Source organism: Uloborus diversus, chromosome 5 (genome assembly GCF_026930045.1).
Source record: "Uloborus diversus isolate 005 chromosome 5, Udiv.v.3.1, whole genome shotgun sequence".
Taxonomy (NCBI): domain Eukaryota; kingdom Metazoa; phylum Arthropoda; class Arachnida; order Araneae; family Uloboridae; genus Uloborus; species Uloborus diversus.
The window spans coordinates 25740880-25797618 of record NC_072735.1 but is presented as its reverse complement, the minus strand read 5'-3'; the positions used below and the strand labels follow the sequence as shown (position 1 = coordinate 25797618).

Genomic DNA, 56739 nt, shown 5'->3' with positions numbered 1-56739 from the left:
GGGACTAATAGAGTCCATATATAGGGATTTCAAGAACGATTGTGAACAAATCAATTCATTTGTTTTTGCAACACGCGTAGTGAAGAATATGCATACCGAAAAGACCAAGCTACTGGGGGAGTTGAGAGGGGGACCTAACCCTCCCTCCTCCCTCCAGAAAAATATTCGAATTAAAGTTTTAAAACGCAGTTTAGGCTATCATTGGAGGTGTTAAGCAAGTAGGAAAGAAGTTGAAGGCATGCAAATTAATGGCACCCAAAAAACTCCCGATTATCCGCGGGCGGCTTATCTGCAAGGCCAATTATCTGCAGCCTGTCACACATTTAAAAAAAAAATAAACAAATAACGCTTTTTCGGAAAGGATTAACATGTGGATTAATGCACATATTTAAACTTAAAAACAGCAAAATCGAAAATCCTAGACATTCCTACTTCTTTCTTAAACCTCCTTCCAATGACATTATTTATTCTTCCATGAGCATCGAAACCCTAGTGAGTACCGGATTTTTTAAATCGACCCTGTTTATTGCTTTAATACTACACTACTTTCTGACTTTCGGATCGCATAATAGAGAAAGACTGGACCAGTCTTACTCGAGAAATTTCCCCACTTCCCGTCCCCTATGCAGTTCTGCTTGCATTTGTGTGTAGTAATAGAGCTATCCGTTTTTAACTTTTACATACATTATTTACACTGTTATGAGCTAATGTTTAAATGTATGTGGGTGTTATTGATGTTTCTAAAGCTATTGCATACAATCAGGGGCCGACCGAGTTACCCAAGAGGGCGCTAACCCCTTGACTCTCAAAGGGTGGAAAAAAAAAGAAAAGAAAAAACGACGACGACACAGAGCAAGCACACAAGCTCGAAGTGCCAAAGGGAAAAAAAATTATATTAATTTGAATTTTTGGCATCTTGAATTCAAATTATGTTTTTCGCAATCACGAGCGTGTGTGTGTATGAATGCGCGTGTGTGTTTGTATAGGCGCATGTGTGTGGGTGCGTGTGTGTATGTATGCATGTGTGTGCGTGTTGTGTATGTAGTGCTGTGTGTGCGTGTTGTGTATGTAGTGCTGTGTGTGCGTGTTGTGTATGTAGTGCTGTGTGTGAACGCGCGTGTGTGTAGGCGTTCATGTCGTGTGTGTGTATATGTAGGCATATGTGCTTGTGTCTGTGCGCAGGCATGAGAGTGTGTGTAGGTGTGTGTGGGCGTGTGTGTGTAGGATACGGACGCAACCTGGAGACGGTTTTCGCAAGAGGAGCAGCATCGTGAGGCCGGTCGACGCGACGGTGGTGTTGGCAGAGGGTGCTGGTGGGAAAATAAAATGATAGGAATTCAAAACAGTCAAATAAGAACACTAAGCAATCGTGATTGCTCAAAAAAAAAAAAAAAAAAAAAAAAACGAAGGTGCAAATAAAGTCGCACTAAAAAAAAACCACGAAGGCGCACAGGTTTGGGGGCACAAAAAAAAAAAAAAAAAAAGAATGCGCTCAGGTTTGAGAGAATAAGAAAAATATACAGTCGTGCAAGACTTGAAAGCACGAAAAGGGCGAAGACGCGCTGAATCAAGAATCAAGGCGCATAAAAAGTCGCGAAAGAAAAAGAAAAGCGAAGGCACATAGGGTTGAAAGGCGGAGGAAAAAAAATGAAAGAAAGAAAGAAAAAAACAGAGTCGCATAGGTTTGAGGGCGCAAAATATATAAATAAATAAACAAATAAATAAATAAACGAAGGAGCGCAGAGGGCGTTGGAGGATCAGCGGTCCCTGTAGTATATACTTTTACTCACTTTGCGGATAATCCACGAAAATATTATTCGTGGTTACCGTGCCACCCTATTCCGTGGATGATCGGCGGGAGTTGACTGTACTAATATTAGGTAAAGACTGGTTCGAAGTCTTCCTCCTGATTTGTTTTTAAATAGAAGTCCTAAAATGCATTTCAAACTGTGTAATGTTAGAAGAAAGGTTCGAGGCAGCTTATTGTATTTTATTTTATTTATTCATTTATTCATTTTTATTTATTCATTTATTCATTTTTATTTATTTATTTATTTATTTATTTTATTTATTTATTTATTCATTTTTATTTATTTATTTATTTATTTATTTTATTTATTTATTTATTTATTTATTTTGTTGCATTGAAACATTAAAAACGCAATTTTAGGCTAAATGTAGAGACGCAGTAGAGAAGTGGATTTGTATTCTCCATTACAGTCGTTCCCCGCTACTTCGCGCTTCGACTTTCGCGGCTTCCCTACATCGCGATTTTTTTTTTTTTTTTTCCATTTTTTTTAAATATAGTAATTAACTTTTTTTAAGCGCTTGTGTAAACTTTTTACTACAAAAAAAAAAGTATGTCTTTAAAGTAGGGTGAGCTCTTTTGAGGGGCTGTAGTTGTACTAGTTGAGGGAGTGGAGGTAAAAAATCTTCGAAGAAAGTGAAGGGAATCACTATCTCATTTTAATCGTTAAGCACTAACTGAAAAGTATAAATCACTGTATTATTGCTAGAGGATAAATACGTCTGTAATGTAGATGGTGTTCAACAATGTACTAGCTTTTAAAGTTGTATACGTAATCCCTTTAATGAGGATGAATGATGAGGAAAAACGGAGGCACATACGATCACTAACTGGCAATTAATTCATCATCAAACAGTTTGAGCTTTTTTCATAGATTAGTAGTAGTGTGTAAGAACTACAAGTGTGTGTAGTTTATTTCCCAATAATTAACAAAGTGATATCTTTTTAGTTTAGTGTTTTATTTTGTGCAATATATGGAATGCTACAAATTTAATGGTGGCTAAGGGTGCTGTTATGTCTAGGTTGCTGTATCTTGAAAACTTATTCAAATAGTCGTAAGTTTTATGTGCTCTAATAAGGAAAATATTCGGTTTATAAATACAGAATCCTACTTCGCGGAAATTCAGTTATCGCGATAAAGTCTGAAACGAATTAACCGGAATGAACGAGGGTTGACTGTAGTTGTTTACTTCCTTCTTTTCCTAATGCATAGAAAAAAGTATTGGCTTTGTGAACATTCTCGAACTTTGAAGGATTTGCACGTTTTGAGGTGTGCTGAATCTAAATAGACTCTTTTTGGAAAATATCTGTCTGTCTGTGTGTGAGAGACAGGTCTTTGTGGCCGCTCTAGAGCAAAAACTACCGCATGCAAGCGGACGGAATTTGGTACACCTAAGTATCCCCATGTTAATTAATGCCATTAAGTTTTTAGCGCCAATTTCTCCAAGGGGAGGGAGCAATCAAATGTTTTCTCTGTTTTGCGTACCTGCTATATCTCAAGAAATAACAGGTGGAATCAAACAAAAGTATATCCATACGTTGACTCTAGAATAAGTGCAAGTAGTCGTGATTCGATTTTGGTGCCAATAGCTCAAAAAGGAGTTGAGCGATTGAATGTTTTTTCTCTCGATACTTGTGACTACTATATCTCAAGAAATAACGACCAGAATCAAACAAAAATTCATCGTAGGTGGACCTTAGAAGGTACAAGAGCTGATTCAATTTTGATGCCAATAGCTCGGGGATAGTACAATCAATGAATTAAACGTTCTTTCTTGTTTATTGTGAATGCTATATTATAGTGCCTTGAAGGGTGAGTATGTATGTATTGTGCCTAGAAGGCACTATATTGTAGTGCCTTCTGGGCACTATAGCTATATCTCAAGAACTAATTCTACGTTTTAGAAAGCAGTTTGGATTAGACGTAGGCCTACACAGAAACAGACGTTAATTCAATTTTCTCATAAATTGTTCCAAGGGGGCTTATTTTTGTCATTTATATAAAATAGCTTAATTAATGCAACAATGTGAAAGATAAATCGCATTAAAAATTGTCTGCTTAAGAAAGGCTGCCACGCTGTTTAATTGTTGTCAAATATCAGGAAAATCTCAATGGTTTACAATTTTTATTTGTTGCCATCTTCTATTTGTTAAAAAAAAGTTCTATTATTTTCCATTTAGGTACAATCTAGTATTTTTCATTAAGAAATATTCTAGTACTTCTTAGAGGTTACAGGGATTGGCATTATCGGTATTTTGTACGTTATGCCTTAGCCTTAGTTAAGGGCTGCAATTCGCTGTTAATTAAGCTGATAGTTTTCATTTTCTTCTTTATTTTTATTTGACCATAACTTCGCTTATTGCAACTGCAAGAAAATCGTAAATTTCTTTTTTATATGTATAACTCTATTGTAATAGGAAAACTATTACAATTTCAATTATATCAGTGGCAAATGTTTTGTACAAAAGTTGTTCTTTATTTTTATCCATTCGATACGAAGTTCTATATTGGAGGCATTTTGTTGCTTACTAAAATACTGTGCAGGAACACCTTTTTTTTCGATAAAAAATCGTAATATTTCGATTTTTCGAAGCAAAATTATAATAATACCTTGACCGTTTGTCAGAAGGATCTTGAGAGCGGTTTTAAGAAAATTATCAGTTTTCTTTTTGTACAATAAAGATTGTACGCTTTTGGAATAATTATTTTAACCAATAAAAAAGATTGACGGATTTTAGAAATAATTTAGAACAGAAGCCTAATAATATTTAATGCCACAAAACCGACGTTTATATGCAGAGAAGTAGGCTCGTTTCTTTCTGGACGAACTTCTTGTTTATTTTAGTAGTTTTACTTGATGGAAGTTTAATGATAAAAAAAAATCATTTTCATCTTGCAAATCTTATACACATTAGACATTACATTTACACTTTTCTTTTGTTCGGAACTGCACCATCCACAAAACACTTGTAGTAAGTGACATCAAAACACGTGATAACGTATCACTCAACTTTATGCTGTAGATTCATTCGCTTTTCGATAATAGAAATCAACTATTTTTAAAAGAAACTTCTTCAAAATTTGTGATACGTAATTCAATAACAAGATATAGATAAGAACATCACATCTCCAGTTAGCACAAGATTTAAAAACATAATCATACCTTTGTGATCAAGATAATTACCATTGCAATCAACATACGGCTTTCTGATTACAGAAAACGATTACATATAAATACTCTTTTAAAAAATCAGATAATTATTCTTCTAGATCAACTCCCGTACTGATCGTCGCAGGTGAGTTATACGTTCTAAATTTTAAGTTCTTGTTTTTATTTTTTATTATAACCATTTGGGTTCTATAATGTGGTGGTGCAGTATAGCCCTCAAGGGCTCTTGCGCCATAAAAATTAAATAAACCAACTATAATGAGAACTTTTTTTTTTTTTTGCTATAACGGTAAAGTGCCCTAAAGTTTACACCTGAAAAACTGTTCCTAAAGATGACTTCAAAAGTTAATAAAAAAGGAAAAAAATAAAGAAAGAAACAGCAAATGTTGAAAATATTGCTAATTTGGTAAAATAATTTTAAGAGAGAAAAACTCATTCTAAACTATTTTAGAAAAATAGTAATACTTTAAATATTTGTTTTATTTGAAGATGTCATTTTTTTCGGGGGGGGGGGGATGTCAGCTTTAGCGCACTTAATCGTATGTAATGTGTAAGATTATGAACTATCATTACAATGTGTTTCATGCTATTTAAGATGAACCGGTAACAAACACAACACATATCGTCGCCTCAGAGCAACAGTAGGCTATCTTAACTGTTATTTCTGGGATTCGATGTCTTACTGTTGCTCTGAGGCGACGATATCTAATTCTTTAATGCAGGAATCTCTGCCGAAACCAATATTTTTGAAGAAAATATGTATTTTCATCCATAAGCACTATACCATTCCTTGCCTCCAATCTTCGAGTTGAACCGAACCATTGCTTCGGTCACTCGTCTGGTCGGTGCTAATTCTATGTTAGCTACCAGTTTGTTTGGCACTCTTGGCTTCCTTAAGAAGTTTTCCACCTCCAGCTCAGTCATTTCCCAAGCCCGGCTGATGAGTGCTTTATAAGCACGAAACTGCAGTCTTCGGCTGGAATGACTGAGTTTGGCGGTGTGTTTCATGTATCGAAAAAAGGGTTCTTTGTAATCCCGAAAGACGTTTCAGCAATTTTATTACTCTTTCTGCATTTAAAGAATCGTTTCAATATTTTAAAAATCTCAATTTTACTTTTTGTATTCTATTAGATACCAGTGTTTCTTAAATGGTGCTTATACTACCAGTGGTGGATACAAGGAAAGGGTCGTGGGGGTCATACCCCCCCCCCCGCCCCTCCTTTTCCGAAACCGCCCACAAGTTTGCATTTACATTGTGTTCAAACACTTTTGTATAAAATGTAAACGATTACTGTGTCTTTTCAATTCATTAACTATTTACTTGCTACTTCGTTTCGTTGCTTATGAAATTAATTTGCAACGATTATCGCCAAATTAGTGTCATATTCTTGGCCGATTTGGTTCTTTTTATTGACCCCTTAGCCATTTCAGAAATTTTTCGCCCCCAAAACCGTGAATTAGTTCATAAGGGGGCAGTCTTCAGCATCACCCCCCCCCCCTGAAATGGTGTTCTGTATCCGCTCCTGTATACTACCAGATAACAAACACTGTAGTCTTGGTTCAAAATGGCTCAATGACATCTTTTATAGATTCTTTAGATTCCTGAAGTTAGTGATATTTTTCTTCATGAATTAAAGTTAAGAATAGAATGCTTTTATTTATTTTTTTAGAAGCCCAAGCTGCAACCTTTTATAAACTGGATTGACTTCTTTATTAGACGCGTTATAACCAATACCGATGTCTAATATTATTTTCAAACCATGACCTTTACAGACCCCATTGAGGGGCAATGTAGGGCGAAGTTAAATGGTAAAATATTTTCAGTTTGCTAGACCACCTGTTTAACAATAGTTTAACGAATTTCTAAAACCTATACATAGTTGAGTCCAGTCAAAACATAAATAGCTTGAAACATTAACGGAAATAATGAGTCATTTTCAAAAGTTGGTACAAATACTGTAGTATTTTGTGGCTTTTCAAAAGGTCAATCAATGATGAACATCTTAAGTCATAATTGAAACCCACTGATATCCAGGGCCGCAGAGAGCCAAGGCAGGCCTCTTGTCAGTAATGTCACCGGGCCCCTCCCGCCCCCCCCCCCAAAAAAAAAAGAAATAAAATGGGAAAACAAGAAAAAAAAGGGGGGAGAAGAAAAATGGAGGAAAAAGAAAACAAAAGGGAAAAAAAGAAAAAATAGTGGGGGGAAAAAGAAAAAAATCAAAACCGATTACTAGAGAACAATTAACTCTATTTTAAGTGTCATAAGAGTAAATATCAAAAGAGTAAATTTTTACTTAATCTTTACGTTTTCTATTATTCGGAGTCCCCCCCCCACCCTTTTCTTTCTTCTTTGTTTTCTCTTTCTTTTTTTAAAAACTTTTTCTCTCTTTCGGTTTTTTTTTTTTTTTTTTTTTTTTTTTTTGCGTCAGTGTCACCCTTTCCCCCAAGGCCCGGCCCCCTAGTTTCTGACTAGGCTGACATGGGTACTCGTCGGATCACCCGTCGGGCCTGCTGATATCCCGTGCAGTACTTATTTACTTTATTCTTAGGTATGTTTTGATTTTAAATGTTCAATACAATTTGCCAAGTGCACGCGGGACAGAGTGAATGTTGCAAAGTGAACCAATTCATTACGTTACTTATTCATTCATTTGTTAAATTACTTACGTATTCATTCATTAATTCATTTATATGCCTTCATTCATTAATTTTTTTTTATTCATTCTTTATTTCATTCTTTATTCTATTCACTCTATTATTTTTCTCAAATATTAAATATTTTATTTATTTATTCGTTTATTGTTTCATTATCTTTTCATTTAGTCATTACCTTTTTTTTCACACATTTATTTGATCGAAAAAATTTTGAATTATCAAGCAGAAAGTTTTTAATTTTAAAAATTTTACTTTGCCACATGCAAAAAAAAAGTGAAAACTTTCCCTATTTAATGATACTAATTTACGGTCAAAAATAAGAAGTAATATTTCAATGCAAGTGTAAAAAGAAAAAAAGGAAATTCGTTTTATGCATTGTACACTTTCAAAACATCTCTAATTTATTCATTTTGAAAAAGTTTTCTTAACTATTTCAATTTGTCCCGCATTCCCCTACTAGGCCATAAGAGTTCATTGTGCTGTCTTTTGACTACTTAGAGCAGGTTTTTTCTGACTTTTAGGCACCGCGTCCCACTTTTAAGAATTTAATCTATATTAGCCCACTTCATTTACGTTTTTTTTTTTTTTTTAATTTATTTTGAAACTTTTTCGAAAAATAAATGAAGACACTTTAGAAAAGGAACTTTTTTTTTTGCTTTGTTTGCTTTATGTTTAAACGATACAATAAACGCCAAAAAATAAAGTAACCGATAGTTAAGGGTTAAATAGGACATAATTTAGTTTATCTGCAACCAAACTTGAATAAACTTAGTTGAATCTCGGTATAGTGAACATGGGATAAAGGAAAACTCGCATGAAATAAATTCTTTAATAAAGATACCGAATAAATCACAAAAGCATTTTTTGTCACTTTGTATGAGACTCAAAAACCCTTATAGATAAAAACTGAACTTCAAATTTCCCTTTTTCCAAACTTCATCTTTTCTTTCTTTCTTTTTTTTTCTGAAATATTTCTTCCTTAGTACTAATGATCATTTTCTATGAAAGGATACAATGCAGTATTTTCTCTATCCTATTCCAGCAAATCAAATATTTGGGTTTGGAAAGTAAGTTACATTCTACCAATCAAAATATTTTCATTTCTTTTCTTTTTTTATTGGGTAGGGTGTTTATATCTTTAGTATGAAAAAGAGTTTTATCTTCCGGCTCCATTGTAATGAATAATGTTAGAAAGCATCGGTCCTAAGATTGAAAAATTTTCTAAGCAACTAATTGTATTTTCCCGCAAAATATTTTTAACGGGGAAAAACACATCAGGAAGTTACAAAATAGTACTTCAGAAATACGAATATAGGGAATAATCGATTATAGTAGTGCACATTTTAATCAGCATTTTTATGTTCATTATAAAGATGTTTGACTGCATGATTCATTTAAACAGCAGTTGATCTCTAAAACCTGGTTATTATTTTTAGAAAACATGAAGACTTTTATCATCCTTGCTTTATTTGCTGTAGCAGCTGCACGACAAGTTCCCTCCAATCAGGATCTGGATAAACATTGGGGAGAATTCAAGGTGAGTTTTTCTTACAAACCATTACATATTTGGAAAACATATCAAACAGTTTCGTTATTTTGAAATATCCATTCAAATACGAGTAAACTAACCATAAAATGACCAACTCTTTGAACTCAATTGAGAAACACCTCGTTCGTTCCCGAACCAAACTAACTTAGTACTCTTCTTCTTGTTATTTTTTACGGCCCTACTGAAATATTAACTGGTGAAAGTAGGTTAATGATATTGTCTTAAGAGAAAGCATGAATAGCTGGTCAACTTCATACAAAAAATCATCATATATTTCAGCAGAGTATTACCCCTAAGCATTAGAGCATTTTGCAGTCGACTAATTTGTATAAACGTTTTAAGATTTTTTAAAAATCGTTTTTTTTTTATCACCATTGATTGAGCAATGCTCGACATGGTCAGGCAATTGAATCGTTTTATTTGAAGGAAAAAAAAACGGTCAAATGCAAAATTGCTGATTTTAGGAAAACATTTATATTAACCTATCAAAATATTCAATGAGGATTACAACAATTTTTATTGAAAGAAATATACCAAAATATGTATCACTTTCAGTTTAAAACAATGTAATCTCTATAGATAATTTTTAATACGAAAATAAAAAAACTTTTTCGAAATTTTAGAGTTTGTCACTTGGACTAGTTTTAGTACGATAAAAGTCATATACATAGTTTTGTGGGATGGTCACACTCCTACATAAGCCTACATGCGACATTTTTCCACGCAGTATAGTAGCAAACCATTGTTTGTTATTAATTCGACATTCTCCACCAAAGAAGCAAACTTCTGTGTCCATAATCTGACTGGTTAGAAGGAAATGATCAGTACACTGTTAAAACTAGGAGTGCCTCAGGAATAAAGAATTTCACCCCAGGGGTGAAAAAACGGTGCCTCAGCGTGCAACGGAGGCTAGGTGTCGTTAAGGTGCTTTTGGTTCCTCAATGGGTGAACGACGTTAACAAAAGTGCTAAGAGACCATTCAATAAGAGGGCGACTCGTTGCGCATGCGCTCTGACATATCGTTCAACGACAACTTCTATTTCAATGGCGGACGAGGGAAGTTGCAACGAAATTTACTTTCACATTGAATGAAGTAGAAAACTGAAAATTTTGTGGATTAATCTTCGAAGTCTCGCGTAAGTAAAAACATATGATCATATTGTAGCTCTTAGGGCTTTCGAACATATTTAAAAGTGTTTAAAGTATGTTGACAACTGCTTATTGTTCTGTTTACCTTTTTAAACATTTAATGTCTTGCTATTTATATCCTGAAAAACTGTTACCTAAAACTATCTATCAGTACTATCTTGAACAACAGCAACATTAAAAAAAAAATAAAAACGTTTAAATCAGCTGATAATTGAATAGCTAATTCCAGAATAATAACGTATCGACGTGAGCAGATATAACAAATGTCTATTTCTTCTCAATAAGTATCTTCCTTTGGCGTTATTGCATGAAGCGAATGTAGTTATCTACTCGTTTTTATTTTTAATCTGACGAAAAACTTGACATTCAAAAGGGCTTTTAGATTATTTATCTTGTACGCATAAGGATACTCAAATGTCGAATCTTATAATAAGTATTGATATGTTACGCTCGATTAAAATTTTAAACGTTTATGAAACGCTTTTATTTTTCCATGATTCTAATCTAATGTTACTTAATATTTCTGTTTGTTCCGGCAAATGATTGATAAAAACCTCCCCTGTTCATTTTCGGTACGGATCATGCTATTCTAGATGTCAACAACATTAATTGCTGAGCAATCCAGTTAAGGTTATAAGAAAGTTAGTGCATGAACGGACGAATTAAAGTCATGAACACTTCTAAACTATGTTCGAAAGTTGAAACGTGATTAAATGCCTTCCTATATATAAATCAAAATAAATAAAACACAATTGTATTCGAAAACGCACACAACACGGAGGCGGGGGGGGGGGGGATCGCTATAGGAAGCAATAAAGGTGCCATTTTTCTCACCTAGGATACCATCTTTCATCTCCGGTGCACGTTGGGTGAAGGGAGCCAGTTTTTCATCCTTGCTAAGGGTGCAATTTCGGCTCTCTATCGGGTGCTGCTGGAAAACAAGCGTTTCACCCTTGAAAGGTGCCAAATGCAACCTGTAGTTTTAACAGTGTAGATCATCAGCACTCAGCTTTGTCAGTTCAACATCTTCCTTTGAGCTTGTGTCATATATTCACCAGTTCACAAGAACGCCATTGCCTTTCAAAGCCTTGTGGAATTTTAGTACATTATAGTTGAAGTTACTTAGTACTACAGAAATAAATAAAAACTTGAACGTACGGTTGAACGTATATTTTTTACGGAAGCGATGAGTAAATTTACATTTAGAAATATGAGTAATACCTTCACTTACCTTCAAGTAATTGTTGTAAAATTACATATTACAGTAAAACCTGCAAAGTTGACCCCCTGTCTAAGTTGACCGTTTTTTTCAAGTACAGAATTTGTCCTTTTATATAAATCAACCTCTTTAAGTGTACCACTTAATCAAGTTGACCGCTAAAGTAGTGTTCCTCAAATGCTCAACTTACACAGATTCCACTGTACAACAGTTGGAAACTAGTAACGTGAGGACACAAAAACAGTTTCCCTCCGACAATGACTATATCCTAACGGACACTTACCTACAGTCATGTTTGCTATATGAGGGTACTGATTGCAGAATTTTAATGCTGTTCTGTTTAGCTATATTTGAGTGAGTGGGATTGCTGGATGAGTGTCAATACCCTAGTTTCTTTTAAGTGCAATCAATAGGTTCAAAACGTCCGAGAGACAAAACGTCCGTGGGACAGAACGCTCGACGGATATAACGTCCAGCGAACATAACGTCCAACGGACACAATGTCCGGCGGACAAAAGGTCTAAGGACAGAACGTCCACATTTTTAAACAGCTAGGACATAACGTCCAGTTTTAGAAGTTTATTTCTTGAACTTCTCAATTAATTACATGATTTGCCATTGAACAATAGGTTTTATGGAAATAATATTCTTAGCCAGGTTCATTATTCCTTCAAACTCTATTCTCTTGTTTGTGTGTGCGAGGGGGGGGGGGAATGGTGTTGCTTCTAGCATTGGATTAAAGTATATTCATAAATAGAGCGGATTAAAACTTGTCTGATAAATGTCTTATGTAGTAAAAGTAATAAAATCATAGTTTTAAAAGTACTTTTTATTACACACTGGATATATTGAGTAGCTGCAATCAGTTGATACAATTTTTTCTGCTGTGGATTTATTATTCGATGATTAATGCTCAATTCCCGCCTCAGTCCTAGGTGTAATTTCCTTCTTGCTGGATTGAAAATCTTTCCGTTGTTGTCTTGTAGGAAACAAATTAAGTTATGGATCAAATAAAGTAAATCAGTACAAAGTTATAAAATATTTTTAAAAACCTAATTCAATAATTTTGTTGTTGTTATTATATGCTACAGAGGCGATTCGCACAGTCCATAGTCCTCTTCAAATTCCGTAAACATTGGTTCTCTAATGTAAATATGAATGTAAATAAAACAGTAGCAAGATATTTAAGCAATATTTTGCGTTTTTTGAATCTCAAAAGCACTTTTTTTTGCGAACTTGATAAATTCATAAATGTTTATCATTCAATTTCAAGTGAGTTCCATTTGTAATTTTTAGAAAACTTACGGAAAAACATATACTGGTGATGAAGAAGCTAGAAGGCGTTTGATCTGGGAAGAAAATGTTAAAAAAATTGTTCACCACAATCTTCAAGCAGATATCGGTGTGTACACCTACAGAAGAGGTATCAATGAGTATGCTGATGTGGTAAGATATGCAAAAAATTTTATTCAATCAGTGTATTAGTATGCAAATTAAATGAAATCTTGTGTTGTGCTGTATTTTCGTTTCATAATAGATAGCTATGAGATTACTCAAATACTATAATAGTACTAGTTATAATAAATATACATTTTAAATATCTATACTAATATTATAAAGACAGAGACCGGATTTTTGTGTGTTTATATGTTCGAGGTAATCTCCGGAACCACTGCACCTATTTGAAAAATTCCTTCACTATGTGAAAGGTGCATTCTTACTGAACGACATAGTCTATAAATTATGCATATATGTCTTTATACTATTTTTTAAAACTAATAAGTTCTCTTCGATACCAGTTTATGTTTCGTACTGTTTTGTTCTTATATAATAAAAAACGAACCTCGATTGCTCTGCATTGACTGCAGAAGTGGCTGCAGAAGATCGGGTTTGTCGCATTCTATTAGCCTATTGAAAACCGTTTAGAGGCACATAATATTTACGCTTCAAAAATTAATTAAATGAAATATACCTGCGATTCGCTTCGGGAAAATTAGTTTTTGAATTCAACTAGTGTAGATACATAAAAATAATCGGTGTTTCTGAAAGTTGTAATTTTGCATGCATTCAATTAAGTACATTTAGTTTAGAAAATGATTAACTGAAAGAGTAATTGCACACAATTACGGTACTTTCAAAGTTAGTGTTAAAACAACACAACAGCGAGAAAAAACAGTGAATAGGAAAAAAATTGACAAAGAGGAAAAAATAAATAAAAATCATTTGCGGAACTATTCTTCATGATGACAGTATTTAAGCATTTCAAAACGATATAATAAACTAATATAGCTCCCAAATATCCTAGCAGAAGGAAATTGCAAAACAAATTTTGAATTTTTGGCATTTTAAATTCAAATTTTGTTTTTCGCAATCACGAGCGTGCGTGAGTATGTAGGCGTGTGTGTCTTTGTGTAGGGCGTGTGTGTGTATGTGCGCGCGCGTTTGTGTGCATATGTATGCGACAGTGTGTAGGCATTCATGTGTGTAGGTATGCGTGTGTGTATACATCTACGCAACTTGGAAACGGGTTTCCCTAAACAGCATCGGAACGGGGCCATCGTGAAGTCAGTCGGTTTCCCTCTTTCTACCGGGCCTGCTTCAAGATTTAATTGCGCAATCCACGTGATCCCATACTTTTAAGCGCTTCATCCCTTCTCTTCAAACTTACAATTTGATATGGAGCACGAAAGTCTTAAAACTTCAGTATCTTCAGTTGATTTTGACATATACACAGCAAACAATAGTTCTCATACATATTTCATTGAAAAAAAGATCAGAAAGCAATATAAATAGTGCAGTGGTATTTTTGATTATCATACATTTAAGTATTTAACATATGTGCTTTTTATGTTTTGAATTGTAATTCTTCTTTTAAATTTTAATTGAGTGCGACAAAAATGCTGTAAGTTCATATTACTGCCGTCAAAACTTAAATAAAGAAAACAGATTATTCATTACATTTTTGAAATTTGTGAGATACAATAATCTGAAAATAAATCTTTTGGTAGTTGATCACTTTAAATTTGGTGTTTAAAATTACCAACTTCGAAAATTCTCAGACCTTTTAAAATTTATTAACATTTTAGAAGTAAGATCCTGATTTTACAAAATTTCGTCTTTTTGCTTATGATTATGTTAATCTTATTTGGCCGAAATAATCTGAAAATTTCAACCAGAACGTTCAAGAATAGAGTAAAATTCAGTGAGAAATTTTTTTTTTCAAATAATACATAACACATTTCGAGAGTACACACTTTATTTACAAACATAAAAAATAGCATAAAACAGCTTTAAAATTGAACAAATTCAGTGATAATCTGTTACTAACGATGTGACAAAACTAATAAGCACAAAAGTTACTAATGTACCCATAAGCTACAAACTAAGGGTTTGTGTTCTCAAGTTTTCAAAAATTTGAATATTAAAAAACAATAACAATGATCGTAAAAATGTAAGTTCAGGGGAGTTTGAACATAATTCCCCAACACATTTATTAATTGCAATAATGGTTGTTTATGTGAATTCCAGCCAAGTTTCATATGAAATCTGAGATATAACTGCCTCTTTAACTATTTTATGGAAAAAAAAAATCATGAGAAATAAGAAATGTAATCACATGAGGTTTCTAATTAACCAATTCAAATCCTTAATATGACACTTGAGACAGTCACTATGATACTTGAAAGTTGTTAAGAATGAAATTCATATTTTTGTCTTTAAAGTACTTTTAAGTTTTTAATAGCAAACACTTGGATGAAATTATTTGCGATACACAGTACATTGTTTGAAAAATTATGCTGTGTAAACCTGTTGGCTTATTATGATTATATATTTAATAAATATATAACCATTGTATATGTTCATATTTCATAGTAAACTCAGAAAAATTAGAAAACGCATTTTGATCAGTTTAAAATATTTGATATCTATTAGGACTTTATTTTTATGAATATATTTCAAAATCACCCCCTATCGATTTCGTACATTCAACACAGTACTTTAAAACTATTGAAACTGAAAAGGTCTATTTAAACATACTTGTGCTTTAATGTATACTATTTACACATCGTGTCATACAGGTACCTTTTTTAAAATCTTTCCGCATAAAATTAGTTGAAATAAATTCAATTAGACTCATCTTTAAAAATGACCTAAATCTTACATTTTCAAACATATTAACCTTTAGAACTGTCAATTTTTATTGTTAACTTTCTTTCCTGTCAACGAAAATTAACTAAATCACAACATTAATTTGATTAACAAATGATAATAATCAGAATTCTGAACGATTTTTAGTACATGTAAATGTAGTCACTTTTTTGTGATTCAGACTAAACTTAAATTGCTCTTTTATTAACAGGCAGATACCCTCACACGTTTTTTACGAAATATAGAATAAATAAATTAAATAATACTATAAAAAGAAAAATATTACTTACTCAATTTTTAAGGCATTATCTCCTGTTAGAATTTTGAATTTTCTAATTCTCATCCAAGTCTGCATGTCTGTAACGGACAGCAAACTCGACTCGAACTAAATGCTCTTTGTAAGCAAACGCCGTTCTGTCGATAGCCGCTGGCCGTAGGGTTGGGGACCATGGGATCACTTGGATGACTCATCCCAGGAATTCGCTCGCTTGAAGCAGGCCCGGTAGAAAGAGGGAAACCGACTGACTTCACGATGGCCCCGATCGGAAGGGGTCGGTCGACGGTGGTCCTGCAGAGGAAGGCGGGGTCGGGGAAGGGGAGAATAAATCATAGGAACATCAACGGTCAAGTGAGAACGATAAGCAATCGTGATTGCTGAAAAAAAAAAAAAAACCGGAGGCATATGAAAAAAGCAAGTTTTCCGATGGAAACGAGTACAACATTTTAAAAGGCATCCCTAGCTTGAAAAAGACTCACCTCTTAGTAGAATATACAATATTCATTCTAATAGCTAATCTGAATTCAATCACATGAGAATTTTTTTTGAAACATTTTCGTGGTCCTATATATTTACAAAGTCGATTAACAGTTAAAGATCCTGCCAACCTATCAAGCAGCATATAAAGAACTCGGCTTATAGACGGCAACATATCTTGGAAAATAACCTTAGTTTATACATGTAACTTTCTGACTGCGCTCCTAAACTCAGATAATTGTTTACAACTACCTCAACTTTCATGTCAACTTTTAAACTCTATTGCTTTATGGCAAACATATAAAAAGTATCTCTTTGACGACGTATTGCAAGGAGAGCGTCAGCAGAAATACTTTGATTGTCGTTCAATGTCAAGCGATATAAAAATTAAAGGCAAAATTTGTAAATAAAGCGGACACTTAACAGGGTACTTTTGTTTGCCATCGCCGCATAAAATCAACGAAAAAATTCCATTGAAACATGATTGGTACATGAAAACCAGGAACGTAAATTAATGTTGATCGGCGGACCCGGTGGAACTGGAAAAAATTAATAATTTCAACACTATCAAAAATCAGCCCACAGGTTTTTGCGATGTTGTTTTACGGTACTGCAGGGAATTTAATTAGAGGTATAAAAACTGATCATTTCACATTTAAACTATTCTGAATATCTCCCACAGAAAGACTCCGTATTTTTAACAAGAAAAAACGGGCAATTGGGAGAATTTTTTTGATGGGGTACTCCTTTGGACTTCTCTTCATGCTTCTAAAATTAAAGGCGATATCCTATTAATTTTATTGCGCAACTATAATTTGTCTATCAATGGAATTCAACCCCACTGTAATTCACCACGAAATAATATGATTTCGAGTATTGCTCTTACAGCACCAGTAACAGGTCATTTGGCTCATATTCCTTGCATCCCCATTGTCCCTGTATCTTCTCCAATTTAACGATTACAATATCTAATGAAAATTTCTTATGCCATTTCCATCATCAAACGTCAAATTATACGATATGTAGTGCAACGTTACATACGGGAAGATAGTATTGTTCAGTGAGAATGATATGTTGGTCTCTCTTGATCTGGGAATGAGGTAAATCAATTTGTTTCAAACCTCATAAAAGTGAAAGAAAAAAATATTGCTTACGAGATAAATTTTCAAATTAAATAGCACCTGTATAATATTTATTTAAGATAGATAGTTTTTTTAAACCCGAACTTTGTCGGGACGGACCTCTAATAAATTATATTCAAAGTAAAAAAATTTTTCGCCATTTTAAATGTTTTTTTTTTATTATTATTCTGCTCCATTAAATCTGTCATGCTGTACTTAATGCTTGTGACGAAATTTCAGGAACATGAAGAATTTGTGAAAACTATGAATGGTTTGAAAAAGAGCCCAGGATTTGTAAGCAGCGCAATCAAATGGACACCAATAGAAAATGTTATAATTCCTGATACAGTTGACTGGAGGCCAAAGGGAGTGGTTACTCCAGTTAAAAACCAGGTATGATATTTTCATCAAACCCAATATGACATAAATTGAGAAGTACAAAATAGTGACTATTTGTTGTTGTAGAGAAACCTAAGCTCTATGCTCCTTCTCGCCTATTATTCCAATAGAGAGCGCTGCAAGCGCTTATTGAATTAAGTACGTAGATTATGGAAAAATTTAGTGGCGACACTGAGAGAGTTTTAGAGATGGAATAGAATTCGAAACGCGAGCGTAAGCTCTGTGGAAGCGAGTAATTCGCTATTTAGAATAAATGATTTGGTATAATCATCAATGTAAATATGTACATATTCTTCAATAAAGATGTTAAGTTTTCTTCGAGTCATGATAATCTGAATCTACCACTGAACCACCGGATTGACAAGAATTTCACTTTTTTTCCCACAGTTGTACTTATTTGTCATTATTACTATTATTATCACCATAACCAAAATATAAGTTAAGTATCTTACACTTAGAAAATACATGCATCATGAGAAACACAGTATTATTGACAATTACAATTCGAAGTTTTGAACTACTTTTTCAAAATTTAAAAAAAAAAATCACTCCATTGAGCCATGAAATCTCATTATGTTTTTAAAATTTAAAACTAGCTTGGAATATAAAACATATTCTAATGCTTAAGTTTGCTCAAAATAAATTTTATAGTCACTTTCAGATTTACAGCTAGCGACTCAACGTTCATCCCAACGTACATTGAAATTCCATGGTACCCGGAGTGGTATGAAACATTATTGTCTCATGCCTTCTCATATTTGCATGCTTCAAGCAGATTTTGCAGCACATGTTCATTCAAATCCGGACGCGACTTTTGTGCACTTTTTGGGCATCCTCTCTTGCAAAGAAAAAATGAAACAATCGTCCTACTGTAAAACTAAAACCATGTACATGTTTGAGACTCATTTTCATGTAAATCTTGCACATTATTACTGCTTTACATGTATAAGCAGTAACGGATTTACTGGTTTTCGGATCGGTTGCAATACATTTTTGAGGACTCCTTTTTATGTCCTAGAACTATGTAAAGCATTTATCAGGGTCATTTTTCCCCCTTTTAAAGCCCCTGTGGTCGTGGGGACCCTTTCGCAATTGGGACAAGGTTAGTTTTCCCCTGGTTACAAGTAAGCTTGTGAAAATAGCGTTCAACTGCTTCTTACGTTTTCAAAAGGTTGTTTTCTTACGATATCTGGGTCACATTCCTCAAAAATGTAAACAAAGAAAAAGTTTTCTGATTAATAACAGATCTAATTTTGAACGTTTAAGGATGATCATTTTTATTAAAATTCAAAGCGTGGGATCGTTTTATTTTAAATTTGGGATGCCTTATTGAATTTGAAGTTAAATTCAATTGTATTTTCAGGCTCAATGCGGGTCTTGTTGGGCCTTCTCAGCTACTGGTTCCTTGGAAGGTCAACATAAGATCAAAACCGGAAAGCTGGTTTCTTTGAGTGAACAGAACCTCATTGATTGCTCAGCAGCTGAAGGTAAAGAAAAAAAAAAAGAAAGAACACAAAACTTCTCTTTATTTTTCTTATAACACAATCAAAAGTTCACCGTTTGTAATAGATGTTAAAAGGATGTTAAAACCTTGGAAAGGTTTGCTGTTGCACTTCAGACGTAACAAAAGTTCAACAGTATTTCGACAGGTGAAGTGCAACTATGTTTAAAGTATTATTGTCAATAAATGATTCAATGATCATTCTGAAGAATATGCAAATTATGCTGTCATTATCATAAATTCATTACCATTTTAAACGTTCCTTTACCAAGTGTCAAAATACCGACAGAATTAAAACTACAGTCGGACCTCGATTTAAAGAACCTCAATTTAACGAATTCCGCGATTTAACGAATTTTTTTTCCGCGAGTAAAATGAAGGCAAAAACCCCTATTTACCGAATAATAAACCCCGAATTAAAGAATTATTTTAACAGCTGAAATAACAATTTTTTTTAAATTTGAGTTAGGAAATATTGGATTGTTTTCCAAATATTCTATCCACATTGTCTGAAATAGAAAAAGACTTTTCTTGGAATCAGCAATTTTTGACGGGCGAGGGGGCAATCAACGAATACTGATTTTGATGCAGAAAAGCGATAATGAAACTCCCTTTAAAACTTACTTTTCAAATGCTTTACATGGCTTGGAAACTAAAATCATGAAACAGGCTGCAAATGACACAGTGTTTTCTTTTCTCTATAAAGTCGTAAAAGAACTATTTTGAACCAAGTATCAATGAAATTGTCAAACATCTATTACTCAGTAGTTTAAAATTTCAAATTAACTAGTGTGTAATAAGTCGTGAAATACTGAATAAAAAGTGTACACTTTCTAATTATGGATACTTTTGCGCAGTTGTTTGTTAGGGGTTTTAGATAAGGTAAGTGCAGTTTTTTAAATTTTTAAACACCCCGATATTACGAATAACCCCGATTTAACGTATAAAAGTTTCTGTCCCGATGAATTCGTTAAATCGGGGTCCGACTGTATCTTCTTTTGCTACGGTAATAACAAACTAAACGTTTACAATATCTGTTTAACTTTTTTCGGACTTTTCTACCTAGGTAGTGCTATCGAATAAAATCATTATATCTGTGATTATTTACAAGTTGAAAAATAGTGTGTAATTTGAAATTCAATTTCATGCTATTTCTGCCTGCAGTTATCAGCAAACAATATATTAGTCTTTTGAAATTTAGAAAAACGCACGAGTATAATAATGCTCTCGTTCCCAACACGAACATAATATTTACATTAAGGCAAATTTTACGTGTTTTAAGTTTGCTTTCGCTAAAGCACAGAAACAATCACATTAAAATACAGGAGAAACAAGTGCGAAATGTATTTGCGTTTTGAAATTCTTGAATTTATTTTTTTCCATCATTCTAATCATACAGAAAACTGATAGATCGGTACAGGAAAAAAACACTAAATATGAAACATAATCTTTATTGGAATGTTGTGAATGTCACTTTTTTTTTTTTTTAAATCTATATACATAAATGGCTACTTCTGTATGTAAGGACGTCCGGGGTAAACTTCAAAACTACTGGACAGATTTTAGCCATTTTTTCACCACAGATAGCTACATTATCAGGAAGCAACATAGGTTATAATTTATTTTTAAAAAACTTAGTTCAAAAAAGTTATGATTTAAACAGTAAATTTCATGTAATTTCCCCATTAAATGATTAAATATAAAACCCATTGTTAAAAAAAATTCGTTGCCTTACAACATCAATATTAATAGTAATCATATTGAAAATTTTGAATCAAGGCTTCTCCAGAGGAAACATGAGTTTAAAGTCATTGAACATTTAGAAACTTTACTTTTTGCACACTTTGGAAAACATAGTAGAGAGCTTTTTTTTTCTTTTTTTTTCTTTTTGTGTGTGTGTACTATTTAATTGAACAAAGCGCACGGTTTGTTTTAGTGATTTTTGTTTTTGTTAGTTCATACTATCATACTTTGGAAATTCTTCAAATTTTTATACTCTTAAATGTCGTGCTTTCATTTCTAACTGAATACTATTTCGTTCTTCATACTTATTGCTATTTTACTTTTATGAGTAATGAAGAAGCTCGATTTTTAATCACGTCGAAGCGGTGTGTTTTGACTTCTTTCAGTTAACACAGAAAACGAATGAAAGTAGCGATTGTTTCTCACAATTATTGCTGACAGAGGCAACGCTGGGTATTTTTGCTAGTGTTGATCAATTTGCAATTAATTTATCTTATAAATCTTCGGGGTAGTTTTCATGTGTATGAAAGATTTCTTGAAGTAACATGCCCATTTTATTTTAGAAACTTCAAAAAAAATTAGATATCTGTTTTAATTTAAACATGAATTAAAACGATAGACATTCCAATTACAACCAAAGACATAACACGCATTTCTATTAGATTTGTAACTAAGTTGCAAAACAAACTATATTTATTTTGTTAGCCTTAAAATTATTGATAACGGTTGAAGCAATAAAGTGTGTCTTACTGTAAAAATATATCCTCTCTGTCTCTCTCTTCGATACATATTCTGACATAGTTATTTATTTTGTTTCGTAGGTAATGATGGTTGCGGAGGAGGTTGGATGGATCAAGCTTTTGACTACATCAAAATAAATAAGGGAATTGATACCGAAAGCTCTTATCCCTATGAAGCAGAGGTAATACAATTTTTACTGAACGCTAGTTATAGCAATTATTGATTGAGTGTCATATTGGATTGACATTTTCAAAAGATGTAAATGTATAGACATACTGGAACTCTTCAAACTACAAACTCTCTGGCAAACATACATAATTAATTTTTTACGTCGTTTTAAAGGAATAAAAATAGCAAGTTGACTGCTTTTAATTTGCTGTTACAAAATAATGTCATTGCATTGTTTTCGAAGTTAAATACGGTCATCATCTTCTTTATTAAGAAACTAAAAATCATCATTTTTCAATATCTTTTTAAGTTACCAAATTTTCTTTTTATTTTCTTACTGTTATTATTATTTACAATTCACATTTGTGTTGAATACAGTAGCACCCTCCTGTAGAAACTTTATTCCTTAGAAATTTGTATATTCGTCGCTTTTAAAGAGCTACATGGTTTCATTGTTCTCTAATTTCTATCTAACTCTCATCGAGTAAAAACAGTTTTCAACATAACATTTAACAGGATTTGTGATCAACAACCAAGCTAGCAAGTGAAACAGTTTACTTTAAAAGTGAAACTTTTACATAAATATTGATTTTTTGGAAACTCTTTCTTTGCTTTCAAGGCTTTGTAATTCAAGTTCTTTGACCTACTGGAAAAAAAGTTTTACAGTGCTTAATAACAACTTAAAAAATAACGTGATAAATAACATTTAAACAGCATTGGAATCATCAGGCAATATATAAAAAATAACAGGTTATATTTCACATTTATACGTAAATATGACATGTTTCTGTGATATGTGCACAGCGCAGAAGCAGAGTAGTAAACATGATAATTTTTCATATGTCTTTAACCGAAAAGCATCGCAGTTTAGAACAAAGAACCAATAATATGCTTCTTGACTTAAATCCATCATTTATTTTCTTCACATTATTTTTGCTTTAATTAAACTTAAGAATAAAATATTAAAGATATCTTTTACCTTTCCAGGATGATACTTGTCGTTTCAATCCAGCAAATGTAGGAGCTACCGTCAAGGGCTACGTTGACATTCCAACCACAGATGAAGATGCTCTTAAACAAGCATCAGCAACAATTGGACCCATTTCGGTAGCCATTGATGCAAGTCACGAAAGTTTCCAAACTTATAAGTATGAAACAAATGATTCATATTTAATTATGAAAGGTATCATGGAGAATGCCGGGTAATCGAAGTGAAGATGAACGCCAAAACGCGAAATTCGGCAATTTTCTCGTTATTAGCGATTATTTTTTCAGTTGAGAATTGAAATATTTAAACTGATCTTTAGGCAAAGCTAAAGCATTTTGGGATCGACTTATTCCCGCCAAAAGCAGGTACTAAACCTGTACCAAAATATTTGCCTCTAGTTTGCATCATTTATGAAATTTTTATCTAAGCTTTATTCACGTTGTATCAGGTTCTTAAAAGTGTTCACTAAATCGCACGATTTGACACACTTGATCGCAATTAATTCCGGATCAAATACTCGCAGTCAATTCAGTGCAATCAAACCCGGATGATCTCACAAGGAGACGTCACGACCGTGGGGTAAGAGATTTGCGTCATTTTCTTTCTTTCTTTTTCTTTTTTTTTTTTGTGGTGAAAGAGGACCCGTAGTACCTTACGTGGTTAAAGTAATACGACGCAATACTCAGAAAATTATGAGAAAACTCTATTTAAAATCGCCATGGAGTCTCCTAGACGCCTTATAAATTTAAAATAAGTCTTGTAACGATAGCCGCCGCTAGCCTAGTTGATTAAGGCGCGATCTTGTGTTCCAGAGATAGCACGATGGAATTTCACACCTTTTTCTTTTCTCTTCTTCTTCTTTTTTTTTTTTTTTTTTGCTAACACAGCAATTAGCGATAACGAAGTAGTGGTAGAATGAAAATTATGAATTGTTTTAAATTATTTCGCTGGAAGAAAAAGAAAATAATTTTCAAAAAATGATGTAAATGAATTTTTAAAAATTATGTAGGGAAGAGAAACTATTTCAATTATTGCTGTGATAACAAAAAAAAAAAGATCTGAATATCCTATGAGCAGCTGTCCCTTATAACCGTAAGGGGATCACAGGTCAAAAACCTTTACTAAGCAAATCAAACCGTACAGTATAACGAACAAGAATGTTTTTCAGTGAATGAAAAAGTTTGCGATCCTTAGCAAAAATAAATTTCAGAAAGTAATTCATATAGGGGTGAAAAGCGTTACCACTAATTGTTGTGATAGCAAAGAAAAAAAGAAGAGAGAAGAAAAAAATCCAAAGCGGGATTCGACGGGGCCATCGTGAAGTCAGTGGGTTTCCCTCTTTCTACCGGGCCTGCTTCAAGATTTAATTGCGCAATCCACGTGATCCCATACTTTTAAGCGCTTCATCCCTTCTCTTCAAACTTACAATTTGATATGGAGCACGAAAGTCTTAGAACTTCAGTATCTTCAGTTGATTTTGACATATACACAGCAAACAATAGTTCTCATACATATTTCATTGAAAAAAAGATCAGAAAGCAATATAAATAGTGCAGTGGTATTTTTGATTATCATACATTTAAGTATTTAACATATGTGCTTTTTATGTTTTGAATTGTAATTCTTCTTTTAAATTTTAATTGAGTGCGACAAAAATGCTGTAAGTTCATATTACTGCCGTCAAAACTTAAATAAAGAAAACAGATTATTCATTACATTTTTGAAATTTGTGAGATACAATAATCTGAAAATAAATCTTTTGGTAGTTGATCACTTTAAATTTGGTGTTTAAAATGACCAACTTCGAAAATTCTCAGACCTTTTAAAATTTATTAACATTTTAGAAGTAAGATCCTGATTTTACAAAATTTCGTCTTTTTGCTTATGATTATGTTAATCTTATTTGGCCGAAATAATCTGAAAATTTCAACCAGAACGTTCAAGAATAGAGTAAAATTCAGTGAGAAATTTTTTTTTTTCAAATAATACATAACACATTTCGAGAGTACACACTTTATTTACAAACATAAAAAATAGCATAAAACAGCTTTAAAATTGAACAAATTCAGTGATAATCTGTTACTAACGATGTGACAAAACTAATAAGCACAAAAGTTACTAATGTACCCATAAGCTACAAACTAAGGGTTTGTGTTCTCAAGTTTTCAAAAATTTGAATATTAAAAAACAATAACAATGATCGTAAAAATGTAAGTTCAGGGGAGTTTGAACATAATTCCCCAACACATTTATTAATTGCAATAATGGTTGTTTATGTGAATTCCAGCCAAGTTTCATATGAAATCTGAGATATAACTGCCTCTTTAACTATTTTATGGAAAAAAAAAATTCATGAGAAATTAGAAATGTAATCACATGAGGTTTCTAATTAACCAATTCAAATCCTTAATATGACACTTGAGACAGTCACTATGATACTTGAAAGTTGTTAAGAATGAAATTCATATTTTTGTCTTTAAAGTACTTTTAAGTTTTTAATAGCAAACACTTGGATGAAATTATTTGCGATACACAGTACATTGTTTGAAAAATTATGCTGTGTAAACCTGTTGGCTTATTATGATTATATATTTAATAAATATATAACCATTGTATATGTTCATATTTCATAGTAAACTCAGAAAAATTAGAAAACGCATTTTGATCAGTTTAAAATATTTGATATCTATTAGGACTTTTTTTTTATGAATATATTTCAAAATCACCCCCTATCGATTTCGTACATTCAACACAGTACTTTAAAACTATTGAAACTGAAAAGGTCTATTTAAACATACTTGTGCTTTAATGTATACTATTTACACATCGTGTCACACAGGTACCTTTTTTAAAATCTTTCCGCATAAAATTAGTTGAAATAAATTCAATTAGACTCATCTTTAAAAATGACCTAAATCTTACATTTTCAAACATATTAACCATTAGAACTGTCAATTTTTATTGTTAACTTTCTTTCCTGTCAACGAAAATTAACTAAATCACAACATTAATTTGATTAACAAATGATAATAATCAGAATTCTGAACGATTTTTAGTACGTGTAAATGTAGTCACTTTTTTGTGATTCAGACTAAACTTAAATTGCTCTTTTATTAACAGGCAGATACCCTCACACGTTTTTTACGAAATATAGAATAAATAAATTAAATAATACTATAAAAAGAAAAATATTACTTACTCAATTTTTAAGGCATTATCTCCTGTTAGAATTTTGAATTTTCTAATTCTCATCCAAGTCTGCATGTCTGTAACGGACAGCAAACTCGACTCGAACTAAATGCTCTTTGTAAGCAAACGCCGTTCTGTCGATAGCCGCTGGCCGTAGGGTTGGGGACCATGGGATCACTTGGATGGCTCATCCCAGGAATTCGCTCGCTTGAAGCAGGCCCGGTAGAAAGAGGGAAACCGACTGACTTCACGATGGCCCCGGATTCGATCGTGTTATCTCTGGAGCACAAGATCGCGCCTTAACCAACTAGGCTAGCGGCGGCTCGTCTAGAGACTGACATTTTAAACTCATAATGCGCCTAGTAGACTCCATGGTGACTTTTAATCAATTTTTCTCATAACTTTCTGAGTATTTTGCGTCGTATTACTTCAACCACGTAAGATACAAGGACTCCTCTTTCACCACAAAAAAAAAAAAAGACGTAAATCTCCGACCCCACGGTCGTGCCGTCTCCTTGACAGAGGAGATGATTTCTTTCAGGATCGAGTTTTCATGATTGTATTTAAACCTACAAGACCTAAAAACCACGTTTAATTTCAATTTAATTCTTATTTAATTGCATTTAACGTTTTACTAGCAGAAAGGATAGAAAAGCTTTATCTACATATTATTAGTTGAAATAATAGTAAAATCCTCACCAAAATATAAAACAAAGTTTTTAAAAAAATGCATTCACGAACTCAGCTTACGTATTATTTATTATGTTTCGTAGGAGTGGAGTTTACAGTGAGCCTGAATGTGACCCTCAAGTATTGGACCATGGTGTACTTGTAGTTGGTTATGGCAGCGAAGATGGCCAGGACTACTGGTTGGTGAAGAACAGGTAATTTTTTCCATTAAGTGAGCTTTTATTAGTATTTTAATTGTTGCCAAAAATAAAAAGGAACGGTAGTAATTATAATGTTATTTTTCAACAAAGTTAATAAAAATATTTCAAGTCAGAACTTAATTAAGCATAGAATTGTGGATTGGGGCTATCGAAAATTTTAAAATATTACAGGCTTTTAAAGCTTTTACCAATTTAAGTCATCAGTTTAAAAGCTTTTTTTTCCACCATATTTCTTGGTTATTCATTCATTTTACTCTTTCAGTTGGGGAACATCATGGGGAATCAATGGCTACATCAAGATGTCTAGAAACAGTAACAACCAATGCGGAATCGCTACAAAAGCCAGCTACCCACTTGTGTAAAATTTCAAACAAAGACAGTTCCTACTTAAACAGTTCCGACGTCCAGTATGAAGAGTTGTGTCTAGAAGAATTGAATGTTGTTTTGTTTGTTATTTATTATGTGTAAAATAAATTGTTCATAAAATATTGATCTGGAGATGAGATAAATCAATTTGTTTCAAACCTCGTAAAAGTGAAAGAAAAAAATATTGCTTGCGATAAATTTTCAAATTAAATAGCACCTTTATAATATTTATTTAAGATAGATAGTTTTTTTTTTACCCGAACTAGGTCGGGACGGGCATATAGTAAAACTATAAAATATAAACATTTAAGTAAACAAAACAAAACTGAACGGTTGTTGACAAGAAATTAATAGTACGGTTTTTTTAATAGCTCACTACGTCGCACATAAATAAAATTTTACGTCATTATGTATGAAAAAACTGCGCCCCTTATTATCAAGCGCATATGTTTGACGCCCCTAAAAAGCGCATTTCACACATTAAAAATCAGCATTGAAATACGACTCAAAAGCAGTCAAGCGTTTTCTCATGCTTTGTATTCTAAAGACAAATTTGGTATTGTGAGAAAGAAAAAAAATAGTTTTTGAAACATTACATTTGTATGTTTTTTTTTCTTTTATTTATTTATTTTTTTACCACAACATTTCAAAATCAAATATACTAAAAACTAAAAATAATCAAAATTCTGCATCTGGTTTTTTTTTCTTTCAACCTTTTCCATTTATTACTTTATTTACTCCACCCCTCCCTTTTTTTTCTACTTATTTTTTCTTAGAATCGATCAATCGTACGGTTTGCACTGGTTTCGTATATTTCACTATTCTAAAAAATGCCAAGCACTATTTTCACGCTGTGAAAAAAAAACCTAGCTATGTCTCTGATTACCCGTTGTAATTTTGCAGCAACTAAATTATACGGATTCACCATATCTTTGTAGTTGTAATCGGACATCAGAGGTCAATCGCCAAAAAATTCTCAAAACTATTCTTAACATTTTCTTTTAAGTACAAAACTCTCATTTTCATTTAACGGGATGATTTAAAATTTTTGAAAATGTGCAAAATTTTAAGCAAAACAGATTGAAATGCAACTTTTACAAATCAATAATAATATTTAGTAGTGAATTCGTACAGTCTAATTTCGAATAACTTCCTTTAAAAAATTATCAGAATTGTTAAGTTGTTAATACGTTTCATTACAGTTTTTTTTTGTGTGCTCTTCTCCTCAAAGAGAAGAAAACAAGAAAAAAGCGGGGTGGGTGGGGATTTTCCTGTTTCTGACGGCGAAAGCATGGTGGGATAAGGTGGTAAGTTGTTTAGCGCACACTGGGCGCACAATATTGTAAATACAGGTAAATACGGGCCGTCACATCATATTCTAATCAGAGGCTGTACGGAAATGTGGGGCAAAGTAAAATAGGATATCTTACGTTTTTCAACAAAAAAAAAATGGGTTGTGAAAACTACGGTGTATAAAGAAATAACAATGTATCTATACTATTAATTTCTGTGCGCGTCTGTTTTTCTGTGTTCGTAACCCTATCTCTTCCGGACTGGCAAGGTGTGCCTGGCCAATCATGGTACCGTTGGAGGCAGGATACCCAAAGGAAACCACTCCGCCCTGTTCGACTAAATTTTTACTTTCATTAAAATTTCAGACTTAAAAAATTATTTTTAGAGGTCGTTACTGAGCTTCTAAGTTTTGAAAACTCAATATTTTTTCCAAAATTTGAATACATTTTACATCAAACTGGTGAATGCATAATACCAACTACTGAAAACAGTAAGGTTACATTTCCCTTCATCTCGTTTTAAGCTTTGATATTTAAGGGGAATTTTTATAATCTTAAGCTCAGAGCGCAAGTCTTCTACATCAACACTTAAAACTTCTAGTTTAACTTCTTGACAACAACACTTAAAAGCGTAGGGAGCAATTCATCCAAGTACACTGTAAACAAATCCTGTAGTAAGTGTCTCAGAATGAAAATCAGTTAAAATACTGCTTTGAAAAGTTTTAAAAAAGATTTGAAAAATAAATCAGCTGATGTTCCTTTAAATTTTTCGAGACGCAAAAAATTTGAAAGACATTGTAGGTTAGGTAGCGAGTCTCTTTACCGACTGCAATCATTGTTTCAGGAAAATATATAGAGCAATTACTTTTAACAAAAAATTTTTTATCAAGAACAGACAGTTCTTGAATCAGTTCTTGTTTCAGAATCAATTGCTTCACTCGTTTACGGAACTGTTAGAATCCTGGTATAATGTGGCTCTGGTAACTTGATGATTGATTGACCTTGAACGAGCTCATAGCTTATGTTTGGGTTGAAATGGAAGAAATTCGTAGGTTAGTACTATGTCAATAATTGTTATCGCAACGCAGGGCAACTTTTCTAACCCTTCTATTAACAAATGAAATCGTTTAAGCTTCAACGGATTGGAAGTACTAGAAACTAAGGACCAAGTGAAACGACTGTATTTTGACACACACAGAGCCACGGAAGGAGCACGTGTCTTTGTTGAGGAAAAGATGAGCTAAGCATTTCTAGGGATTGCTTGACATTATAATTTTCCTGAAATCATGATGGAGGCAGATGTAGACATATCAGTTGGGTTATCAACAGGCTCTGAAATACTGACGGTAATCACACCGTTTTAAATATTTGCAGAGTTTCTTCAATCACGGTAATTTTCAAACTACCATATCTGATGTTTCAGTTCGTGAGAAAGGGATCAGATATTGTTGAGTTCAACGAAAAAAAAAAGAAAGAAAAAAATCAACTTAAACAGTTCTAGCCTCGATACAACTTTAAAACATCCTTTTTTTTTTTGAGCTAACCATCACACTTTTTGAAGGAATTTTCAAAAGAGAGGTATGCTTCACAGTTCTGGGATCACATCGTGAATGATGGGTGGGAAAGGAAATTTACTTTCTCAAAAATATATAAATTTAATGATCATTTTGATTTGCCAAACAAGAAAGATCTGGCATTCATAATGTCTAACCGCTAACTGTAAAAGCTTATGTAAGGAATCATTACAAATAGCAACTGTGTTTTTCCACTAAAAACTATAATCAGCAATAAAAGTGTGAAAGGGTATAAAATAATTAATTATAAGCAGTACATTAACTTATATGTAACTAATTGTATGTAATTAATGTAATTAATTATATTTATTGAATATTTATATGCAATAAACAAGTTTCTCGGATATTTGTTTCACTATCTTTCAGAAAAACTCTTTGCCCTTACGTTTTTTTTTTTTTTTTTTTAACAATAACATTTCTCAAGGAACCAAAAGGAAATGATGGACGCTTTAAAGGCAGAAGGATGTAATGAAACCTCACAAAGAAACCCTAGTTTATTGCGAACCGATGCAAAAAAGTGTTTTACAGAAACTCATTTTTAAATATCGACAACTTTAACAGGATCCTATGATTTGTATATCGCCAATAGCATCAAATTGAAACCAGATTCGAAAAATCAATTTTGTCACCAACTTGGCGACATATCACCAAGTTGCCGACGAAACTTTGGTGATAGATCGCCAAGTGGTTGCTAAATAATAACATCACTTAAGTTTGCATTGAAATTAACAGTGATTTGCAAAAGAACAAAACTTTTGTCAAAAAAAAAAACAAAAAACTCTTAGACTAAAAGACACGTTTTAGAAAATTCGAAGGCAACCAAAAATAGTGGTGCACAACTAGATACCACGGAGGGTCCTGCATACTAAATTTCAATCTTCTACGGCATACTATTTTTCAGTTATGCAAGATGCGTACATCATGTTATGCCCCCCTCCCCCCCCCCCCAAAAAAAAAAAACGAAAGTCGATTTTTCAAGTCTCACGTCCTCTTATATTTTCTTTTTTTTGGGGGGGGGGGGGGGAAGGACGAAACAATTGTAAAAAAAGTTTCATATAATTTGAACAATGGCAACCCGTGCCGACTTGCACCTGAAAGTGTAAACCAACACTAGGTACTAGACTGAATCTAAAAAAAAAAAAAAAAAAATTGGAAGTTCGAAATTTCATGTTGATAAAACGTTGCCCCTATAGCCCCACATGTACCACAAAAATATTCATCCAAATAGAAAAAAATGATGTCCAACAGGAGGCCTGAAATTTGCAATTTTCTTCAGAAAATTGATTTTGTTTTATATATATTTTTTAAAAATGTAAGGTAAATTTTAAGAAGTTATCAAGCTGAAAAATATAAACCTTACATGGTACTCAAAATGAAAAATTTTTTAATTCAAATCCGATGAAACAGCTCAACATTCATTCGAGAGTGAGCAGAAGGAAAAATTAGGCCGAAATTCAAGTGAGCATTTTCCCTCAACTTCCCCCTCTTCCTTTTTCCCTCACTTCCTTTACTGTAAGTAAAAGGAGGTGAATTCCAGGAAAAAGGGGACATGGCACGAATTTTAAATAATAATATTCTGTCACTTGCCATACACCATTTTCTTTAGAAATAAATGAAATTCATGAATCTTAACTTGTTTTTCCTGAATAGTTTGATGACGTTTAGAAAATCAAGTGCAAAACAAGTTTTCTCTTCGTGTTTTTACAGAGAAAAAAATCTCTTTTTTGTTACATACTGTAATTTCAATATACTTGTTAACAGCATATAATATTTAGGTTAACTTTTATCTTTTGAATGTCTAGTTAAACTTTTCGGTATGTAATTTAATTTTTTTTTTTTTTTTTTTTCAACGGTGAAATAGGTCCATTATTAAGGTAACAGTTTGATGTCCTTCCGTTACCAAAGTTAGTTCACCAAGAGCCTATTGGGTATGAAAACCAATGTTTTTTTATGCAAAGCAGAATTATGTTCCTTGTCAAGGAGGCTCAGTTAGAATTTTAATATAGATTTAATTTACATAGTTTTTAATGGTAATAGAAGGACAAAAAAATACGGTAACGAAGGAAATTTATCTATAAGCTAATACACGGTAAAATTTTAGAACGCTAGCGGAAAATAAACTATTGTTTAAAGTTAGTAGTCACATTAAAAAAATATATAAGTAATATTTGTACACAAATTATATGCGCTTTCATTTAAAAAATAAACTTTTATTTTAATTTAAAAAAAATGTTTTGCGATTTTATTTATTCTAGTGTATGTGATAAAAATTATAAAAACTACACTTAAAAGCTCCTAAGCATGAGAAAATCATTTTGGTATGACATGTTTGTGATATGACAAGCCAATTTAAGCAGGGACAATTGTTTACAAACTTGATATTTATATTGGGACAATACAATATTGAAACTGCTTTCAGATTTGTTAACACAAGTCACAGGAAAGGACTGTTGAGAGCATTAGTTCAACCGTTAAACATACAGCGAAGAGATCAGTGAATTCAAAGATCATTTTCAAAAAGATAGAGTAAAATCCATTCTTATCCTGACACACAAAATATATGCACTATTTGAACCCTGTAGTTAAGTTATGTTTTTGAATAAAGTCAGTATTTCAACAAATCGAAGAAGATTTCACTTTAGACTGACAGTCAACACACTGACAGTTATAAATAATATTAAAAAGGAGAAACAGCTGAATCAAAAGCACTAAATAATGAGAATATGTGAAAGTATTCATAACAGTTGCGCAAGTTTTGTTAGTTGAATGGAAGGGAAAGATATTAACAAAGGGCAATGTTGGACAGGTATTTCATATAGAAGAAAAAGGAGTAAAAATATCTTGTTTGAGAATGCATAAAAATGTGGGAATGATCTTTGTATTCCCTGACAAAGAAGATAAATATTCTATGGATTCTGATAATATTTTTGAGAAATTCAAGAATTCAGAATTGGAACAGATGGCTCAGGTATTAGCTGAACAAATGTTTGTAAGTTGAAATTTACCAAGTTAAATTGTTTTCGACTTCTCGTCCTTCCGTTACTGTTATCCCGTTACCCTTAACAAATACATAATTTATATGCTTAAAATAATTATTTTTTAAAACTAGAGGTGAAATTGTAATGATTGAACACTTCCGTATCTGCTCCAATTTTTATAGAATTTTCCCTTTTATAGTTTGGCTGAACTTTTGGGGAGAACATGATTGCGTGAAAATCATGTCGCAAAAATGTCCTTCCGTTACCGTTTTTTAAATTTCATTTAAAAAAAAGTTAGAGGAAAAAAAATCCTAGCATTGGCTTTTTTAGCAACTTACTATGATGCGTATAAAAGTCTATGCATCAATTTTTGAAAATATATATTTTTTGATATGCTTACAGACAGAAATATATCGATTTTTTTATTGAAACTGTCCTTCAGTTACCGCTGGAATTCACCGGGAAGCAAAAAGCAGTAAAGACCCAAAATTATTTTCATAAAACTAGAGATCTCCTGAACTCTTTATCTTTTCTTCTTTTTGGCGATCGTACGGGATTGTGCGATATTTTTCGTTTGCATTTGATTCCGTACTAAAGTGAAATAATTTGTGAAATAATTTAAATAATTTCACAAATTATTGATAAAATAATAGTGTGAATAATTTAAATTACTGTGTGAGTGTGAAGTGAAATAATGTGTATGATGTATGTATTGTGAGGTGGAATAACTTAAATTATTTCACTTCGGCACTGCTTTTAGTGAAATAATTTGTTAACTAACACCTAGACGTTGTATCATAAGTTTTGCTGATGTTCAACTTGTGGGAATAAATAAAAAATGATTAAAACAAAACATTTTTATTTTATTGAAAACATGTACTAACATAAAAATAACACTCAACAATAACAACTAATACTTCATGGGATTAATTTAAAAAGCAACAGTCCTAATATCACATAACGGGCAAGAATTATACAAGAGGATAACTGGCTTGAGTTGCAATGCCGCACTGGTTGTTTGAATTTCGGGACATCTTGATGTAACCTTTAATTCCCCAGGAAGGTCCCCAGCTGAAAAAAGATAAATAATGATTAAGTTCTGGAAGTAATTATTCAATAATTTAAGAAAATTACTAATGAAAAGCCAAAATGTGGCATTGAAAAGGGGGCTTTGAATGAATAGATGGTAGGGTGGGCCGAACAGTGAACTCAAGCACAATTGAGGCAGTGAGAAGCAAAGCGATGTAAGTGGCAGAATTAGAAATTTTGAGATAACCAGTACAAATGGTACGCTAACCTATCCTCTATTTTGGGGCATGATATAGTAGTAGTAAAGGGTATGGTTTTTTTTTTTTTTTTTTTTTTTTTTTTTTTTTTTTTTTTTTTAGAGGTATAGAATTTTAAGTTAGCAACACTGTCTGATCTGTGTGCCATTTTGATAGCTGTCACTTATTTTGTGTTCAGTTCGTATTGCCATTTTATCATGAATAGTCAACAAGGCGGTGCAACGTGCCACACAGCGCGTGTCACAATTGATTAATTGAAAGAAACGTTCGGTGAACGCATAATTTCGCGTAATGGACCCGTGAATTCGCCTGCAAGATCATGCGATTGAATACCGCTGGACTCCTTTTTCTGGGGCTATGTGGAGTCTATGGTCTGCACCGATAAGCCACAGACGATTGACGCCTTGGTAGAGAACATTCGCCACCTTATTACTGACATACGGCCTCTATATCTGCAAAAAGTGAGAAGGGTTTTCCAATTGGACTTTCTCTGAGCCAGCCAAGGTGGCCATATGCCAGAAATCATATTTAAATAAAAATGGCAAAGAATTATCTTTCGAATAAATCAACATTCATGGCAATTAACAACATTTAGCTGTGTTTTATTTGAACCTAAAGTTCTCTACCTCTAAAAAAAACACCCTTTATTTCTGGTATGTGCAATGAAAATCTACCTAGAACCGGAACTTCAAAAGCGTTTTACTAAAAACTTAAAAATGCCAATTACATCCCTTTGCTTCTCACTGCCTCGATTTCATCTTAAAACTCATAAGATCTTTAAAATCAATTTAACTGATATATTTAATTATTTTTTACAAAACGATATGAGTCAGAAACAAAGTCAGTTATGTCTTTTATATTAAAACAATTTTAAACTCAATTTCTATTATACTACTAAAATAGGCTAGAGAAGCTTAGTTTCTATGGTGTTTTTAGTTAAAATATGATTAAATCAATTAAGCTGCTCACGTAATATTTTAGGAAGGATCTGTAGCAGCTGTATGATCTTTCTCCGAATACGTAATCAAAACTTAATACAACATCAAAGAAATTTCTGTAAATAAAACTATTTTATTACCTGTTCTTGACCAACCAATAATCTCTTCCGTCCTCAGTTCCGTAACCAACTACGAGAACACCGTGATCTAATTCTGAGGTACTGCATTCAGGTTCATCATAGACTCCGTTTCTGCAAATATTTTAGGACATTTTAGCTTTAAAATTATTTTTGAAAATAAAATCTGCACACTTATACTTTATGATTTTTTTTTCTGAAATGAATGCAGTTGATTTCTGCTTGAAAGATTAGTACTCTTTTTAAAAGTTTCCTTTTAATGAAAAAGGACGAAAAGCTTTTGAAGCATTGAAAAAAAAGAAAGAAAAAAAAGGAAAACCCCTGTATAAATACTAAATCATCACTTTCGGAGTTAAACTAAAGATGTACAATGGGGTTGTTTCCTTCAGTCAAAAGTACTACTTTCAATCACTGAAATTGATAGAATGAGTAAAAAAATAGCATGGACCCAGAAAATACTTTCATTTTCCCAACAGTTATTTTTTAATTAATTTTTTAAAATGTCCGATTTTTCAAACAAGGTGTGGTCTTGATGACGTCACAAATGATGTCCTTTGTTTTTTTCACTGCGTTTCCACGTTATGATAATCAAGAAGCGAATTAAAATTGCACTCTACGCTTGCTATCAACCATATCGTTGCCAATACACGTGAGTAAAGACGCGAATTAAATATTTTGTTCTGTGAATGGCAACACTGAATGGCATTTCATCATTTGTGATGTCATCGGCAGAAGACATAAACAATGAAAACGCACCGATTTAAGTATTTTTTTTTTAATATTAAACTTAAACAAATTATTTTAAAAATGGTCCGATCCTATGTTTTTAAGCATGCTCTTTCAGAAAAAAATACTTTTAAAATTTTGGAAACGACCCCATTGTAATACAGGGAAGCCTGTGTGAGTTAACCACTTGCAGTGCTCTACTTTAGTGGCAAACTTAAGCAGATGGTCAACTTATAGAGGTTGAATTATATGATAAGATCTAATTATGTGCCTGAAAATAGCGGTCAACATAGACAGGTGGTTAACTTACAAGGGTGGTCAACTTTACAGGTTTTACTGTATTATTTATAATGCTGGTTGATGAATATTGTTCCTTTATTCCGATAAATAGGTGTTAATGAAAATAAAATTTTATTTTATACTTGAAGCAAGGTATATGTATTTATCTCAACTTTTGAGATAAATACATATTCAACTAATGTCAAAATATCAGTTTTACAAAAAGTGGCTGCAAAGATTATCATGCCGAGCAAAACTTTTAGCATTTCAAAAGCTAATTGTCTCATACTTAATAAAGATTGTTCACATAATTTTAAATTTTTTAAATTATACTTTTGAGTATTACAAGTTTAAATACTTGTTATAGCTATAAAAAAGACTGATCATTAAAAAGTGAAGACTAAAGAGTTGAGATAAATGTGATTACTATAAGTCAATGCTGAAGTGCAGCGTTACATTGGTTATTGTTGTGCCAAAAAGTTTATTTTCGCTGACAGATTTAAATCAAAATCTAAATTCGGTCAAAACCTAACATTGGTTGTTGTTACTCTAAGATTCAGATACATAAAAATTTTAAAGCTATTTTGCAATACCTAAAAGTCTATCTATCTTCATACAGATCGCATATGGCCAAGCTGAAGTATCCCACACATTATAGAATCCAAATTATTTTAAATAAAATGATTAGTAACTAGCGCTCAGAGGCACAAGACAGAAGGTAAGATTCACACTCTGATATGAAAATCATTTCTGCATTCCTAGTTATATTAAACCATGTAAAACACTTCTGTGGCAGCTCAAATACACAAATTCAATAATCAATCTCCAATCTTCTTTAATGACATAAATGTAAAATTTATGAAACTAGAGAAACACCTTTAGCCTCTGGACACCATTCATTTTAATCGCAAGAGTAGCATTCAAGACCATTCAGTTGTAGACGAATGAAAAGAAAATTCTCGGAAGATATCTGAGTAACCTCATATTTTGCAGCCATGGGGTTAAGTTATGATTCTATTGTGCCATTTCACGAAGAAACGGACATTTTGGTATGCACGTGGCGGACCATAGATTGCATTAAAAATACCTTAATGTGGTAATGAACAAAGTTTTACTGCTTCAAAAATCCCAAACGTATCTGTAATTTCTTAAGCAAAAAAACTTGTTCATTATCATTTAAAATGAGATATATGATCGGTTAGGTGCAGGACAAAATGGTCCATTGTAAATCGATGCTCTATTGTTAAAGATATGCGCCATTGGCGTTCAGAACAAAATTTTAAGCAAAAGTACTGCTTACAGGTAAGTTTGGAAGCTATCGTGGCTGGCATCGATTGCTACTGAAACTGGTCCTACAGTGGCAACAGCCTTCTTCAGGGCCTCTTCATCGCCGGAGGGAATGTCAACGTAGCCAGTGACGGTAGCACCAACGTTAGCTCTCTTAAAGTGACAACTGCCATCCTGTGAAAGATATAAAAAAGCTTGAAGTTGACTAAAAAAAAAAAATAAAATGAACAAAAAGATCTACTGTCCACCTATGGCAAGTTGAACTCCGCTACCAATAGGGGTGAGGAAAAACGGCTTAAGAACTTGCGGATTTAGTAGGCATTGTTATTATAAATTTGGCGAACAATATTACTATTTAGGTATGAAGTAACAAGCGGTACAGGATTTTCTCGCCAATAAATGGGTTGTAATGGTAGCCCAACTCTGCGCCTAATAATTCCTCTTATTACTAGTTGCTCTCCCTTGAAAGAAATGGACTTGCTCAAGGCCATAGCTCAACTTCTTGGAGGTGGACAGTAATATAAATAACAAAAACAAACGCGAAAAAGGTGCAGTATATTTTTAAATAGTTGCACTGCGCGTTCAATTTCGTTAGATTCTTTCTTTTTTTTTTTTTTTTTTTTTTGAAGGTATAATTTCCAACAGGGCTAAGTCTGCATGAGAGCTCAGCTCCTAACTTCTTTTCAGATGCGTAAATTTTTATACATGAGTCGGAGTTAGGGTTATTTACGCATGAAAAATTATGAAAAACATAGGGTTCCTGCGTTTCTTTTAAAAACTGATTTCTACACACAATTACGGATTAAAATGTAAATTTAAAATATAGAAAATATTTTTGACTTTTTCCAATTTTGTAATGTATTGTATCACACACAATAACATGTCATTCATTTGGTGTCCCCCCAGTTTCACCCACACGAAATTTCCTTCTCCTCTGGTATTCAGTTTCAATTTTACCTTTTTCGGCGGCTGTTTTAAATGGTGGCAAAACTAAAGTAAACCATTTATTTGATGATTAATTTAATTTTCTGAACTTAAAATAACACAGAACTGTGAAAAATCATACAATTACTATCGTATATAATAATATTGTATAATGCATGATATTTTTAGATTTAAAATATTGAGAAAATAATGTTGCAAGTTGAACATTATGGAAAAAATCATTTAATAAGTTACTACTTTTCCACTAGAGTCTACAATCGTTTTAATTGCACTTGGTGATTTGTTTACTTTCTGATATGACGAAAACATAAAAATATCGCTGCCATATGTTTGCTCTTCATGTTTTAATTTTTTATATTTAACCTTATTTTTTCTAAATGACTTGAGCTATTTTTTTAGTGGACGATTTTTACATTTCAATGGAGCTTTCAATGTTGTTGTATTTAGTCGGTAGGTTATTTTATTGAAGCGTTTTATGTCATTTAACTCTTTTTTTTTTCGGATTATTTTACATTTTAATGGCTGAATTTCGTAATTTTATGGATTGTTTTTATTAAAAGTTCATCAAAAATACATAATAAACTTTCGTATCCCCTAAACCAGTAGTTTCCATGTAACTTTGGCCAAACATGGCGGCAAACAACGAAATGATTGAAAATGCACCAAGTGTTGAACTTACAACTCAAAAATGCGGATATATTGAAAAGATTAATGATTTTTTCTTTTACCTCAGCAGTGTAAGGATAGGACTTCTCGGTATCAATCCCCTTGTTCTGTTTGATGTAATCAAATGCGGAATCCATCAAACCACCTTCGCAACCATCATTTCCTGTAATGAAAGATATTTTCGCTTAATAAATGAAACTTTAAAATTTCTACATCAAGCTTTATGGCTGACAGAACAAATGCTTAATTCAGTTCGGCATTTTGATTATATTCAAGTAGTAAAGATAGTTTGAAAAACATGTGTTAAGAGATTTTGTAGTTTGAAAGAAAGTTATACTCGTCAGTTTCGTTTATTTCTTATTTGCCATCAAAAGACAAAAAAATGAAAGAAAGAAGTGCTGTTACATGATCACTAGAAATATGTTTAAAATATTTGAATGACGAATTTATGGAATAAGCAGAAAATTGCGATTTGCAATAGTTATAAAATACCGTCTGACCACGGATTGTATGGAAAGACTAACATCCGTTTTACAGTCGGATATGGACGAATTTATTATTTTTTTTTACCGATGTCAGCTTTTGCAGAAGCAGAGTCTCATTCAAATGAGCGGAATACGCGCATCAAATTTTTACTTTTCCCCCTTATTCACATAGATTCGTCTTGTCTGGACGTTTGAAAATTCCATGCAATCCGTGGTTGGACAGTAATTAATCAAGAAACATAGTAGACTGCTTATTTCACAATACCGTATCCTTTATGAAAAAGTGGCAAAGCTCTTCATTTTATTATCTAACTTATCAGAATCAGCCTTGATAGATTGACATGCAAACATTTTTAGAACAGATTGTTGCTCTTTTTCCTTGACCGAAATAGGAACCCTCCAACTTTCAACGATGCTTTAATTTATTCTTAACGTTTGAAGTTTCACTTCAAGATTAATGAGCATGAATGAAAAGTATACATTAAATTATTAGAAAAATATTCACCGCTGAAATATTCAAACTTGTTAATAAAAGGGTGTTTCTGTAACCACATAACGTCCATACCGGCATTTATTTTTAAAAGAAATTATCTTTCAGAAATATTCTGTTGATTTCTGGATTATTATGCAAATATCCAAAGACATTTTCTCTTGTTCATTCTACAAAATACAGTCCTTTACTGTTAGTGAAAATATGTTGTGGCAATTTATGAAAAACATGATGAATCAGCTATGGTTTTTAGCCAATTTTCCCAGTGACAGTCAGATAAAGAAGAAGTATGAACGAAGGCTTAATGTATTTTTAAAATATCGTGAAAAACAAAAAACAGTCAAAAATAAATAAAATAATTCAATAAATATCGAAAAATTAAATTTTGGAAAAGAGGGTATTGAAATGGGGGGGGGGGATGTCTGTCGGTCTGTCTGTGTCCTCACCCCACAAAACCTTTTGAGTAGTCCGATTCGAACAATTTTGTTTTCTTCGAATGATCTCGGCAAGGACACCACATTTCTAAACTTCATTTTTTGATTTGAACAATTTTTCGTTCAATTTTGTACAGTTCAAAAAACTTAACATTAGTGCCTACGGGGAAATTCAAAGCAAATACAAATCCCGAATTTAGAGGCGAATTTGCTTCAAACAAACTTTGTATTAAACAGTTTTTGAAGAAGAGCATGGGTAAAAAATATCTTTTTTTCTAATACATTCCGTTTAAATTTGAACGGAATTGTTTTATTCTACCGCAAAGCAGTGAAAATGTGACTTAGTTCAGTCTGACATTGAGATACAGATATTTTTTGGACCATGTCAAATTTGACAGCCAATCTCCTTCATAAAAAGCCAACTTGGCACTGTCAAACCATGATGAGTTATTTCCCAATTGTAGTAATAGAGTTGTGATAACTATTTATTCAGAAACCGTTTTTCTGGATTAGCTTCCACGAAAATATTTGAAAAAAGTTAAATACACAAGTAGCTCGCTCTTGACAAAAGCATATGAACTACTTATGTAAAACATTCCATCGTTATTACTTCCTTTTCCAAAAAAGGAAGTATTGTATTCGCGAAAAAATTTTCACTCAAAATTCGGTCTTAATTTTCATTTTGCTCACCGCCGAATTAATGTTGAGTTTTTTTTTCAACCTGACCACACGCGGATGAGTGCCTAAGTACGTATAAACACTCGAAATATCCATTTTGACATTCCCCGAGTTAATTACAACGACTTTTCTCGTGACGTCCGTATGTACGTATATATGTATGTACGTATGTGCGGATGTATGTCACATAACTCAAGAACGGTATGTCCTAGAAAGTTGAAATTTGGTACGTAGACTTCTAGTGGGGTCTAGTTGTGCACCTCCCCTTTTGGTTGCATTCGGGTGTTTCTAAGGGGGTCTTTTGCCCCTTTTGGGGGGGGGGGAATCATTGTTAATTTTGACGTAAACTCAAGTGGTGTTACAATTTGGCGGACATTTGGTGATATATCGCCAATCTTTCGGTCGCCAAGTTTTGTCGCCAAGTTGGCGAAAATTTGGCGATTTTTAAAAAAAAAATCTGGTTTCAATTTGGCCATTGTTGGTAATATTTAGAAAGTAAACTATTGAATTACATTAAAATTACTAATAATGGGAAAATGACATTAAATTGGAGTAAAAGGAAGTCATATGTGAGGCACACATCAGCTCATTACCTTCTGGTCCTGAGCAATCGACCAAGTTTTGTTCACTAAGAGATACTAAATCGCCAGTCTTCTTCTTGTGTTGTCCTTCTAAGGAGCCGGTAGTAGAAAATGCCCAACAGGATCCGCATTGACCCTAATTTGTGAGCAGATAAATTTTAACTTTTACTTCTGCAGGTTAGTAAACAAAATTATTGCATTAAGAGATCGTATTTAACAAAAAATTTCCCGTAAAAAAACTGCAATTGCATTATTGAAAAAAACATCAAAATATTTCGACTAACACAGCAAAAGGATTGCTAACTATTTTTCACGTTCTGGTGAAACAAGTTAAATAAAAACCTTTATACTCATTTTTCATTTTTGTGATACAAAAGTGAGTTTTTTCTATCAAAATATTCATTTTTTTTTTGTGAAAAACTTGATTAATACTTGTTCTTTAACAGCTTTATAACATTCAATCAGACGAATTTGGGTAAGAGTGTATAATGGGGCTGTTTCCTTCAGTCAAAGGTACATTTAGTCACTGAAATTGATAGTATGAGTCCAAAAAAAATATATATATATACCCAGAAAATACTTTCATTTTCCCCACAGTTTGTTTCAATTAATTTTTTTAAATGTCCGATTTTTCAAACAAGGCGTGGTATTTGTGGCGTCACAAATGATAAATGCCACAAACACGCGTATTCCATTGGCGCGTTGAATGCTCACGCTTGCTGTCTACCGCGTTTCAATCCACGTTATGATAATTCAGAAGCGAAATAAATATTGCTCTCTGCGCTTGCTATCAACCGTATCGTTGGCAGTACACGAGAATAAAGAAGTGAGTTACATATTGCGCTCTGCGCTAATGGTTACAGTGCATGGCAGTTCATCATTTGTGATGTCACGCGCAGAAGCGTAAAAAATAAAATTAAGTCTGTGCACCGATTTGAATACTTATTTTTTAAAGCAGTTAATTTTTTCAAATTATTAAAAAAAAATGGTCAAATAATATGTTTTTAATCATGCTCTTTCAGAAACAAATACTTTCGAAATTTCGGAAACGACCTCTTTCAAGTACGATATTTGAAAATAAATATATTTCCCATATCATTAAAGTTAAAAATAATAAATTGTTAAAGAAAGGTTTATCAAAGTGTAATGAGTATGTTAGCAAGATAATGATTTGGGTATAAATAGCGAATGAAAACTTAAAACTCTAATCATGTTTCCTCATCGTCTAATATATACGATATAAAGATTTTACACACTGAAGTCTTGCTCTAAGCATAATATTTTCATTTCGGCCATGCGTTATCAGATGGTACATTGCACTATTAAAATTGAGAACGAAGGCGTAGCAATCTGTAGTAATCTAATTACGTTGGTGTTATTTAATACTTTGATTTTTAGAGAGCGGAGCATGATAACAAGGACATCTGCGCGTAATTTTTCTTGAATAGCGTAGAATTTTTTACGCAGGAGTATGTTCTTGAACTACGTACCGAAAGTAACTAGTTCTCAAGATTTGAAACAACTCCAAAGATTTCGAAGATACGAAGGTGTTGAAATTTGCGGATACATTGACCAAGACTTCGATTTCTCTTAGTACTGACGATTTTTTATGCATTAATTTCTTCGCATTAAATTTAAGCGAATATCCCTATGTATTATTTTGTTGCAATTTGACTAGCGGCACAAACTAATTTCCATGGCTCCTCTCAGGAGGAGACTATAGATTGAACAAAAAACTTTCTGAATTATTTGTGCCACTAAAAGTGAAAGTTTTCTTAGACACAGTTTTGAACGCTTTTTTTTTCTTTCTTTCTTTTTTTTTTTTTTTTTGACATTTTCTTTTTTTTTACTTAAAAGCTGTGCCGTTACTCTTTTGAGTGTGAGACCAAATTGCTCATAGATTTTCGAGTTGGATATCTTAAACTATAGGCTGAATAATAATAATAATCATTACAACTAAATATTAACGTTCAAACGTTTGAGACTGAAACCGCAGTACATGCAAGCTCTAAAGAAACATATTTTGCACCGTTAAAATGAACTAGATGTTAATAAATTTTAAATACATAAATGTTCTATGCAGTAATTTGCGACTGCAACGCGCAAAAACTTTTCTACCTCTTCTTGCGTTTATGTTTTGATTCTTCATCATTTAGTTTATTTAATTGCATTTATTAGAAAATCTAATTTTACAGTGCCATCTGCAACAGCAGTTTTCTGTGTAGAGACATTTTAGCTTACAATTTACTAAAAATTATTCAATGCTCTCATATTTGGTAAAATATTTTATCCATAGAAAGAATAATTTTAAAGTACAATAAAACCTGTGAAGTTGACCACCTGTCTAAGTTGACCGCTTTTTTTCAGGCACGGAATTAACCCTTATCATATAAATCAACCTCTGTAAGTTGACCACCTGTTTAAGTTAACCACTAAAGTAGTGCACCGCAAGTGGTCAACTTACACAGGTTTCACTGTATTAGTCAACTTCTGGTAAGTTTTTAAAAAGCATTTAGGATAAGTTAATACATAAAGTATCCCTATGTATTTTAATTCAAAAATCTTTGCAAAATTTTTCTCGATAACAAACTAGAAAAACAGTACATTTATTAAATATGATTTTATCAGAAAGAGTTACTCGAAACTGTACTAACCTGATCTTTAACTCCGGTAACTAGGCCTTTTGTTCTCCAATCAACTTGGTCTGGGATTTTGACATTGGAAGGAGGTACCCATGCGGATGCATTGGAAGGCACGTTCTTTGGTCTGAATCCGTTCATTACTTTCACAAACTCTTCGTGTCTCTGAAACATGAATCAATATTTTGAAAATATATCACCAACATATTTAGTTAGATGTAAATTGTTACCCTTGCTGTTTTGTAACAAGAGTAGTAATCCAATCTAATATTAGTCCTCATCACTAAAAATAATTTTATGTAGTGTGATAAAATATATAATTACATGGCAGCATCGCACTTGTTTCGATACTGAATCAACCTAAAGATCAAGGTTTCCGAATCCAAAGGAAAACCCTGATATTTATCAGCATCAAATATGACATCCAATTTATTATTTGAGTATAAATTTAGTCTAACGAAATAGAAAACATTATAAAATAACATCTTGACTATTTATGCAAAGTAATTTCTAGATTTGGCAATATATTTAGTAGTTATGGATGTTTAGGTAGATGAAAACATACGCCATTCAATTTAAGTGTCAGTAAATATTAATCACTTTTGTTGTTGTTTTCGTCTTGTGCCAGCTGGCAATTTGAGGTGCGCTGCTTCAATTTTCCAACTGTACCGTAATTTGGTGTGAATTCCGACTTCCATTGTACACAAATGCCATAAGGACCCGTTTATAGGGTAGGCAATCGTTCACAGCACAGAAACACATTCGCACAAAGGAAGGACAAGAACAGAATGGAGAAAGTACATTCATGCCCGAGCCGGTTTTCGAACCCGGTACCACCCCATCGCAGTCAGACTCCTCTGACCACTAGACAAGGCGGGCGGCGATCACTTTTGTTTTAATATTGATTGCTGTTGCGTCCAATTTAAAAATAAATCGAGAATTTTACTGCTCACATAGGGTAACGGCAACAGTAACAGACATGCTTAAGGCATCGCTCTCACGTTAACTCGATTTTATAAGCCTTTTAATGTATTTAGACTTTTAAAACTATTTTTCTCTCATGCAACTACATCTCATCTAACGTTTGGCTGCTTCTGGATCCTCTGAATTAGTTGATTCTATTTTTATTTGCTCAATTTCGAAAAAAAGGTTGAACCCCCAGTGACAGATACCGACAATTCTAATGATACCCAGTAATCAATAGGATGAGGAAAGGATGAGCAATGGATAGAATTCCCCTTTTCTTCTAAAAATGTGCAAAAGTTCGTTATTTTTAGATCTAAAACCTTATTAAATTCAAACGAACATGAAGCACCGGCAGTCCGCGCGGTGGTTGATTATAATCTTCACTGCCTTGTAAATACCAACTGGCTCATAAAATTCAGCCTGATAACACTAGATGGTTGCACCGTATTCATGTGCCACAGCAACCTCAGTTTTACCTGCTTAAAATTATTATTATTTAAATTCAAACTTACGACTGTCCGTTACTGGACCCTTGTCTGTTACTGATCCCGTTACCCTATAACAGTTAGTGACGAAAAGAGTTGATTGCAATTTTGTTGTAATCTTACCATATCAGCATATTTGTTGAGACCACGTCTGAATGAGTGTTGTCCAAGATCAGCTCGAATGTTGTGATGAACGATTTTGGCTATATGTTCTTCCCAGGCGAATCGTCGTTCTGCTTCTTCTCTACCAGTATAGGTTTTGCCATAAATCCTCTAAAAATAAATCAATGCTGTGAGTACCTTTCGAAAATCTGAAGAACTTAAATTTCTAGAATGATTGGCTCGCTCGAGTTTATGTAGATTACTTAAACGCAGTTTGAAGATAAAAGGTTGTTGGCGTGAGCGCAATATATCGTGTTTAGGGTTAACTCTTCAGAATCTTTGATTTTAAGCTATATTTTTAGTCAATCTATAGTAATATACATGTCGTTTATTAAGTCTCGCACTGTTAAAGAAACTTTTTTAAAGGTTATTTAGGATTATGCATATTTCTTTCTTTCTTTCTTTTTTTTTTTTAATTTTAATTTTCATTCTTATCTTATCAGGTTTTTTCCACCACTATTACAATATTAGCTAAAGACCTGTAGGTAGTGCTCACAGCGAAAATTAAAAATGGCGTCCATAGAAAAAAAAACCTCTCAGGAACGCCGTGAGGGTTTTTTTTTTTTTTTTTTAAGGGTTACCGCCAAGAGTTTTTGTTTCTAACGCATATTGTTAATTTTAATATACAGTTTATGTCTGAATAAGGACTGCTGGGACCAAACCCTCATCCCCCAAAAGGTAAATTCTGGCTGAGCTAGTGCCGGGCAGGAAGTTAGAAACTGTCTAAATCATCTGAGAACATCCGAAAGTTTGTTTACACGTTAAAGTGCATTAGCATTGTGAAAAACTTTTTGAGATAAGAATCAAAATAAAAAAATAATACTGTTCTGAAGAGTAGTTTATTTTTTAACGAATTTTCTTTCTCAGAACAAAGATTTTATAAACATCTACTATTTTTATGTAAGATCTGCTCTGAACCAAATATGGATCAAAGAAGAAAATTCTGGACTCCCTGCCGGCTGACTGTAATTTATTTTAAAATAAGATTTCTTTGTGGTGGTAAACACATAACTTATAAAATTTGTCATATTCTCCACTTTTATCAGAATCTAGAACAAAATACAAGGAATTTGTGCTACGTTTGATGTTTCCAAGTTCAAGGAAAAGAGTGTAATATGTTGAAACGTTGGACATTGAACTAGCTATCTTAGTTTCATCGAGTGGTACGTATAATTGCCAACGTAATTGTACGATTAAATGCGTATTTTGACGATACGTCTTGTCAATCAATGACAGCGTTCTTGTGATTAAAACTTCGATAGATTTTCCTGAATGCAGAGGTACTACTTAAGATAAAGACGAAAATCGAGATTCAAGTTAGTCATTGAATGAAACAGGGCCGGATTTAAGTGAGGGCAGGCGGGGCTACTGCCCCGGGGCCTCCACAACAAAGGGCACCCACAATAAAATGTTTACAAAATATCCTAAATTTCACAGGTCAGCAAATTTTATGTTTTTTCTCCAATATAAATTATAACAATAATAATATAAAAAAATAAACAGCAGTAACTTCAGGATGTATTTACTATTATGTTAATCAAGAAGATATTCTGTCACAAATATATTAAGAACAGCCGTCGGCGATTAAACGATACACCTCGAAACCTGATAAGCTTAATTGAAAAAAAAAACATAAGTTTCACAAGAAAACCTAACACGCACTGGCGCGTGATGCAACTTTTCAATATTTTTATGGTTTCACTGCGAAAAAATTTTTGGCCAATAAAATCCTAGGCAATTTCAATAATATAATTTTTTTAAAAAAACATTTCTTTTATCAGCAATGGCTGGAACTTGAATATTTTTCCTTCATTATTTATAAAGAGTAATGATAAATTTTGCTGATAGTTGGAGGGGATCAAAAAAGATCAACCTCCTCGTGGTGCACCCTGGAAACGTTTTTAGTGGCTAAGTGATATACAGTTTTCTTCTGGCATGCGGCCCAAGCCCAAACGTTCTTTTGATGATAGTTAGAATAGATTTAAATGCATATTTAAGATATGCAAAAGGAGTTTTGAAATAAAAAGCATAATACCTTGAATTCTTCCCAGTGCTTGTCAAGATCATGATTGAATGGAGCGTTCGCTGCTGCAGCAACAGTGAACAAGGCGACGACAATGAAGAACTTCATTTTGCCTTTATAGAAAAAAGCCAAATGTTAAAAATTAACTCATAAAATCTGAACTAGAATAAAAGTAACATATTTTCTAAATATACTTTGTTTGTATTTGTTAATTTTAAAAGTTCAAACTTTGCATTCTAAAACATTATACCATTATGACAAGCTAAATGAGAAGTAGTTTCATATTTGAGTGACCTGACCAACTACATTATTTTCTCTATGAAAATTAGTGCCCAAACCCTACTTCAATTGCATTTCGCTTGACTAATATTTAAGAAAATAGGAAAAAGACTCTGTTATAGAGTTTTGTTCTCATGCGTATATTAATGGTATCCAACACTTAAATAGAGCATCATTTTTTAAACGTACTAAAACTAGTATAAACGCAATGTTTAATGTGATGAAGTGTTTTTAATTAGTGTTAAGTGCTAATAATCCTTGCTGTTTTTTCGCTCAGAATGAAAGATCAATAGAATTTTCACTTTTATTTAACAATTAGAAAAAAAAATGATTTGAATCTCGTAAAAATTTTGAGCGAAAAGGAAAGGTTGAAAACTAAGTTTCGATTCTTCATTTTTAAGCGAATTAGCGAGCGAATTTCTAAGCTTGGTTGTCTCGTGTTTGCAACTGAAAGTAGGGGAGGGGGTATGAAAATCCTTGATTCTTGCATTAGACAGCGCAAGGTGAGGCAAAGAAAATGTTTTAGGACAGCCACTGGATTCTGATGATTTTCAAAGCATCATCAGGATTATCGGTAAGGAGTAAGGGTTTTGAAAGTGGGGGGCTTAGCAGTCTAGAGCCTAATGAGTTATTGGTGTGGTGGTCATGAATCAACTATGTACTGTTCCTCGTACTATATCTTTGGTTTTAAACTTTCAGAAAAAATTTTGTTTACTTCTGGGTGTCTTTTATTTTTTTAAAGAATTCAAAGCATTATATCAGGACAAGTGTAAAAAAATGGTGCATATTATTATCGTTCACATTAGGGTCAGATACAAACTACCAGTTTAGGTAGGATCATGCTAAAGTATGACCAGGCCCTTCCCCCTCCCCATGACTATCTACGGTTTTGGATACGAAAAATTTGACGAAAAACTGAGTGTTTGGAAGTCAATAAAAAGCACCAAATCGGATAGAAATACGGTGCTTAGTGGAGCATAAATGTTACTAATCAATTTCATAAGCAATGAAAAGAAGTAATATTTCAGATATTTGCATTTGAAAATAATTAATGATTTGAAAAGATAACTGAAATTGTTTCCATTTTATTCATAAAGTCTTTGAACACAATGCGGACGGGTAATACTGTCGATGGTTTTAGGGTGGAAGATCATGACTCTGGTTTGCATTGAAAATGTATAGAAGGTTTCGACAGGTCATCTAACCTCTATAGAGTAAGTATTTTTCTTATTTAATTCGCAAGCACAAGGTAGCCATCCTACGAAGACTCCAAGAAGATAGCTTTCTTAAGGTGCTTGGCACCAACAAAATTGCAAAAGAACCTTTGTCAGCATGCAAAGCTTTCGCAGACCATTGTTACTGTCGAACAAATAAACACACAGATACACACACAACAGGGATACTTCAAGTATTTTTATATGCCCGGGAAAGCTTGTTTGTTTTTCCGAAATTATAATCCATGTAACAGCCGAATCATATGCAGTTGACCTAGTTTATTGAGAGAGAGAACTGTAATTGAAAATTTACTTCACGTTCGGAACAGAGATAGAATCTTATCATTTCCCCTTTTTTTTCACTTTCATAGAATTGCAAGAAATAGCAGTAAAAACTAGTTCAACATTAAAGATAAGACGGACTAAAAGAAGAACTTGGATTCTTCGATCGAGTGAATGATAAGCGAGTCTTTAGTTTCGAATAAAGTGCGAACTTAGCTCTTTGAGTACAACCCATTGAACTTTGAATCTTCCAAAAGAAAATTAAGTCCATAAGTCATCCAGAATTGATTAATTGGTTCAACTGGATTTTTGTGGTTCAAGAACCAAGAATGGAAAGAATTTTTGGTACTTGAGTCACAACCGGTAAATATTTCTCACTACGTCAACATCATTATTTTATATTACGGAATAAAATAACTATCACAATTTAAGATTTGCCGAAAAGGTACCGACAATCCCATAATAAGTTCAAATAAAGGACTGTAAGGATTAAAGTAACACTTTTTAAAAGGGAATGATTTATGCTTGTATTTGGAACGGATAAATCAATTCAATTATCTATACATTTTCAGGTAAGGCAAACAAGAACTTTTACCCAGGCTCTTATTAACTGTTTGTAATAAAACAGGTTCTATGAATTATTGATTTAACAAGCCTTTGAAAAATTAAAAGCATATGCATTGAAGTTGTGAAGTTTGCCATAATTTTACACTCGACGTTAAATCCCGGTTATCACAAATTTGCCATTTCAACTGCGCTTGCGCGCGGACTTAGCCGAATTCAAAACTCTTGCTCAAACTAATAAAAAAACATTTAAATTTGTTAATATGAGATAAGAACAGATAAAAATTAGAAATTACAAAGCTTTCTTTGATTTAGTTTTTACGCCTCGGTAAGGATTGAGTTTTGCGTTTTAATTATTGATTCGGAATCTGATTTTTCTATCAAACAAAGGCCCTTTTCAGGGCCAAATTATTTACCTCAGAAGAACGTATCGATTTGCAGCATCACTTCCAATACTAAGCCGAACCCTCAACCTAAATACAAATGTATGATACTAAGCTGTTCCTAAGCTGTAATATTCCGATCATTTTTGAAGTACATAACGTGTTTTACGTTTACGTTAAATAAGTATTTCCAAACCAATAAATATTGAAGTTTCATTTTTCTCTTTTCTTTATAAAGATTATCAGTTATTCATATCCGTAGTTTCATATAATGTATCCCGAAATCGCTGTGAAAATATTCTAATCGCATTCATTAATTTGTTGGGACTCTAGCATAACCTAAATATAAACAAGAAACACGAAATCTTAAAACAGAAAGCCCAAAAAGCTAAGTCCGTGCGCAAGCGCAGTTGAAGTGGCAAATTTGTGATAACCGGGATTTAACGTCTAGTTAATTTTACCAGCTCAGATTACATAACTTTCATGAACAGCCAAAAAATTCTTAGAAACAAAATGCTTCGCATTTATCATGATTACAAATCACTCAAATACAGAGCGTTGTGAATCTGTTGATTCTTAACAAAAAGGATAAACCTTACAATAAAAAAGCAATGATAGTGTTACATAAACGAAAAAAGTTGAAATAAATAGCAATCGATATTGAGCAATATTTTTTAGCACAAAAAGTATTTGAAATTGTCTCCCCGTTATCAATATGTACAGTCTTAAAGTCAGCCAAAATTTTAAGAAAATTGCCACACTTAAAGACTTTGCAAAAATTTGACGATATCAATTTCTTTCCGAAGATTTTGCCTCTCTATTATTTAGCCTTAGTTTTGTAAAAATTAAAATTTGCTCACAGCAACATTTTTTAAATCTAAAATATATTCGATCTATATTCCCACGGCAAAAATTGATTAATTTATTCACAACAAAGTTTTGAGCTTACCATTTTGCTTCTACGTTCCTGAACGAAATGAAAATATTTTATTTTCCTTGTTGTTTCCATGGTAACTATTTTTGTTTCCCCTTATTTTATTTTTGAGAATGCAATAAATGAATAAAGCACTAGTGACATTGTAAAACGCGTGCATCAAAATCCCATCGTTATTTTCCCTTTTCTCCTGCTAGAATTATTCAGATAGAATCGTCTTTACTTGGCAGATTGCCGAATTACATACAATCCATGGTCAAACTTTTTTTAGTAGTTTGCATCATTTATGAAATTTTTATCCAAGCTTTATTCACGTTGTATCAGGTTCTTAAAAGTGTTCACTAAATGGCTCGATTTGCCACACTTTGATCGCAATTAATTCCGGATCAAAAAGATACTAATTTATTATTATTATTTTTTGGTATTTCACTATCGTGTGGTTTCTTGGTTAAAACAGCCAGCTAATAACAATCTACAATGATAAGTTGGGAATAGAAAATAATAAAACTTGATAATTTACCTGGAATGGTGGTACCTAGGAAGTGAAAGAAGCGTAAACATGGGACTAAGTCAACACCAGCCGTTTTTATTCACTGATTTTTATGTTAATCAGAAAATCACTTGATGTTGAAGAGGATTTATCGGGATATCAGATTATCTATTTCATGTCTCGTGCGAAATCGAACCCGTGAGTGCTTTGTTATCACAATTCCTTTCTTAACACCTGTCAAATGCTCAGGTAGGCAAAAATGTGTAAGAAAATAGCAACCAAGTATATTCTGATTGATGAATACCAGATAAAGTCTGGACTGTTAATGAAAAGTCATGCCTGTGGTAATGCACGAGATTTTTAACTTATCATACCTCGTCAAACAAATGTGATGTAACTGAAGGAATTAGAATGGAGGCGAAGTAATGGAGAAAAAAGGACAATGATTTGAGATTTTTCTGGACAATTCAAATGAAGTGTTGAGTGAAGTTTTGTTTGCAGAAGCTTTAACAGTGATAACAGTTTTTATTCAAGGATTTAACCTTGCAAGGTTGGAGTTGGATGATTATACAAGCACGTATTTGGGTGTTATTTTTGAGCAGTGACTATTTTCAAAATTATAAAGAATTTTTTTTCTTTTTTTTGAACTAAAGAAAAACCTTTCTCGAAGTAAAAATAAAAGAATTTTGTCGCATAAAATCTTAATCGAAACTTTTTTCTTTTCAGAACAAAGGAAGTTTTGGAATTCCTTCTTAAGTTCAGTGTAAAATTATATAGAATTCACTGTGCTTTATCAATTACTTTTATTATTTGCATAAAAATGTATTCACCTTTTGCTTAAAATATTAAAACTGGACTTTTATTGATTTAAGTTACAACAAAAAAAATGTTCATTTTAACCTTTTCAAGCACAGCGGCTTCGTATGAGCCCACGAATAATTGAAATTTTTATTTATTCAATTGACATAATGGATGCAACTGTTGACTGAAAAAAAATGGTGGGCTCAATTGAAGATGGTATGAAGAGTGGTGTGGACAAAATCTCCAAGAAAAAGCATTATTTTTCAGGGTAGGAGCAAGTTCAAGCAACAAACGTAAGCAACAAATCGTGATTAATTTTAGTTGTGATAACTACAGTCGACCTCGCTTATTCGAATATCGAATAAAAGAATTTGCCACTTAATCTAATACATTTTCAATGAATCAGATTGTTGTAATTTGTTCTTTCTGCCCTGTATAGTGGAATATCCCCCTCATTAGAATAATATTTCGCGGCAAACTGTCTATTCTATTGAGCGGGCGCGACTTCATCTACAACTGTATTGATGAAACGAAATATGTTTCGGTGGATTTATCATTACAATTACGCGATTATACAAGAATCTAATTATCTGTCTGCCCCTCCCCTCCCCCAACATGTGTAAGGAAGCTAGAGATAAAACATAGTTACAAAAGTTTTTTGAAAACATAAAAAGCATTAGCAGCCTAGAATAAAAGGAGCTTGTGGGAGAAAAAAGGTGATAACTATGAGATTTGGAACTTTTGTGTATTCGTTCAATCCAAATATTAAAACTTAATACCGCCACCTAAAATTGTTCCTGTTCGTGTCAAACTCACAATACCGGGCCCTAACGAAATGTTCGTTATTGATGTGGTAATACTTATTCATGTGGAAATTATGTTTAGTAAATTTTCACTTCCTTTTACAAAAAAGAAAGTATTGTATTCGCGAAAAAAATTTCACTCAAAAATCGACCTTAATTTCCATTTTGCTCACCCCCGAATGAATGTTGGGGACGAATTTAACGATTTTTTTTTAAAATCTGGTTTTATTTTGGCCACTGTTGGTGATATTTAGAGAGTCAATTATTGAATCACATTAAAATTGCCAGTAATGGGGAAATGACATTAAATTGGAGTAAAAGGAAGTCATGTGATCAGCTCGTTTTTAATTAAATTCTATGATCTTTGGTTGGTGAGGACGATTTTAATTTTTTTTCATACGCAAGGCGTACTTTTCCTTTAATCCTTTTTTACTTCCTTTTACAAAAAAGGAAATATTGTATTCACGAAAAAATTTTCACTCAAAAATCGGCCTTAACTTCCATTTTGTTCACCCCCGAAAGAATGTTGAGTTTTTTTTCAACCCGATCACACGTGGATAAGTGCTCAACAACGTATAGACACCCGAAATATAGATTTTAACGATCCTCGAGTTAATTACAACGAGTTTTCTCGTGACGTCCGTATGTACGTATATTTGTATCTGCGTATGTATGTCGCATAACTCAAGAACGGTATGTCCTAGAAAGTTGAAATTCGGTACGTAGACTCCTAGTGGAGTCTAGTTGTGCACCTCCCTTTTTGGTTGCATTCGGATGTTCCAAAGGGGATTTTTTACACCTTTTGGGGGAAATCATTACTAATTTCAATGCAAACTCAAGTGGTGTTATAATTTGGCAAGCACTTGGCGATATACCGCCAAGCTTTTGGTCGCCAGGTTCTGTCGCCAACTTGGCAACAAATTTGGCGTTTTTTTTTAAATCTAGTTTCATTTTGGCCACTATTGGCGATATTTAGAATGTTAACTATTGAATCACATTAAAATTGCCAATAATGGAGAAATAACATTAAATTGGTGTAAAAGGAAGTCATGTGATGCACACATCAGCTCGTTTTCAATTTATTTCTAAAACTGCATTTTTTCCTTTACCTTTGAAAATTTTAACTAATGTGACCAAGCATAGCCACTCCCGGCTTTACTGTTTTAACAGTAGTCCAACTGCGTTTTCGAAGTTTAGTGTCAAAACATTTCTAGACGCAAAAATGTCCAGAGAGAAAAATTTCTGGAGAATCTTATCTACGTCACTGGCGTGCGCGTGCGTGTACATACACACGTAACACAAAGCTAGTCAAAATTTTCTCCTATGACCGATGTCGGTCGTAACAGGAGCGAATTTTCACTGGTAGGGGTATAGGTGAGAACACGTGATATGTATGTATATTAACATACCAGAATTAGCGATATGGTTTAAAATCAAGGATAGAAAGGTGATTAGCTTCTGAGTGTATAAATGAAAACCATAGTAAAACTGTTTTCTGAAAGGAAGAATTTTCCCTATCACGCTTTTTCACAAGTTCAAGCGCATGCTACACAAAATCTAAAGAGCTCAATTTCACAAAAATGCGAATATATTAACGGCCAAACGTACTTTAAGCGCCTAAAATTTCAGGCTTCTAGTGAAATAAAAATTTTTGTAAACTTAGTCTAAATATGCTAATTTAGCATAAAAAGCTGATCCGCTATTTTGGATCACATTTTTCGGAGATCCTAGATCCCCAGGATTTGGATCTAGGAAGTTGAAAATTTGTATAGATTAGTTTCAAAAGCATCTCTACACCTCGATAAAATTTCATCGAAATCAGAGATGGTCGACTGGGGACGATATGAAAAATTAGGTAGTTGACTGGAATGCCTCATTTTGTTTAAAAAATTTCATTTGTGGCACACGCTCGGGAGAGGCCAATTAGTCGGTACCTGTTTGACGATTTTACTATTCGAATATATGTGTGTAGGGGCATCCCGATCGGAGGTAACGAGAGGTCACTGTGAGCATAAAAAAAATTTCTTTATTCGGATAATTTTGTCTGACTAATCTGGTGAAACTATCATCATTCGAAAAAAATTGCAGGCAAAATTATCATCATTCGACGAAATTTGAAACTCCTTTCGGTAAATTTATTATCATTCGTAAAAATTTTGAGGCAAAATGATCATCATTCGGCGAAATTTGGAGTTCCGTTCAGCAAAATTATCATCATTCGTAAAAATTTAGAGACAAAATTATCATCATTCGGCGAAATTTGGAGTTCCATTCGGCAAAATTATCATCATTCGTAAAAATTTGGACGCAAAATTATCATCACTCGGCAAAATTTTTAGTTCCATTCGACAAAATTATCATTATTTGGCAAAGATTTGAA

General features: G+C 32.9%; 2 protein-coding genes across 2 annotated transcripts; one reads left to right on the top strand and one right to left on the bottom strand.

Moving 5' to 3' along the window:
- Window positions 1–5056: 5056 nt before the first annotated feature.
- LOC129222609 (procathepsin L-like) lies at window positions 5057–27681 on the top strand. Its single transcript, XM_054857134.1, has 9 exons — window positions 5057–5104; window positions 9069–9169; window positions 12846–12995; window positions 17814–17966; window positions 19336–19459; window positions 22038–22138; window positions 23113–23273; window positions 27076–27186; window positions 27455–27681. The coding sequence occupies exons 2-9, from the start codon at window positions 9074–9076 to the stop codon at window positions 27552–27554; spliced, it is 996 nt and encodes a 331-aa protein (XP_054713109.1). The 5' UTR covers window positions 5057–5104; window positions 9069–9073; the 3' UTR covers window positions 27555–27681.
- A 6563-nt stretch (window positions 27682–34244) lies between these two features.
- On the bottom strand, window positions 34245–52871 carry LOC129222635 (procathepsin L-like). The gene is made up of 9 exons (XM_054857165.1): window positions 52786–52871; window positions 48622–48722; window positions 46548–46697; window positions 44989–45138; window positions 42347–42470; window positions 39729–39829; window positions 38069–38229; window positions 35767–35877; window positions 34245–34473 (listed from the first exon to the last, which is right to left on the bottom strand). Exons 2-9 carry the CDS (start codon window positions 48715–48717, stop codon window positions 34374–34376), a joined length of 993 nt encoding a protein of 330 aa, XP_054713140.1. The 5' UTR covers window positions 48718–48722; window positions 52786–52871; the 3' UTR covers window positions 34245–34373.
- Window positions 52872–56739: the final 3868 nt, after the last annotated feature.

Excerpts from the sequence above, each read along its gene's own strand:
- LOC129222609 (XM_054857134.1), top strand. The coding sequence starts at position 9,074 with ATGAAGACTTTTATCATCCTTGCTTTATTTGCTGTAGCAGCTGCACGA. Across the intron at positions 17,967-19,335 it reads TTACTCCAGTTAAAAACCAG|GCTCAATGCGGGTCTTGTTG; the intron begins GTATGATATTTT and ends TTGTATTTTCAG. Across the intron at positions 23,274-27,075 it reads GAAAGTTTCCAAACTTATAA|GAGTGGAGTTTACAGTGAGC; the intron begins GTATGAAACAAA and ends TATGTTTCGTAG.
- LOC129222635 (XM_054857165.1), bottom strand. The coding sequence starts at position 48,717 with ATGAAGTTCTTCATTGTCGTCGCCTTGTTCACTGTTGCTGCAGCAGCG. Across the intron at positions 39,830-42,346 it reads CGATTGCTCAGGACCAGAAG|GAAATGATGGTTGCGAAGGT; the intron begins GTAATGAGCTGA and ends CTTTCATTACAG. Across the intron at positions 38,230-39,728 it reads CCTATCCTTACACTGCTGAG|GATGGCAGTTGTCACTTTAA; the intron begins GTAAAAGAAAAA and ends TATCTTTCACAG.